Consider the following 72,089-nt stretch of genomic DNA (forward strand, 5'->3'; position numbering starts at 1 on the left):
AAAAACAGGGCAGTGCCTGGGAGTGTAAGAAGATCCAACTGGTCCATCCTCCATGTTATAATGCCCGGCCGCTTCAAGGAGGTAGTAATATTTCAGGCAAAGCATCAGGATGGCATGGACTTGAAGGATATGTTGCCGTTGATGTCCGACAGGGAAGTCTTTTGTGAATCCGTCCGAGAGTTCTCCATAGCTCGGAGAAGACTACAAGTCTGAGCTCAATGTGGAAGACTTACTGCGGTGTGATTCCACCCTCTTCTATCGTCCCACCAACAAACCAGCAAAAAGCACTTCCGAAGCCAGAGAACCAGCGCCCACAGGTCACTAGCAGCCTCAAAGGCACACTCCCTGACGGCCAAACGGCACCGTCCGCGTGCTCGGCCAGAGGGCGCGGGGACCATCAGGCGGCCGTCCCGCGGCCACAGCGTCGACCACACCCGCTCAAGGTGATGGGACACTAGACAACAATTTTGAGAAATGGTGACCAAGGCCGAGGTGTCCCGCTTACTGCGGTGTGATTCCACCCTCTTCTATCGTCCCACCAACAAACCAGCAAAAAGCACTTCCGAAGCCAGAGAACCAGCGCCCACAGATCACTAGCAGCCTCAAAGGCACACTCCCTGACGGCCAAACGGCACCGTCCGCGAGCGCGGCCAGAGTGGAAGACAATTTAGAGAAGTGGTGACCAAGGCCGAGGTCTACTACTTTCTGCGGCAAGACACATCTGTGTCTAGCAGCCACAAAGATTCTGATGGACCGTTATCTCTGTAAAGTGAGACTCTGCTGTATTCCTTCACCAAATATGTCTTACCGAAGGATCCACATCGATTATAACAATGTTCTTTCTGTACAGTAACTGCGAGGATCTGGAGAAGACCTTACAGTCATGGCTCATTCCCGAAATATTTTTTGCCCAAAAAAGGGTAGAGATTTGAATGTAATCCGTTCTGAACCCAAAGTGGATGCATTTCCTACCTTGGCTTTTATGGACTAAGTTCCCCCAGAATATCCTTCTTCCCATCCAGAATCATTATTACAGGAGACAAAACCTATAGGAACCTCAGGGAACGGCCCCTAGAGATTGATTTACCCAAAAATGAAAGTGGGCAACGGTGTGTGATGATAAAGACGAGAACGGAAGGGATGAGAGGAAGGAAAGCATGGTAGGATAGAGGAGAGAGTTGTTGGACATAGGCCAAAGGGGCAACCCCCCCCAACAGAAATAGCCAAAGTTAATCAGAAGCAGAGCAGCTTAAAGGAGGAGAACTGTTGTTCTAGGAGGCGTCGGTGTCAAAATCCAAATCGGGGAAATTCAACACGGGAAGGTTGGCCTTCAGGAAGACCAGTTTCTCAACTGTTTGAGGGTCCAGCAAGCTGCGGTGGGGCATGACTACATCTCCCGCTAGGCTGAAGACCCTTTCGCTCTGCACGCTGGTGGGCGGACAGCTGAGGAACTGGCGGGCTACGTGCGACAGATCCGGCCACATGTGATCACGTGAAGCCCAATAGGCCAATGGATCACAAGAAATTATCTCAGGAGGCTCCTCAAAGTACCTGTTGACCGAGCATTCGGCCGAGTCTACCTTTTGCGCAGAAGCCAGCAAAGAGGAATCTTCCGAGCTGGCTAGTATGGCCACCGTCTCTGCAAAGAAAGCGTTTCCTGGTCGCGGCTGGAGATCCGTAACCCTACGGCAACCCCCTGCCGGCTCCCCGGGACTTTCAGTCTCGCCACTAGCGCTAGTGCTGGGGGTGGCAGGCATTTCCGGTAGAGGGGCCACTGTGCCCTTTTCCCCCACCCTGGCAGCAAAGACCTCCCTCACAAGGTTAACTAGTTGGGCCTTCCATACGGTAAAGTCTTTTGGGCAGACGTTGTACTTTAGCCGTGGATCAAACAAGGCCGCCAGCATATGGACCTTGCTGGAAAGAAGTGGCTCTAGGCGTTTCCGTACAGCAAAGGACAACCTCCTCACCACCTCCTGGACCAGCGGTGTCAGCGGTCCAGCCAGGGAGTCCAGTGTTCGACCGGCCCCAAGCATTTCTAGGTGCCTCCTGTCAAGACCCAGGCTGCAGAGCACCAATAACCATGCGCAGAGACCAGAATCTATCTAATAACTTTATTAAAGGAATATATAAAGTCAATAAAAACAAGTGAAGAATAAAGTTCAGAAGTAGACCTTTCAGGAAAGGTCAAATATAGTCCAGGAAATCAATGTCCAATAGTACTAGGAACGGGACTACATGGCCCATGAGACATCACACCTCCTTAGCCCCAAGACCATGGGCACTGCCTGGCTAAGATGGGCTTTGGATTCCGAAAGGGTCTCTGTGGCATGTTTGAATGGCTTTAGGACGTCTACCAGCTGGGAGATGGTGTCCCACTCTTGCTTAGTTGGAACAAGCTTGCTAACAGGCGCAACCAACGCCGTGTACCGCCTTCTGCTGCTCGACCATGCGTTCCAGCATCTTATAGGTTGAATTCCACCGGGTAGAGACGTCCTGGAGCAGCTTGTGCTGCGGGAGGCCTTCAAGGCTCTGCCTGTCTCTCAGCTGCCAGGCTGCCTTGATGCTCCTGTGGAAGTAGCCCGCGATCTTTCTACAGCGCTCGATCAGCAGGGCGATGTTTGCGGTGCTGGCCGGCTGCTCTTCCGGGCTCTTTAAACCTTCCTTGACGGTATTGTGAAGCAAGTGGGCCATGCAGGTGACATTCAAAAACCCTGCACTTTCAACCGCTTTGATCATATTTTTCCCTGCGTCCGTCACCATAAAGCCCCTCCTCATTTCTTCCGGCCTACACCGCATCCACTCCCCCATCATGTTTCCCAGATAGCTGCAGATGGTCTCTGCCTTGTGATCACGATCAACTACCTCCAAAGCGAGGAGTGCCCAACGATGGGATGTATCCATACTGCCTTCCTTCTCCCACCAATGTGCCGTGAGAGAGAGGTAGGAATGGCCTCCTCCCAAGCTTGACCAAATATCAGAGGTAAAATGGATGTGTCCTCCCATGGCGCTCCGCAACATCTGGATAATGCGTTCCTTACAGCCCTCGTACAATCCGGGAATAACTTTTCTGGAAAAGGTGTGACGGGAGGGGATTTTGTAGTGGGGGCACAGGCGTTTCATAAGGCGGACGAAGCCTTCTTGTTCAACCAGGCGGAAGGGATGGTGATCAAGGGCCATCATCTCTCCCACACTTTGGGTTATCTGCTGGGGTGTGGGTAATGTTTCCCCTGTTCTCTTCCTGGCTAAAGGCATGCCCCAATCCTCCAAGGTGGACTGTGTCTGCCTTCCACCATCTTCACCAGGAGAACTTTGTGTGCTAATGCTGCCACTGCAAGGGCTTGCAGCTCCCCCTCCTACCGATATGGAGGGATGGTGCCGCTTCATGTGAGAGCTCAACCCCGAGGTCGCAAGATGTCTCAGGTCTCTGCCTCTGCTGATATTTGCCCCACAGTGTCTACAAACTGCCAAAGTGGCACGCTGAGTGTGGACATTGAAATGGTCCCAAATATATGACCTTGGCCTCCCCACAGCCACTGTGCTGACGCCCCAGGGAGATAGGAGTCGTGGGCACCCTTTCAGCAGCATGAGAAAGTCTATGATTTGATGGTACTACCTCCTCTACCTCCTCCTCACTGTCAGTAGCGGGTGGAGGGGTGGGGTTATCAAGATCCTCACTATCCACCACCTGTAGTTCCAGGACAGCAACACCTGCATGTTCCATTGATCGTCCACTTGTCTCAGCTCCAACCGACAACTGGCTCCGGGTGGAGGGCTGTGAACTTTCAGCAGTCGAACAGCCAGCTTCTTCATCAAGTCCACCCACTCCCATCGTTGCGCGTATGGGACCCACCCTAACTTTTTTGGCCCCCCACAGTGTCCGGGGTGTTGCTTGACCACTAGCAGGACTTGCTCCACCAGACCCGCGTTCAGCTGAACGCTTCATGATAACGGGAGTGTTTTCAGGTTACAGAAGGGAGGAAGGTATTGTGTTACTGGGGGGAAAGATGTGTTGTTTCTTGATTGGCAATGTGTTCTGGGTCGAACTGCCGCAAACCCTTCTATTACTGTTGTTCTTATTGTTATCCGTAAAAAAGGGGAAACCTGTATTTTCCAGACCTTGCTAGGGTTAATAGGAGAAAGATATTTGCAGCAAGCCCAACTTGAGCAGCTGAGAAGAAAGGAAAGAGGGGGAACCAAAAACAGGCTCCCTTTTTCCCAAAGCAGGTGGTATTATAGGGAGGATAATGGGAAGCGCAATCCTTTTGCCAGACTTTGTTAGCGTGGGGAAGGAGATTCACAGCTGCCCTGCCTGCCACCGACTGCAATCCCTATTGAACAGCAGCAGGAACCAAAAACAGGCTCCCTTTTTCCCAAAGCAGGTGGTATTATAGGGAGGATAATGGGAAGCGTAATCCTTTTGCCAGACTTTGCTACTAGCGTTGAAAAAAAGAAAAGTTTCCTAATCAAAACGAAAGCCCACCCCGCCCGCACCAGCAGGCAATATGGCGCAGCAGAAAAATTGCAGGGCTGGTGGGCAAATGGCAAACGCCAAGCTTGTGGGGAAAAAAGGCCACAGGCCCTTTGGAAAAACACCCTGCAGAAACACCCAACAGTTTCCCACCCCACCTCACCCACCCACCCTTTTCTCCTGGTCTTCTAATCTGTAGCTCAGCCAAGGAAGCTGTGACGCAGCAATCTTGCCTGCCTGCCTGGAATCTCACTCCCAACCACCACCCTCTCTCTGCAGATCCCGAGCCGAAATGAGCCACGAGGCTCCCGTGCACGCTCTTTTCATTCAGGTCGTACCAGCCCCTCCCCTGGGTTAAACGTGCTCTCTGATTGGCCACAAGGTGGAAACAACACGCTAGGTTGCCCCAGTGCACTTAAACAAGTTTGGGTGATTTGCAAAACCTTGTTTTCCCAACGAAAAAAACCGACGACATAAGAAAAAGGGCCTGTCGCGGTTCAAAACCGCGATATCTACACGAGTGGACAATCTAGGTCGAATATTGCTTCACAAGTTACAAAAGTAACGAATTAGTAACGACTAACGGGGAAATCGAATTATTTGAGCAAGCCTACAAGATATCCATCTTAAACCAGGACATCTTATTCACATACCTTACAACAGCGGCTAGAATGGTTTATGCCAAAATATGGAGACAAAAAGAAACCCCATCAAAGGAAGAATGGCTGGAAAAAGTTTCAGAAATAAAAGATATGGATAAATTAACTTTCTTATTAAAGAAAGTCCCAGGTAAACAAATAAGACTAATGGATTGGAAATACTATGAAGACTATATGCAAGGTATTAGTAGTATAGGCATAGTATTAAAAGAGAACAAATGAAGAGCAGAAGGAGATCAATCAAAAGAATTACATTTGGTATATAGAAGAAATAGATTTAAAGAAGAGAAAATATTTGCAAAGAAGATGAATGGAAGTTAAACATTACCCTCTCTCTCTTTTTTTTTCTTTTTCTTCAATTTTTATTTTAATTTCCCCCCCTCTGTCTCCCCCTCTTTTTCCTTCTTTTCCTACTTTACTATACAAAGTATTGTTCCCCCACTTTTACTGTATTGTTTTTTGAAAATTGTAAATAAATTTTATTTTTTTAAAAAAAAACAAGATATCCATCTTGCCCTGGACCATTTCTTGCCTTGACCGGATTTCCAAAGCCACAAAGGCAGCCTGTTCTTCCTGCAATTATGGCACTTAGCGTGAAAAAGGAGTGGATATATCCTCTTTCATTTTCCCTTCCTGGAATTCGTTCTGAATGAAATGCCTGAGGCTAAGCTCTGGCCCACCCTCCATTCTTTTGCACTGTTTGCAGACTCTAGAACAGGCCTGGGCAAACTTGGGCCCTCCCTCCCTCCAGGTGTTTTGGACTCCAACTCCCACCATTCCCCACAGCCTCAGGCCCCTTCCTTTCCCCCCTCAGCAGCTTAAGTGTTGTTGTGTCATTATGGGCTATTATATGGCCATGTTCTAGCAGCATTTTCTCCTAACGTTTCATCTGTATCTGTGGCTGGCATCTTTAGAAGATCCTCCAATAGAGCCCGGAAACCACACAATACTCCAGTGATTTCGGCTGTGAAAGCCTCCGACAGTACAATGCACATTCTCCCTAGCCAATAGTGGGGGGCGTTGTTAAAGATTTCTATCTTAAATTCCAAACATGGAAATGAATTGTTCCTATGTCTCAGGTTTTGACTGGAAACCTCCAGTCCTGAGATGAGACCGAAATAGTCGCCCTATTGCTTACATAAGGAGTCCCTTGAACAAGAGCCAACCAAGTCCAGCTGAACACAGAAAGGAAACGTATGCGCATGGATGGATCCGACCAATTCTGTCCAAAAAAAAAAACACACCGAGCTCCTGAGAATCATAGTGTTTATTATTATTTCTCCCAAGTGAAAAAACTTGGTCCTTCCATCGTAAAGCAGAAGAAACATTTCGTTTGAAAAACAAATAGAAAAGGGTCTCAATGGCATTGCTCCAGGTTGAGCATCGCTTATCTAGAAATATGAAATGCTCCTAATCCAAAACTGTCCATTTGGATATCTGAGAGAGTGACACTTTTGCTCTTTGATGATATGATATCTATCAGGCATGGGCAAACTTCAGCCCTCCAGGTGTTTTGGACTTCAACTCCCACAATTCCTAACAGCCACTTGCACAGAGTGCTGAAGGCTGGACTGCAGCAGTGTCTAAGCTAGCCCTGGGAGACTGCTGGGCCTCCATCTCTTCTGTTGACCCTCCCAGATACTCGTCCTCACCATTGGAGCTAACCATGATACTGGCTCAAAACTGGGAAGGAGTCCTCCTGAAACTCTGGAGAGCAGAACTTCCATTTTGGGTCAACAGTCCGAGGTGTGATGGGCCAGGTGTCAAGGGGAATCCTACCTTCGTCCATCTCTGGCATTCTCCGAAATTCACTCGGCCACTTCTGGGAGGTTCCTCCATGTCCTGCCCATTTCCCCTCAAAATATTGCATGTTCAATGGCTCTTTTTGGCACACCAACCACCACCATCACCCTAGGTTCTCCGGTCCTGCCTTTGGACTGTTGCCACAAACCACTGCATGGCAGCTCAACAGGCGGCCTTTCCAAGACGGGCTCTACTTCACAAAATAGAAGCTATCCCACCACCTCAAAATGGCCTCATAGTGATCGTCCAACAATCAGGTCTGTCCAGGCCTGGTGACCAAGCCAAGGCCACCATGTGTCATAGATGTAGGCTACAGGCCGGCTCCCCATGGCTCTCAAAGCCTGGGTTGATATAGGTGGCACCCGGCATGTCCATGTGGATTGCTGTAGCTCCAGAGAAGTCCGTTTTGTTCAGGGGAGGCCATGACGGGTCGCTGTTCAGGCTCCTCTGCAGCTTCTTATACTGGCTGGAGGACTGGTAGCCAAAGGCCCTCTTCAGCAGCCTCCATAGAGCTCTGTTCTCGATTATGACTTCCTGCAAAGAGGAAAGGGTATGGATAAAAGCCAGAGAAAAGGCAGCACCGAAGCACAGTACCCTCTGAAAAAGGGGCGAACACACAAAGCCCAGTGAACTACAAATCCCAGCATAGGCAGTGGCAAGGGGTGCTGGGGGCTTCAGTCCAAGGGTTTGGCTCCTTGCTCAATGCTATATGTGTTGGAAAAATGTCGTCCTGCACTACCTAAGTCTCTATGGTTAGATAGGAAGCCTAGAAAAGAGTTAGGGACACCTTCCCACTGTCCTATGCATGCTTTGATTGGGCTAACTATTGTTTCCTCCTTCCTGTCCTGTTTAGGCCATCCTTTGATGCTTTAGAAATGTGATCTCTCCTAGGGTTGACGTAACTTCCCCAATTTGGCCTTTGGAATGTTTATGGCCCTAGAGAAGAAGAGACCCACGAGGTTGGTAGCCATTAGTTCTTCCTGCTTTGTTCCAGAGAGAAGACACACTTTGTCCCTCTACTAGCTAAGATGTAGCTATCTGCATCTTTGTTATTTTGATCCGTCTATATGTATTAGATCAGATTAGATAAGCTAGTTAGCTCCAAACCTTTTCTATCTATCAATGGATTTCTTTTTACCTCAATAAATGCTTTTAAACTTTAAAGCTGGCTTACGGTCCTTTGCCATCCTGAAGACACATAGGCTTTCCTAAACTCGCACCGCGTAAGTCTCACTGCTGCATTGGAAGAAATGCTTCCATTCACTCTGCTATTTTAATGGGAATTTACCTCATAAAGAGGGTTATTTGAGTTTAACGGCTCATCAACTCCCAACAATATGGACCTAGCAATGACCTGGCAGTAATGCAAAGCACCAAGGCTCAAGGACTGAACTTGGCCCTTAGGGATTTATAGTCCAAAGTCCAATTGAGGGTTGGGCAAGGTCTGGCCCCTTGACCACTCCAGACCATGCCAAAAGCTATATGTTGGACTTATTAAGAAGGTTTAGGGGAAAAAGTCCCATGCCTTCTTTTAGTTCTCCTTTGAAAAGGATAAAGAAGAGCCGCTGTTCTGATGTCAATAGAGTTCAGAGCCGTGTTTTGTGTCCATTTAGGTTTTTTCTCCCAGTTCAAAGCAGAATGGTTTCTTTAAAGAACACCTTTTCCATTCAGTGATGGTAACAATTGTAGGGGAACAAGGAACGGGGCCTCAAAGGGATGCACGCAATGCTCCCAGGCACCATTGTTGGCCCACGCAATGCTCCTCAATGGGCTGCATGTAAGAAAGTGGCATTGGGAGGGTCTGCTTTATTCCTGTCCTATGGATGCTTGTCTGAGCCAAGGGGCAGGCGGTCAAAGCAGAGGCATGAAGAATCCCACTCACCTCGACCACAAAGGAGACGCCAAAGTTGACCAAGAGCATGATGAGCAGGGAGACCCTCCAGAGCATCGGGGTGCAAACGAGCTGCAAAGAAAAGAGGAGAGTTCTGTTGTAACGCAAATTGTTTGATTTATTGAACTTTTGAATCATTTCTAGGTATGGCCAAGTTGTGACAATATTCTGTGTATTGGTGGTAGTTGAGAACAAATTGAGATATTATGGTAAATTTCAAAGTTTTTAAAATACATTTTCACTGCGTGAACATTGCGCAGTTGTTGAGATGTCTCTTAACTTAACATTCCCTTGCTATCTATCCCCTCTTTCTCTCCTCTTAACACTACTCCAAAACATTATCAATTTATAAGACAAGGGGAGACCTATGGGGCTCCGCCATAGAAACGTGCATCAAAAAGGTTGGGAATGACTGATGTAGAGGAACTTATGCATGCCTAAGACTCCAAGAGGACTCATTCCAACCAAAAGCCTTTTAATAGAGTTTCAATGTCCACTTGTCAGGGGTGTTTTTCAAGTGGGTGTCCTGCACTGTCATCCTGGGGGTTGGACTAGATGGCCTTTGGAGTCCTTTCCAATAGTGTGGCTCCAAGGAAAGAGGAGGCCTCCACCTGCAAACCGACAGTCATCAAACTCCCAAGAGTGAGCAGGGTCTCCTCTGTTCTTGGCTTAAAGCTCCAAAGGTCTACCACAGGCATGAGCCAACTTCAGCCCTCCAGGTGTTTTGGACTTCAGCTCCTTCCAGCTGTTAGGAATTTTGGGAGTTGAAGTCCAAAACACCTTCAGAGAAGACCAAAGTTTACCCATACCTGGTCTACAAGAAGTACCCAAGGAGAGATGACATGACATCCCACCATGTTGAACCTACCCATCACCACGAGCCCCAACCACAACAACCAACAGAGCTGGCAAGACTGAGCCCATGGAGTCTCCTCCCCTTTGGACCCATGAAGAACAAACTTACTTCCATTCGGATGTAGAGACCCTCAATGTTGGCAAAGAGGAGGAAGAGGCAGACGACCAGCTGGACCACCAGCACCAGGACAAAGAGATCTGGAAGGATGACAACCAAAGGCAAGTGGAGGAGGGCAAAGACTAAGTGTGGCACTTTTGAAAAGCCAATGTGATCTAAACTACATCAACGGGAGTCTAGTGTCGAGATCAAGGAAAGTCAAAGTTCCAGACCTCTTTACTTGGAATAACCCTGTGTCCAGTTCTCAAAAAAGGCAACCAAAATGGCCCAAAGTATCAAAACTATGAGGAACACCTAAGAGAACTGGGGATGTTAGTGTTAGGGCTCAGCAAGATGAATTGCGTTCCTTAGCAACACCGGTGAAAACGGGAACCAGTGAAAGCTTCGTTTCTCTTGAGAATCGGCCTTCAACTGATGGGGAGTTTTCCTGCGATATCAGATTAGGTCTCCACACAAAGGGAGAGAAAGACTCAGTGGGAAGTCCTTGAAACTCAGATGTGTGAGACATGCTCTCATGGCTTCTTGTTCCGGCTCAGGCTTAAATTAAGTGATGTTTACTGGTGTCTCTCAGAGCAGACAATGTTCCCAAAAGATCCAGATTCTTATCTTTGCTCTCAAGTCCATGTTTCAAGTTTCTTGTATTTGCCTATGTTCCTGGAAGAGTTAGGCCTTGGGAAAAGTTCTGTTTTCGTGCTTATGGATTTTGATTTCATGTAACTTGCCATTTTGGGCTATTGTTCTTTTGTATTTGGACTGCTGCTATTTTATAGCTCATTTTCTACTGTTCTTTTGGGAAATGCCCTTTTTTCCTCTTGATACACGTTTTCCTAATCAACTGCTGTAGTTAGTACTACTGGACTCTGGTGTGGTCCTGGGTGAAAAGGTATCTCAAGGCCTTGTCCTTTTTCGCTGTTGCATCACACTCTCGGCTCATGTTCAGCTTATGGTCTACAAATGATGAAGGTATATTGGGAAAATATAATACTTGTATTGGAAACTATATATTGAATGTAATCATATTAAAAATAGGAATAAGAAAATATATAATCACAGGCAGAATATGTGCATATAGCTCCAAAATACACTCTGCCTAGCAAATAACCGTCTCCCCATAAGCATTAGTTCACCCTAAGTGTCAGAGACATATGTCAAGTGTCAACAAGAATAGATAAAGCTCCATGCTAATGGACAAAAGACAAATTCAGGCTTTTGGCATGTCAAGATAAGATCTGACGCCATATAGGAGTGCTAATTACTCCCTAAAAAGCTAACATGGGGGTAAATTCCTCAATTAATGGAACCCTGAAAGCCTAGATAGGAATTCCTTAGATAAGGCCTAATGGAGGGTCAGAGGTCTTGAAAGTAGCCTATATTTTAGGAAAATGCAAAAGTAGCTTTTAGTAAAGTGCAAAGTAAGACTTTTTTGACACTAATTGGTGATGGATAATGCCTATATGACGTAGGTAGATGGAGGCAAAAGGGGTATATAAGGACCTGTGTTTCTTTGTTCTGCACCTTTGCTTTCCTGATTACAGGAGAAGGTCCTTCATATTGCTTATTCTCTTTGGCCACTGAGAATAAACGTCTTTTTCTACAGCAACCGGAACTCTCTTTGTCTCATTACCTCAAACCTTTGTCTGCCATTTCACTAAGACCCCTAGATCCCCTTCCTATTTTCAAGCCATGTGTCACCCATCCTTATCTGTGCCTCACAACAAGAAGAACAAGAAGAGCAACAACAACAATGACACAGGCAGCCACCCCTTGCCATTCCCGCTGCCCTCCAGTGAGCCACTTACAGTTCTGGTAGATGGGCTTCCGGAAGGGATTCCCCTTGGAGAAGACCACAGCCACCATGAGGCAGCTGATGGTGCTGAGCAGCCAGACCGAGGTGTTTTCGTAACTCCGGTAGTCCTCCTCCTGCACCATCGCTGGGGGGGCCTCCGTTGTGGGGGGCAGGCTGCTGACCCCCAAAGTGAGGCTGGCCACAGAGGGGGGCTCCAGGGAGCTGCTGTTGCTTGGAGCACAAGCCCTGGAAAAGGAATCCGTGTGGAGCTGAGTCTGAGAGAAGCACAAGGCCATCCGAGACAATGCAGAAATCACACTGGTCTTGTGGCCGGCTTTTGGGGGGGGGGGGAACGGACAGAGGGGCCAAACGGCAACTGCCCCCCAGGAAGGGGCTCAAGGACAGGGAGAGACTGGAAGGAAAGCCCTTCAATCCATATTCCCCTTCCTAGCAAGTAGAAGTATGTCTACACCAGGCACGAACAAACTTCAGCCCTCCCTCCAGAAAGTTGTAAAGAATTGTGGGAGTTGAAATCCAAAACACTTGGAGGGGGAGGCAAAGTTTGCCCACGCCTGTTCTATACTGTGGAATGGATGCAGTTTGGCATCACTTGAACTGCTCTGGTTCAATGCTATGGACTCCTGGGAGTTGTAGTTTTGCCAAGTCTTTCACCTTCTCTGCTATAGAGTGCTGGTGCCTCATCGAACTAGACATCCCAGGATTGCATAGCATTGAGCCAGGGCAGTGAAAGCAGGGTCAAACTGAATTTCTCTGCAGTGTAGAAATGCTACAACACTGTGATGCTTTTGCCTTGGATTAGTACAATGCTATGACTCTTTTGTCCTGGCCTGTTGTAATGTCTTTGCCCTTAAATTCTATAATGCTTTTGCTGTGAAATACTTTTTTTTTTTTTCATGGCAGGAGCAACTTGAATCGCTTCTGGAGTGAGAGAATTGGCCATTTGCAAGGACCTTGTCCAGGGGACATTGCCCAGATGTTTTGATGTTTTTTTATCATCCTTGTGGGAGGCTTCTCTCATGTCCCCGCATGGAGCTGGAGCTGATAGAGGGAGCTCATCCACGCTCTCCCCGGGTTGGATTCGAACCTGGCAGCCTTCAGGTCAGCCACCCAACCTTCAAGTCACAAGGCTTTAATCCACTACGCTATCAGGGGCTCCCCCTTGAAATGCTATAATACTGCGATGCTTTTGCTCTGAAGTGTTACAGCACAATGACACTTGTGCCATGTAACGCTATAATGTTTTTGCCTTGAAGTCCTCTCTTCTTATAACACTTGCCCTGAAATGCTATGACGCTTTTGCCATGTATTGCTGTACTAAAGCTCTCTAAACCTAACTGGAGACGGCTATAGGGAGCACACAATGCCCCTATTAAAGCAGCTCCACTGGCTGCCGATAAACTGCCGGGCCCAATTCAAGGTGCAGGTTTTGACCTATAAAGCCCTATACGGCTCGGGCCCTACCTATCTCCATGATCGCATCTCCTCCTATGAGCCAGTGCGGACCTTGAGATCTTCCGGGGAGGCTCTTCTCGTGCTCCCACCACCGTCTCAAGTGCGGCTGGTGGGGACGAGGGAATAATTGAAATAAATTGAAATAAAACGAGCCTTCTCGGCAGTGGCCCCCCGGCTCTGGAATGCACTCCCAAAAGAGATCAGGCCATCCCCTACATTATCCAGTTTCCATAAGGAAGTGAAGACCTGGTGGTGTCGGCAGGTTTTTGAGTAATTACATTGGACTACCGCCGATTTCTGGGCCTGATTATATTGCACAGGATTTCTCTAGCCTAAAATGATACGTTTTAATATATTGGGTTTATGGTTCCCATCCCCTTGATCTGGTCATGTAAGTGTGATTTATTGTTATAATTGTATTATTTTACTTTGTTTAATAATGTGTTATTACGTTGTTATGTAATGTTTGTGTTGCTTTTATGACTGTAAACCGCCCTGAGTATATAAATAAAGTTTTATTATTTTTATTATTTATTATTATAAACCTCACCAGAGCATCCTCCTGTGCACTTCCTTTCCTGGCTCCTACCATAGGCTGCTCCATTGCCTGGCTCTGCTCCTGCTCTAAGGGAGAGGCCACATATTCCTCCTCAGCCAAGGTGCCACCTTTACCGCCCTTTTTCTTTGTACCTGAGGAAGTCTTCCTTGTGGTACCAGGGCTGCCGCTGGACCAGGACGAAGCCACAGACCTGGGTGGCCAGGCTGAAGAGCAGGTTCAGCACCACGGAGAGCAGCAGCGGAGGGGAGGTCAGCCGGGCAGGGGGCCGGAAGGGGACCAGTTTCGGGTGCGCTCCGTTCAGGCTCACTGCAAAGGGAAATACCATGCACTTTTTTCGGGTGGCATCCCTCGAACACAAGACGACCCCAAAGCATCCAGGGGTGTTCATAGAATCATTGGGTTGGAAGAGACCCCCAAAGGCCACCCAGTCCAGCTTCATTTATTTATTTATTTATTTATTTATTTATTTACAACATTTATATTCCGCCCTTCTCACCCCGAAGGGGACTCAGGGTAGATCACATTACACATATAGGCAAACATTCAATGCCTTTTAACATAGAACAAAGACAGACAGACATAGCCTCCGAGCGGGCCTCGAACTCATGACCTCCTGGTCAGAGTGATTCATTGCAGTGATTCATTGCAGCTGCTCTCCAGCCTGCGCCACAGCCCGAGCCCCATTCTGCCATGCAGGAACAGCACAATCCCAGCACCCCTGACAGATGGCATTTGTTGCACCTCAAGTTAGTTTCACCTTTCTGAACACACCAGGCTGTACACAGGTTGAAGTATTTTGTAGTTTATTAGGAAATAGGAAATAAATAGTTCTTAAAAAGCAAAAGTAAAGATCCAAAAGACTGTTGCAAAACCAAGGCTATAAAGAATAATCCAATAAAACATTAGGCATAAAACAAGGTTCTATTAATACATGACATAATCCCATGAACTTGAATACACAAAGCTGCAGATAATCCGAGAAAGCAAGAGCTGCTTCTAGATCCATACGAGACGTTGCTTTTGACAAAGATTTCTCTCTCAGCACACCCTTTAATATTCCCTGCATAGCATGAACGCATTCCTTTGGCCTCTGACCTCTTTCTTGTTTGCTATTCTGACACTCCTGCGAACCCGAAATTCCAAACGGCCAGCTCGATCCAGAGATTCCGTTTCGTCAAGGCCAGACAGCTCATTAGCAGCAGCCTCTGTCTGCATGCTATCTAACTGAGAGCTATCCTCCCTTTGCACCTGGCTAGCTTCGGTATCATCTCCAGTATCATCAACACCATTCCCTGCCGTGGGAATGCCTCCCTGCTCCTCATCTCTCACAGCAGGGACACTCTGAACCTGAATCCCATAATACCCATCAGAGTCATCTTAAACCTGAATCCCATCATCTTGAACATCTGGAACCTGAATCCCACAATCCCCATCAGAGTCACTCTGAGACTCCAGCTGAGTCACAACAGCATTAGAGGTTCATGGAGAAACATGGCGATAGAATCAAAGGCTCCTAGAGTTGGAAGGTGCCCATCCAGTTCAACCAACCTTCTTCCATCCAGAAAGAGATCACCAGCCTCTTTCTGAGAAGCAGACTCTGCTACCTCTCTGGGAAATGGCTTCCTTTGCTTTCACTGAAAGCCTCAGTTCCATCTGAGGCTGGATCTACACTGTCCTATATCCCAGAATCTGATCCCAAATTATCTTCTTTGTGGCACCAAAGCCCTGGTGTCAAAGACAGAACGCCACAAGATAAAAGATAACAAAGTTTATTGGAGTTACAGAACCAAAAATGCCCGTAAAAGAGAAGGGCTAGGCAAACACTGGCCTTAAAAGTAAAAAGAGACAAGAAAAACGTTCAAAAGATAAACCGGATTAAACCGGAGTTTAATCCGGGTTAAATCAAAACAGCTTGCTTCAGCCTGGGAATAAACAAACAGAAGCTGGTGAACAAAAAGTTCAAAGGAATGCAACTAATTGGCAGCAGATGCTTCTCTGCTGCCAAGAGCTATGTTTGAGTAACTTAGAGGTTACTCCTCCACACAGCAGGCAATTTCCCAATACAAACACAGCAGACGAGGGCAGAAGCAGTCAGCGAAGTCCCAATCCGTTCCGAAGGTCGTAAGGCAGATGCAGACGTTTGTAGTTCACCAGTTCCAACGATAGACACAGGTAGGAGAATCCGAGACCGTAGTCAGTCAGTCCGTAAGTCCAGAGCAAGCAGATGGCGTCCGTCATGAAGACGACGGAAGGTCAAAGCTATTAAGATTAAGCAGAGGTTGCACAACAAAACCCCACACAATTCCTCCTGCCGTCTGAGCCCAATGTCCAGGATAACTTACGTAGTCAGCAAACGAATCACACCCGTCTTCAGGAAAACTTCCCACACAGATCCCAAGCGTTCGTCCAGATTACCTTGCCCAACGCAATTTGCTATTGCTCCCAAACCCCATTTTATGCCAGTTACAAGTCCTCATCGCTATCAGCTGTTCTCCTTAGCCCAGGCGTTTCCTCATCACTTTCCTCATCAGAACTGAAACACCTTTGACTACGCCCCGCAGCATCCCCAGCTGTGGATCCCGTCCCATCCCTCCAGCTTGTCCACGGGTCTAATCCTGAAGGTCCCCAATCGCCTTCCATACTATCATTGCCAGTGGCACCCAAATCCTCCCTTACACGAGTCCATTCCATGTCATCCTCTTCCGAGCTAACCATCTCTTCCTCCATTCTCTCAGTAAACCCCTCAAAAGAATCCTCGTCAGATGGTTCTGCAAAGATATCTCGCAGCCGCTTCCTTTCTCGCTCCTCGAGAGTATCTGACTCTCGAGGAGTCTTACGCCCACGTCTCCCAGTAGTAGAGCCATGAGGCTCAACCATAACACCTGGAGCCTCTTTTCACCACAAGCCACACACTGTCCAGTTGATACAATGTAAGAGTTTATTGAAAAAAGAGCATAATGAATTCTGAATGTATGAAAAGCAAGCAAATATAAAAAAGGGATTCAAAGTTCAAAAGGTTATTTCCATAAAAGCCAAAGGTCAAAATTCCATTCAACAAAAATCTCTAAAACAATTCCACTGAGGGCCTTCTCCGTGGTGGCCCCCATCCCGGCTCTGGAACTCACTCCCCAGGGAAATCAGGCAAGCCCCCACCCTGGTAGCATTCAGAAAGAGCTTGAAAACCTGGCTCTTTACTCAGGCCTTTAGTTAAAGATTGCTCATCCCCATAACAATCCTATATCTGTAACCATTCTCGTACCGGTTTGCACTTTTTACCTTTGTCAACTTGATATAGACACAGGGTCTATTCCCATCCCAATTTGCACTTCCAAGAATTTGCAGCACTTTATCAGTCACCTCATGTTTACAATATTTATATGGTGCACCTTACCCAGTCTACTTTTACAACCTCTCCGTTTTAATCCATGTTTTTATTAGTTCTTGTCATTTGTTTTTATTGGCTAATGTTTAAATTTTTCATAATTGTGCATGTTTTTTGTCTATTGTTGTGTTTTATATTGCTATTGTTTTTATTCGGGCTTGGCCCCATGTCAGCCGCCCTGAGTCCCCTTTGGGGAGATAGAGGCGGGGTATAAAAATTAAGTTGTTATTATTATTATTATTATTATTATTATTATTATTATTATTATTATTATTATTATATTCCAAGAAAGGGTACATGAATCCAAGGCAGGCAAAACTACGCCTCACAAGACCAGAACACAGGAAGAGCTTGAATACTTGAATACATGAATTACAAGGCCCATGAAACTGAGATCTCTTCACCTGAATGCAATGTTGCTCTCGCAAAGATTATGCCAGCATGAACTACTTTTAAAAAGCCAGAATCCCTCCCATGAGATCACTTCTCTTGCACCTGCCTTCCTGTTCCTTATCTCTCAGTCGCATAGAGAAGTGAGTCTGTCTTAACTGCAGGCCCTGTTTCCTCAACTCCAATCTCTTTGACCTCGACAAACATTCATCTCCAACATTTCTCACAGTCTGCACTTCTGGCAGGTTCCCATGGGAACCGAGATCGCCTTCTCTTTTCTCTTGGGAACTGCCAGGAGATTCCAAAACATCTCGCTCTGAACCACCTCCAGTCTCCTCTGAGCCCTCTGAATCTCTCCCCGCATCCCCTTTCTCCTCATCTGAGCACTCAGAATCTGACCAGGCCACAACATTCTTATTCCAGATTATTTGGCACTGTAGACTTGTATAATCTAGTTATCAGATCCTGGGATACGGGATAGTGCAGATCCAACCTTAGTTTCAATTGAAATCTACCCTCGCAGAACTTGAAATCACTGTACTTGGTCCTCACCATCACCATCATTATCACCATCACCTTTACTTACAACCTACCTTTCCATGCAAAGAATATGATTAAAACATTATAAATTCAACATTACTATTTACTTGAACTAGTCTCAGTACTGAATCATTAATTGCATAGCATCACAGAACCCTAGAGTAGAAGGGACCCCCAGAGGCCATCCAGTCCAACCATTGAGTTTGAAAGAGATGAAAAATAGCTACAAAGAGTGCGACGGTGGAGAGCTTACTTGTCAATCCGATGAGGGTGTTGATGGCCAGGTCTTGGAACAGAAACTGGTAGTTCCCAAAGGAGTTGGTTTGCTGCAGGAAAGGAAGGCGGGAGCCCTTTTAGGGTCTGGGTGGCCCACTACCCTCCCCATTGCCCCATTGCCCCTTCCCACCCTGTGCCTATGCACAGTTAGAGGAGAAGCCATGGGTCCTGAGTTGGGGCGTTTGCAAAGATTGAGGAGGAAACAGATGTTGCTATCATCCCTCCCGCAGAAACTGCCTGGTACCCATCTGAGTCCAGCTTTCTTTCCTAAATGATATATAATCACACTGGGTTGATTCAGCTCTGCAGACCACAGCCCTACATGGAAAACAGGTTTTTTTTTGGGGGGGGGTGCATTTCCTTACCCAATAGAGCAGGAGGACCCCAATGTACTGGATGATGCTGTAGAGGGCCATGTACTTGAACATGCAGAAGGAGGTAACCAGAGCAGCCCGGCCTTGCCTGCAAAGAGGAGGAGAGAGATCAGTGGCTGGTGGCATTATTATTATTTAGCCATGGCTAGGTCTTCTACTTATTAACCTTTCTTTCAATTTTGTCAAGGAACTGCCCATGCAATGCTTTGTTGTGCCAGCTGTCAGCTCTACTTTGTAGTGCAGTCTTCTTGTACTGATTCTCTGTCTGCTGTGCTTTGACGAGTTTCTGATTTTGACATTATTATTATTGTTGTTGTTGTTGTTGTTGTTGTTGTTATTTTGCACTATGTAACACAATGTTTGTTCCTGGACTGTAAATGTCATTTCCTAATTGGTCCCATCATAAAAACATGGAAAAAGTTTATTAAACTGCAAAAACTTTTACTATCCCGCAGCACATTTTGCTCTAGTTTCCCAGTGAATATCTCATCATTGAATTTCAGCCAATTAGACATAGTTTATGGTAGCCACAAAAACGAAATTTCTGGAGTCAAACAACTACTTTCAAAGTAAGTGCCATACAATTAAATAGGAATAACACTTTCAAATCAGATACAGAAAAAAAATTAAAATTTTATTACATAGTGCTATTATTATTACTGTTAGGTATATGTATATCTCGTTTTCCTCTTTTAAAATAAAATCGGAGGAAGGTAAATATCAGACAGTACAAGCCAAGATCTTATGTGGACATTCTCATGAGAATGACCTCAAACTCATTGTACCCTACTGGAAAAGAAATCCTAGAACACAGAATCCTAAAACCCCAGAGTCGGACGTGACCCCCCCAAGGGTCACTGTAATGAAGTGTGAATTTTTGGTTTAGAGATGTTATGTTTAAATGTGTATTTGTGTTTTAAAAGGGTCAGAGTTTCAGTTATTGCATCTCTGCACTCAGAGGTTGGTTGCCATGGAGAAGTGGGCGGAGCCAACTGCCATTTTGTGGAAGAAGTGCAGAGTTTTTTAAAAAGCGGTTAGTCTGTGCTCTGATGAGGCACAGGGAAGACTGATCCTAGTTTGAAGGGATCAGGGAGGCTCAATTGCTTATTTTGAGTCAGTTTAAAATAAGTTTGGTGACTTATTTAATGCAATCTGTGTCCTGATAAGGAACAAAGAATCTGTGATCGTGTATCACAGGGTGACTGCGGTTTAAAAGCAGTAGAGAAAGAAATGACATTTTAGGAAGTTTGAATCACCTCATTCTAATATTGCGACTGTTAACTAAAGTGCCTCTAAGGAGAAACGTTATTGTAACCACTAAGCTCCGTGCCTGAATAAACTTGTTATTGTTCCTCAAACATCTATGCCTCTGTCACATATATTATGAATTGAGTTGTGTTACCATCTAAGTGAATAAGACGAAGAAAGAAAAACAAAATTAAAAAGGTCTCCTCTCTGAGTCATTTGGTGGCTGCATCTTCCCAAAGTGGTGTCAATCGTTAATAATCCCCTTTACATTGGGTGGCAGCATTATAAACATATTTACTTTGGTGGCAGCAGTTTAATATAACACCTCTACAGTCACCCAGTCCAACCCCATTCTGCCAGGCAAGAAGACACTGTCAAGGATGATCCAAATGTAAAGTGATATCTACTGGGTTTTCATTCCAGGATCCTCCATCTGAAGAGGCTCAAGTCCTATTGAATGAGGATTCGGACCCCAGGTCCTCGTTCAACACCCAACGCACTAATCACACTGGCTCCTAAGAAGGCAGGCTGACGATTGCATTTATCAATTTTTTCTTGATATTTCTCCCAAAAAAGGAAAGTCATTGTGTTCCTTTCCCATGATGTCTCCAAAATTTCCAGACATTTTATCTCTCATAGAGGGCCATCTGCAAGACAGTGAGAAGACCCTCCTGCCTCATCCTTTGGGGTGGCATTGTGTGGGGAGGAGCTCCCTTTATGGGGTTGCCATGACCTCCTGGACACCCTCCCAACACCCCAGCTCTGCTTCTGGTGGGAAAGAGAGGCCCCCAAAAGAGTCCCCCCTCCCCTCCTTTCCCCATCTCACCTGACCAGCTCCGGGACGCACTGGATGTTGGGGATTTGGGAGGTGAAGGGTGAAGCCACGGAGGCCTCCTGCTCCGAGAGAGAGATCCCCGCATGGGCCACCTTCAGCGCCTGTGAAAGCATCAGCCCCGGTTAGAACCACCAAAAAAGGAAAAGGGCACAGCCCCAGACCTCTTCTGGGCTTCAGTCCAGATTTTTCATGAGCCACCCAAGTTTCCGTGAGGAGAATTGTGTTGGGAATCATCCTGGACTACTCAAGCCGAAATGTAGTCAGATAGATGATAGAGTTAGATTGAGGGAATCCTTTCCCCGTTTCCAAAGCATGCCTAGATAGGATTCACCATTGTTTCCTACTTCCGTCCTATTTAGGACAGCCCACCCTCTGATGTTTCTAGAAATGTAATCTCTCCTAGGGCTCTGACATAACTTCCCCAATTTGGCCTTTTGGAATGTTTATGGCCCTACAGAAGAACAGACTCACGAGGCTTGGTCGCCATTCCAGCTTCCTGCTTTGTTCCAGAGAGGACGCACCTCTGTCCTCTAATAGCCAAGATGTAGCTATCTAGAGCTTTGTTATTTTAATCCCTCTATGTGTATTAGAACAGGATAGATTAGATAGTTAGGTCCAAACCTTTTCTATCCATCAATTGATTTCTTTTTACCTCAATAAATGCTTTTAAACTTTAAAACTAACTTTGCATCCCTTTGCCTTCCTGATGACACGGAGGCCTTCCAAAACTCACACCGCGTAATTCTCACCACTGCTGCAATTTTTACATGGGAATTTACCTCATAAAGAGGGTGATTAGAGCTTAACAGCTCGTCCATTCCCAACAAAGAGGAAACCCAACCCCAGCACAATCCTACTCTTCCATGTGTGATGAATGGAAGGAATGAAATTGCATTTTGGGGGTCTGGCTAAGGGCCTATTAAGGCTTGCCAAGGCTGAAGACACCATCTTAAAATTAAAACCTGGGAAAATAACATTATGGAGGAGACTAAAAGTGCTGGTGAAGGAAAACTGCTAAACTGCTGAAGGGACATAACTGACCTGAGAACTTCTGGTGCAAACAGGACATGTTGACATGGTCAGAAACAGCTCTTTAAGTTAAGTAAGTCAAAAATAATGGTGCTTAATGTTAAGAAAGAAAAGCAACATCTGTTCCAGAAGTAATGGAAGTCTTAGCTAAATGACAAGTTGGAAAAACAATCCAGAACAACAATAGCAAAGACTGCTACACAAGAAGACCCTTTTCCTCTTGCAAAAGTGTGGCAAATTTGTGGGGAATGTGAAGAATATGGTTAAATTGAGGAGTAGTAAAAAGTAGCATTCTTATCTTAGCATGCACAGTAGAGAAATCAGTAGTTCGAGGGTTACGATAGTAGAGTGTGAAGAAGGACAGAGTAGGTCCATTTCCGGTCAGAAATTTGATGTAATTTTCCCATGGGTTGTCCTAATTGATAAGCGAAGAGTGAAATAACAAGTTTGACCATCGCCATGTTGAGGGTGCTGTTTGTTAAGACCGCTGTTCATTGGGTAACTGGACTGCTTATGAGTTATTGCACAAAAAGTAAATAAAGGAGGAAAGTCCTTCTTTGTCTGGAACTGATAGAGAGACTGGGTGATTGAGTGCTCTTAAACTGATGTTTACTGAGTCAGCGTGTCAAGGAAGGAACTGGGAGAGAGATTTATGGCTGCCTCTGTTCCTTGTCAAAACATTAACAAGGAATACTGCCTGTACTCCAAGAAAGACTGAATGAAGAAGGATGGTGAGTATGCATGTGATTGAATGTATGCAGAGTGAATGTGGAGTTTATGTTTCCCCTTGTCTGTATATTCAGTATAGCTATTGTAAAACCAGAACTGGAGTCTCTGTGTTGACTTCTTTCTCTGAAAGTCCCTGATGCAATCTGTCCCACTGAAAATGGATTAAAGGACATCTTTAAGGTTCAAGAAGAATTCATGACACATGCAGAAGGGTCTGAGCAAAATATTTAAACTCACTCCGCAGTCATTGGCCCCGTCTCCGCACATCCCCACAAAGTAGCTGGGAAAGAAGAGGAAAGGAAAGGGATATAGGTTAGTCAGAAGTTGCTCTTGGCTATCTATGGTATCTGCAGGCAGCCTTTGGGCACCTACTCTCTGCCTGATTTCCATTAACCTTTCTGGTTCCCCCAGACCCATATAAGGAGCAGCTCCTCTTCCCCTGTGCATTTCTCATTCTCCAATGGATAGAGAATGGCATCTGCTGTGGCAGATAGTCTGACTCCTGGGCAGCCATGAGGGAAGCCTGGGTTTCCATCTCACTCACTCCAGCTTCTGGAAGTCTTGCACCAGCTTTGCTTTCTGGGCAGGAGACATCCGGGCAAAGACCGTTCCATTCAAGAGGATCTGCAGGGAGAGAAAGGAAAGACACCGTCCAGGCGGGGAAATGACTGAATATAGGGAGGCTTTGGAAGAGAAGGTGTAAAGGACTAAGAACGACTAAGATTCTCTCAGGCAGGGGGAATCTTTTTATCCCACCGCTGCCACCAATTTGTAAAGGAGGGTAACCTAGAAGACCCAATTAATAAAGAATAGATGTCCCAAATAATAAAAGATAACTGCCACCGATTAGTCGAAATGCAGCCACCACTGTGTGGAGAGACACCTTTAGATTATAAAAGTGCTCAACCACCCAATAGCTCAGAGGAAGCCTTTTACTTTATTCGGTGTTAAAATGGTAGCGCCATTGTGCTGAGGGAGTCTATAGACGACAGAGGCTTTGATGTAAAAAGAACAATATCAAGTTTATTCAGGCACAAGCTTGGTGGTTACAAAAGATGTTTCACTTAGAGGTATTCTTATTAACAGTTACAATACTAGAATGAGATAAATCAAACTCTCTAAAGTATCACTTCTTTTACTTAAAGTAGTTAAAACTTCTTCCTCTGCTCCTTTCTAAACTGTTACTTCAATGGATCTCTGTGAGTCCAGCTGGGATTGGTTCCCAAAGTCTGAAACTTGGACTATCCAGTGACTTCAAACCACAGTCACCCCTGTGATATACCATCACAGATTCTCTGTGCCTTTCCAGGACACAGACTACATTAAATAAGTCACCAAACTTATTTAAAACTGACTCAAAATGAACAATTGAGTCTCCTTGATCCCATCAACCTGGAATCAATCTTCCCCGTGCCTCATCAGAGCACAGACTGAGGCTTCACTTTTAAAAACCTCTTCACTTCTCCTCCCCTCGGCAGATGGCTCCGCCCACATCTCCATGGCAACTGTCTCAGAGGAGAGCCATTAAATGGCTGCCGCCATCTCACACCTACCCAACCAAACTGCAAGCACATAGTTAAATACAACAAACATGAATACAAAACTCGTACTTCATTACAGAAGGCTTTGGATGCAAAAGGGGAGGATTTGGGGGGGGGGGGGAAAGGACAAGAGAAGCCTGCCCCCCATTGAGCAGGGAGTCGGCTTCCTCTGCTTTTGGATGAAGTATTTTGAGGCAGAGAGAGAAATGCAGGGCAAATACTGACTTGATACTGAGATCCCACTTTCTTCCAAAACTGGGCCCAAGGCAGCTTGCGTTAAATATTAAAAGAAGATGTAATTAGAAGAATTCTCAATTAAATAGGATATTAAAATGACTAAAACACAGCCAGCCCCCTACACTCAGGAGATTTGACTTTTTGCAGATTTGATTAAAATGCTCTCTCTGGGATGCTCTCGTGTGATTTGGCCATCAGCTTTTGTTGAAGGCTGACCAGGGTTGTGCTGAAGAGGCATTTTCTCGGGTGAAAAAAATAGCATGTTTAATTTGTGATTTTTCTCTTTTGCAGGGGAGGCTGACTGTAGTGCAAAGAGTTTATGAAAACATAGGATCACTGTCATTTGCAGGATGAGAGCAGCCACTAAGACAGAGCTTTCCGAACCTTTCATGTTGGTGACATGCTTTTTGGACATGCATCTTTTCGCAACACGGTAGTTCAATTTTGCACATAACCTGGAGGTTAAAAATATCTCTTATAAGAGTTTCATACAATCCATATATTATTTATATATTAAATAATGTATAATACATTAGAATGTTTTGTAGAATATTTAATGTATAAACGAAGTTTGGATTTCCCCCTTTGCACTTCTGATGTCCTACATTTTATTCTTGTGCGGTTTCCTTTAGATGCTCTTACGGCCTATTACAGGGAAGACCAGTTGATTCCTAATCCATCTAAAACACAGACATGTGCTTTTCATCTTCAGAACAGACAAGCATCTCAAGCTCTGAGGATGACCTGGGAAGGAATCCCACTTGAGCATGGCAGCACAACAACATACCTGGGAGTCACCCTGGACTGTGCTCTGACCTACAAGAAGCACTGCTTGAATATCAAGCAAAAAGTGGGTGCTATAAATAACATCGTTCAAAAACTGACTTGGGGATTACAACCAGACACAGTGAAGACATCCGCCCTTGCGCTTTGCTATTCTGCTGCTGAATACACATGCCCAGTGTTGAATACATCTCATGTTAAAATAGTGGATGTGGTCTCCGGCCCATCCCCTGTTTCGATATCAGCCAGCACGCCAATGCCTTAAATCAAGAAACAGCTTCCTAAGATCCACAGAGATACTCGCAGGAACACTTCAAGAGTCCAAAAGTGGCAGGCTAAAACCCAGAACCTCAATCCATGGCTGATACCAGATGAGAAACTGTTAGTGTGTTCTGTTGTTAAAGTGAAATGTTATATCAAGTTATGCTGTTGGGTGTTTGCAGGGCCATAGCCAGAAAAAAATTTCGGGAGGGGTTTTGAAAATTTCGGGGGGGGGGGGGTTTAACCCCTAGCACACACCCCTCCCCGCTACAAACCTGTCAATATCTGCTTGAGATAGTGCCTGGAGGGACTCTTAATGTTTTACGTCTCATAGACTTAGCATGGGGATTTGGTTAACCAGTTAAAATTCATGAGTAAACCAGTTTTTTTTATAACCTGAAAAATTTTGGGGGGTGTTTGAACCCCTAACCCCCCCCCCCTCGCTACAGGCCTGGGTGTTTGCAACTGTGTGTTTCCAGCAGAGCATTCCAGCAGCACATGGGTTAAGCATAAGCCAGCTTGATTGATTGCCCACAGGACCAATAGGTCAGGGCTTCCCTTTGAACTGTCTGGCCAGAACTTTCATCATGAACTGAGGTGCCAGCTTGTACAGATAACAGCCGAGGCGAACGGAGAAGATGCGCCATATGTCCAGTAAGTTATGGCTTTCAGTAATTGTAAATACTTGTAAAATAAAGTAATTAGACCTACTGGGATCAGCAGTTAAACAACGACTGAGCTGTCGTTTTGTTGGTGCCACTTTTGCTGCTGCATCAAGTGGTCCTTCGGATGAGCAGACAGAGAGAACTGACTCATCAAACCAGTCTGGGTGACGGATGATCGATTCAACTCCCTAGCCCAGCATCCACCCTGACAGAAACCCCCCGCCTGGGCACACAGAAGACTGGGCAACTGGGAAGGCACTGAAGAGGCTGCGCTCTGGCACCACCAGATGCAGAGCCAACCTTATGAAATGGGTCCGCAAAGTGGAGTCCATGGCATGCAAGTGTGGAGAAGAGCAAAGCACAGACCACCTATTACAATGCAGTCTGAGCCCTGCCACATGCACCATGGAGGACCTTCTTATAGCAACACCAGAGGCACTCCAAAGGACATTTAGTATAATGCCAAGTTTTTTTAACTTTGTGTTTTTAAATACATTACAACTGTACCTTCGGTTCACTTCTGACATGATAAATAAATACATTATTATTATTTATATCCTGGTATTATTTACCATATATACTCGAGTATAAGCCGACCCGAATATAAGCCGAGGCACCTAATTTTACCACAAAAAAACTGGGAAAACATTGACTCCAGTAAAAGCCGAGGGTGGTAAATTTCAGAAATAAAAATACATACCAATAAAATTACATTAGTTGAGGCATCAGTAGATTAAATGTTTTTGAATATTTACATAAAGCTCAAATTTAAGATAAGACTGTCCAACTCTGATCAAATCATTATTCTCATCTTCTTCATTAAAAATGTGCTTATGTATCCTTTTAATAATAATGGAGTAAAATAATACATGTAATAATAATAAATACAGGAAAATAATAAATGCAATAATAATAATAATAATAATAATAATATCAGAGTGAAATAATAAATGTATTAATAATAATAATAAAATAAAGTAAAATAAATGTAATAGTAGCAACAATAATAGAGAAAAACAATAAATGTAATAATACCAATAAAAATAGAGAAAAATAATAAATGTACCATATATTCTCGAGTATAAGCTGACCCAAATATAAGCCAACTAGGACCCTCACCTGAGTATAAGCCGAGGGGGGCTTTTTCAGTCTTAAAAAAAGGGCTGAAAAACTAGGCTTATACTCGAGTATATACAGTATATCCTGCAGGAGACTCAAAGCAGCTAAGTGTGTCCAACACACAGTTTGGAAAGCCCTGGACTAAGAGGTCCGTGCTGCCTGGCCAAGGCTGTGAAGATGGTGGCCAGGCTGCAAGAAAGCCCACCTAAAGCCTTCAGGCCTGGACAGGTTTGCATTAGGAGATGTAGTCTTCCAGCTGGAAGGATATATCCAGCCCCTTCCTGAGTATCTCCTTTGGAGGCTTCCCCACAAAACTCACCCCCGGAAGCAGGTGGCCGAAGTGCTGACCGATGGCCTCGTAGCTCCTCCCGCTCAGGCAGAAATGGTACTGGCTTCCTCCAACCTTCGCGCAACTCTCCTGCAACAGAGGAAGAGGAAATGGGAGATCATTGCATTTGGGAGCTGCCTCTGGGGGCTGGGGCTGGAGGGGAAGGTGGTCTTCTGCAAAGCGGACCATGCTCCATGGACAAACAGTTCAGGGAGGCAGATTTGGGGTCCAGTAAGGAGAGAATCCTAGCCTTGCAAAGTTGAAAGAGGCCCCCAGAGGCCATCCAGTCCAACATCCAAACTTCCTCCAGCAAAGATGGTGTCTATCTGCTCTGCTGTCCTCACCTCTGCTCCTCCGAAGGCGTCCGCTTTGCTCTCCCCCAAAGGGCTCCAGGTGATGGACGGCTGACCATCCGAAGCATCTGCCTCAACAAGGACAGCCTGGCTCCCCTGTGGGATCATCCCAGCGTCCTTGGCGACCGTGATGGCCGTCTGGATGTTGTCCCCTAGAAAGCCAAGATGGTGGGGTCCCAATGCAGTCTACACAACCACAGAATCCTAGAGCTGGAAGGGAGCCAAGGCCATCCAGACCAACCCCCTTCTGCCAGACACCAACAAAGCACTCCCAAGGTGTCCACTGCAAAACTTCTCAAGAAGAAGGCAGTTCAGTCTGCTCCTGCCTCAGCATCTACAGTGAGGTCTCTGGAGGTTTTTAAGCAGAGGCTGGATGGCCATCTGAGGAAAGGCTTTGATTGGGTGCATTGGGTGGGCCTTGAGGTCTCTCCCAACTCTAGGATTCTATGAGACTCCAAGAAGAAATTCCATGATCAAACAGCTCTGACCATCTGGAAATGCCTCCTAATGCTTAGTGGATCGAGATACCAGACAGGTGTCAAGAATGGTGGGAGCTGAAGTCCAAAACATTTGGAGGGCTGAAATTTGCCCCCTGCCTGTACTAGACCCCTCTTGATGCAGCCTAGCATTGCATCGGCTTCTTCAGCTGTGGCATCAGGTTTAGACTTTGGGAGTAAGCGGACCGTCTTCCTAGACTATTCCCAGACTCTCTCTGGATCAAGGGAGGGGTCCAACTGCAGGGCTTGGGGGTGCCATTGGTTGGAGGCATCTCATCCCCTCTCCTTCCACAATGCTGACGTCATTGGAGCACCACATCTGTCTTCCTGGTGGGGACCTGGGTCAGGGACCTTCCTGCTCAGGGACCTAGAGACACAGGCTCCCTTTGGAGTGACCCCTTTCCCTTTTTTTTCTCCTTTCACCAATCAAGAAAGTGTCACTCCTGAGAAATGGACCTATATTTGTTCATGCATAGTATTTACTGTTGGTGTTATTTTGTTGTAAGTGTGAAATGTTGAATTCAAGTGTTTTGCTGCTGGAGTTTTGCAACTGTGTATTCCAGCATGCTTTCCAGCAGCACATGGGTTAATAGCAAGCCAGCTTGGTTGATAGCCTGCCTAGCCAATAGGTCGAGCCTTCTGGTCTCAGAAGTGCGGACAGGACATTAATCATTCTGCTATGGAATGTGGGAGTTACCGGCAGATGTGCTTTGCAGATGATTGGCAAAGAGAGAGGACATGCTTTGCCTTTGCTTGGGAAACATGGGTCCTATGAGCGATGGACTTTGTAATTGTATATAGTTGTATATAATAAAGCCTTAGAACCACTGGGATCAGCTGAATTACAACTGTGGTGTCATTTGTCAGTGCTGCTTGTAGCCAGTTGCTTAAGCAGTCTGACGGAAGATGAATTGGTGAGAGGCCTGACTCACCAATAAATCAGGGTGGTTCGGAGCTAATTAACCCCCTGACATTTACATTGTTTAAAAGTATATTTACACCTTTGACTATCACAATATGGTGACTGCACGGTGTCAATATACATTCTATTGTCGAAGGCCAGAATCACTGGGGGTGTTGTGTGGTTTCTATTTATTTATTTATTTATTTATTTATTTAAAGTATTTATATTCCACCCTTCTCACCCCGAAGGGGACTCAGGGCGGATCACATCACACATATAAGGCAAACATTCAATGCCTTAACATAGAACAAAGACAGAGACAAACGCAGGCTCCGAGCTGGCCTCGAACTCATGACCTCTTGGTCAGAGTTTCTAGGCTGTATGGCCAATGTGTTCTAGCTCCATCTTCTCCTGAAACTTCACCTGCATCTGTAGCTGGATCCTCTGAAGATGCCAGCCACAGATGCAGGCAAAATGTCAGAAGAAAATGCTGCTAGAACACAACCCTGCAGCATGGAAATTACACAACACCCCATTCTAAATTCATTCATTTATTCCAGTGGTTCCCAACCTTTTTTTTTTTTTTTAACCAGGGACCACTTTGACCAGAGACCACTCTCCAAAATTAGCACTAAAGGGGTTACAACTCAGTTTTTGGTCAATTTTAGATTCGGTTTGGTTATTTGGGGTGCTGATTCAGAAAATTGCATTGGATAGACCACATCAGCTCTAGTTTCTGATACAGAACATATGCCATCCAGTAGTCACCATCTGCTCACTCACAGAAAACCATATGTAATAATCTAGAACTGATGTGGTCTATCCAATGCCATTTTCTGAATCAGCCCCCCAAATAACCCCAGGAAGAGGCCTCAAAACAAAGACACCAAGGCACCCCCACTTCCAGGTGCCACATGGAACGGCTCCGCTCGGGGGGGGGAGGGAGGAGGAGGAGAAGCAGCAGTCAGGAGGCCTGTTGTCATGCCTTCCTTCATGGGGAGTCAGCCTCTCCCCTCCTGACATCCCCGTTGCCTCGGCACCATAAGAGGGTTTCACAAGACTGGTTTCACAAGACCAGTTTCTCTCCGTGCAATGGTGTAGTAACAGTAAGGCCATGACCATATGTTAGTTCTTGGGGACCACTGGTGGTCCACAGACCACAGCTTGGGAACCAGTGGTTTATTCATTTAGTTCTGCATTCCCACCTTCCTCCTTGTACACAATCCAAAGCAGCAAAGAAAACCAGGATGCAAAAAGTACGAAGGGCTTAATTTGCAGTTTACATGTAAACACAGAGGTATAGGGTGAAACATACTTCAAAGCCAATATAAAAGACTGAAGGCACAGTGCCAGGGCCCCACCTGTGACCATGACGGTGCGGAGACGGGCGTCCCTGAGCTCCTCCAGGACAGGCCTGGTCTCGCCCTTCAGCCGGTTCTCCAGGACCAGGAGGCCCAGGAAGGTCAGGTCGGACTCGACCTCTTCCCTGGATGGACAGAAGGAAGAGGAGACATGTCCGCACAGGAGTGGCCCTTGGCTCTCCTCCCAAAAGGGCCTCACTCCCAAGAAGCAGAGCAACAGCCATGGAGTTCTCCACAGCGGCATCCCCAACAACTGCCCTTTCCAGGTTCGGACTAAAACCCAGGCAAGTCCCCTGCCCCACTTGCCAAAACTGCATCCTTGGTCCACATGGAGAAGCAGGGGATGGACAGCGCTCTCTCCAGCCACAAGCCTTTAGCCCACGTGCCCAGCTTGGCCTTCAAAACTATGGCCTCCACGCAGGGTTCTCAGAAGAGATCCATTTTACCTGTTCAGGGAATCTGTTCCCATTCCTTCCGGGAGGCTCTTGTGTGCCAGTCCAATGACCCTGAAGCCCCGAGAGGTGTGGAGCTGGAGTTCACTGGTGAAACTGGGAGGCACTGGAGGGACAGAAGGCAAATTGGGTGCTCTGGCTCAGACATTCAAGCAAATATTGGGTGCATCTTACCAATGTTCGAATATGTTATATCATTATTATTATTATTATTATTATTATTATTATTATTATTATTATTATTATTATTATGACACAGCAAACAAGATAGATATGCTGGATTTCGTATTAAAAAATCCCAAGTCGAACACTTCCCAAGTGTCTAGGACTGTGTGATGTATTTTCGGATGATGTGTGCAGATCCCAGCAGGGTGGCCTTTTGCAGCTGGCAGATCGTAATTTTGTCAATGTCTATTGTTTCCAAATGCCGGCTGAGATCTTTTGGCACGGCACCCAGTGTGCCCATCACCACCGGGACCACCTGCACTGGTTTCTGCCAGAGTCTCTGAAGTTCAATCTTGAGTTCCTGATAGTGGCTGAGTTTTTCTTGTTGTTTTTCGTCAATGCAACTGTCACCTGGGATGGCGACATCAATGATCCAAACATCACAACTGTGATGTCTGGTGTGTTGTGTTCCAGAACTTTGTCAGTCTGGATTTGGAAGTCCCACAGTATCTTTGCGTGCTGATTTTCCAATATTTTTGCAGGTTTGTGATCCCACCAGTTCTTTACAGCAGGGAGGTGGTACTTGAGGCAGAAGTTCCAATGAATCATTTGGGCCACATGGTTGTGCCTCTGTTTATTATTATTATTATTATTATTATTATTATTATTATTATTATGTTTATTTAAAAAGGAGCCCCCAGTGGCACGTGTGTTAAAGCACTGAGCTGCTGAACTTGCAGACCGAAAGGTCACAGATTCGAATCTCAGGAGCGGAATGAGCGCCCGCTGTTAGCTTCAGCTTCTGCCAACCTAGCAGTTTAAAAACATGCAAGTGTGAGTAGATCAATAGGTACCGCTCCGGCAGGAAGGTAACAGCGCTCTATCCAGTCATGCCGGCCACATGATCTTAGAGGTGTCTACAGACAATGCTGGCTCTTTGGCTTAGAAAAGGAGATGAGCACCAACCTCCAGAGTCGGACACAACTGGACTTAATGTCAGGGGAAACCTTTACCTTTTCCTTTACCTTGTGTTTATTTATACCGCGCTTTTTCTCTCCACAAGAAGACTCAGAGCAGCTTCCTCTAAAAGCATTTCCATACAATTTAAAATAAAAGACGTGAGAGGAATGCAGCATTCTGCCCACCTGCCTCTCTTCTCCAGGGAAAGGGCTGGTTGTGCCACAAAAATGTAATGTGCAGATTTGATAAATATGGATTGAATATGTGTGGGTATGAATGGAAGATGAATGAGTGAGAGCTAATAATATTGGAGACACCATTCTAATATTAAGGCCTGCAATGACTAACTATCTGCTTGCTGAACTGCAATTAAAACCTGCTAATGAGACCTAAAATAGTTGACCTGCCTGGTAAACTGTGATAAGAACTGTGACAGTGATAAGAGAAATGTTTACATCAAGTTAAGGAAATGTTTACAACTGTTAAGAAGGAAGTCGACACAAGGCCAACACCAATCAAGAAGAGTCAACATCTGGTCCAGGAAACTGAGATGGAGCCAAGATGGAAGACGTCTATCATTCATTTACAACTTTGGGACAACATCAGCAAAATATTGCTATATAAGTGATCTTGGGTACCTCACAACCTCTGAGGATGTCTGCCATAGATGTGGGCGAAACGTCAGGAGAGAATACTTCTGGAACATGGCCATACAGCCCGGAAAACATACAACAACCCTGTGATCCCAGCCATGAAAGCCTTCGACAACACATAAGTGATCTTGTGACAGTCCAGAAAGTGTGATAGACAGAGACGCTGTTCACCCACCATGCTCAGTGAAGACGGTTAATGGGAAAGTGGCAGATTTGCAGGGAAGCAGTCTGGTCACTGGCTTTCTTTCTCAAGGGAAGAGGAAGGAGTGCATTTTGGAGTCATGATACTTGTTGCAAGGAGTCAGTTCTGCTTTATGGAAACAGGGGTCTGATCCTTGTTCTTAGGAAAAATGGATGCATTTTGGAGTCTAAGTTTTGGCATTTTGGAACCATGTGTTGGCAGACTGCAGGGTAAGCGGGGTCTGGCTAAGCAAGTGCTTCTCCAAGAGGGAGAAAAGGATATGGTAATATTTGGTATGCATGAAGATGAATGTGTGTGAATGCTGAGTGAAAATGTAACCCCCAATTTGTCTGTTTCTTAGCCAATGTAACTGCAGGTTGTTTGTGAATCCAATGTAGTTGCATAGAATCTGTATGTCTGTATGTCTAATGTCAATCTTTGTTGTTCTGTAAAAGTTCTGCTATACCTCTCAGACTGGATTTGCAATAAAAAGAACCTATGCTTTAAAGTTATTGAAAAGTTATTCATAACATTTTTGGTGTCAGAAGTGGGATATTCTGTTCAGTCTGAGCAGGATGTTTTAACCTTTGTCTTAAAAGTATTCATGACATGGTGAGCATGAATAAGTGAATGAATGGATTATGAATGAATTTAGGAGTTCAGTAGAGCCTCACTTATCCAAGACTCGCTTATCCAAGGTTCTGGATTATGCAATGCATTTTTGTAGTCAATGTTTTCAATATATTGTGATATTTTGATGCTAAATTCGTAAATACAGTAATTACAACATAACATTACTGTGTATTAATCTACTTTTTATGTCAAATTTGTTGTATAATATAATGTTTTGGTACTTAATTTGTAAAATCATAACCTAATTTGATGTTTAATAGGCTTTTCCTTAATCCCTCCTTATTATCCAAGATATTCACTTATCCAAGGTTCTGCCGGCCCGTTTAGCTTGGATAAGTGAGACTCTACTGTATATGTGATATTTCCCCTTTGTCTTTGTAACCAATATAGCTGTTATAAAACCAGTACTGGGTCTGTGTGTCTGTTTCTTTCTCGGAAACTGTTTGATATACTCTGTCCCACTGAAAACAGATTAAAGAGCATTGCAAGGTTCAAAAGAGCCCCCCACAAGCCCTGGCCCGTTACCTGTCTCCGGCCGGCAGAAGAGGGCCACCTTCTCGGGTGCCCCCTTCATGAAGACGTGGCTCCGGCCGCCGGGCTCCCGCACCACGACCGACATCCGCTGCAGGGCTGAAGAGAAGGGGAATTGGCGTAAGACGGCCAGGCCTCCCCCGCCGGGAACAACCTGGGGGCAGAGAGGCGGAGGAGCTGGGCACCGGCCGGAGGTCCAGCGGGTCAGTGCAGACAGAGAGGGGGGCGGCATTGGTGCAGGAGAAGGGGTGGACTCCAATGCGTCAAGGCCACCCCCAAATCCTTAAGACAGAGATCAACATTGAGCCAGGACTTGCATCTCCAGGACTGTTGGACAGTCAAATAGAGAAGGAAAAGGAAACAATACTACAGTCCATGTATATGCTTAAAAATGGGAGACAACAAAGAGACCGACTGTAGAAGACTGGACAGCAGGTTAATCACTCTTGTTAAAACCATCCCAGGTGTTGCACCTCAGCGCTGGTTCACCTTGCTCTTAACACGCACTCCACCACAGCAGACTCGGTTTAAACAGTTTATTGATAAAAGATAGCAAAGTCTGAATAAAAAGCAGTAATCCAAATGCAAAGGCAGTCAGTAGAATATAGTTCAAAGTCTCCAATATAGCAAATCAATCCTGAAAACAAGGCAGCATGAACTTCAAAACACAATCCAAAATCCAAGCATAAACAAAGGCAAGAATACTTTTCCATGAGCATAGACAAGACAGGAGCTCTGCTTCCAAAACCAAGGTTGCTTCGTCTGAAATCTTTCCCTGTTTCTCCCTTATTTAACCATGCTTACAGGCCAAGAAAGCATTCCTTTGTCCTTGGGTTCCCACACGTTTACCAGCTATCCTAAGAGAACGTCTGGGACGATGAACTTTTAACCTTAACCTTGTATCCCTATCTAAGGAAGACTCCTCTGACTCGCTGCCAGAGACACCTGGGACTTGTTGATGTTCTGAACTCTGTTGATGTTCTCAATCCTGTGAAAGGTTACCCTTATCACAGGCTTCTGCTTCAGTGCTAGTCTGTGGCCTCTTTAACAATGCAGAGACTTCAACATTTCTCTCATCAACATTTCCATGGGCAGCCTGCATAAACCCAAATCCCCCTTCATCATCAGACTGAACCACAACACTGAGTTTGAGACAGATGCCTGAGCTTACCTGTTCAGCCTTGGCTCTGGGTCTGACCACCAACACCTGTGCAAATTCGCCATCATCCCCATCATTGCTGCTGGAATCTTCTATTTCCTGTGGGTTTGAATGAGGAGGCAGGATTTGTGTCACCTGCATTCATTTAGAAGGCATGCTGGCCTGCAGGTGGCTGGCAATAAAATGGCGGACACCACCTGGGTGCCAAAGGACAGGTGATGACAAACACCTGATGGTTTACATTATGTGAGTTTAGTCCACTGGCATAACTATGCTGGATTGTGAAGGAAATGAGGCTGCTAGGCAGAAATATGGTGGTTAGAGCTGGAAAACCATGACTGCCTCTCATCACTGCTGCATTTTGCCTTCCGCTGCTCTACAAGGAAGACCCTCCCTCAAATGTCTATCTATTATTGTCCTGTCCTATTTAATAAGATCCCCACAACTAGAGAACCCATTCCTGCAGTTTCACTTATCTATGGCCAGGAAAAACATGTATTCTCTAGAAATCTGCTGGTCTTCCAGGTGATTCTATTGTATGCTTCCCCTTGAGGTTACCACAAAGTGGCCTTGAAGGACCTAGCAAATCCCTAGAGAAGACAGCGCCGTAGGAAATTGCTAGGTCTTCAAATTTGGTCGAACTGCATTATATAGTCAATGTAGATGGGCCTAGGTCTGGAAGTTGGGTGACTTCATAGTGTTTGGTTGTATCTGCAGTTTCAGGTTGTCAGGGTGCCTTCCCCAGTTAGAACACACCTGGAGGGAGGGGTGATGTTTGCCCATGCCTGTGCCATAGCAATTCATTTCTGCAACTACAAACCAGGCAAAGGGTGTAGGCAAAAGATGGAGCCTTACCCATTGAGTGGCCTGGAACATCTTGAGGTCCAAGGGGTCCCCTTGGATCTTCCCGTCCAGGACCACCAAGGAATGGCAGGTGGCCATGGTGGCAAAGGCCGGGCCCCACGGCAGCGGAGAGGCGGAGGAGGAGAAGCGGTGGGCGCTCCGGAAGCTGGCGGAGGAGAAAATGCGTGAGACAACGGCTGCGGTGGACGCACACAAAGGGGCAGCTGGACAGGGACGTACCTCTTCCCTTCGGCCAGGACAGCCCCCCAGAGGTCCAGCCCATCCTCGGTCAGCGTGCCGGTCTGTTTGCGCCATGCGCAGGAGCATCAGAGGGAGCCACAGGAGAAGAAGGCGAAGGAAAAACAGGATGGTCATGAAACAAATTACATTTTTCCTTTATGCAATACTAATTTACTAAGAGGTTAAATCAGATTTTTAGATTTCCCTTGTCACAATTAAAACTAGGTGAGAGGTTTAAAACAAATAAATTGATATTATAATAAAGATGAAGGTGTTATCAAAGGAGTTCATGGTCGGAAACACTGGGTTACTGTGAATTTTTCGGGCTATATGGCCATGTTCCAGAAGCATTCTCTTCTAACATTTCGCCTGCATCTGTGGCAAGCATTCTTGGAAGTTTGTTCAGGGGTCTGTCGGAAATGAGGCAAGTGGAGTGCATATACCTGTGAAATGATGTCCAGGGTGAGGGAAACCCTGGACATCATTCCACAAGTTTATGTACCAGGCATTGGCAGACTTTGGCCCTCCAGGTGTTTTGGACTTCAACTCCCACAATTCCTAACAGCCTACCGGCTGTTAGGAATTGTGGGAGTTGGAGTCCAAAACACCTGGAGGGAGGGCCCAAATTTGCCCATACCTTCTCTAGAACTTCAAGCATGACTCTGTGGTTAATTCTGATGGAGGTTGTCCATATAGCAGAACCCTAGAGATACCTGGAGGGAACATTTTCATCAAATCTGTAAAAGCCAAAGCCACAAATGGAGAAGAATGGCTGCATTTCATTCCCGTGGCAGCCTTTCCCTGGTTCAAGACTCAAGGTGACACAATCTGGATGAGATGTTGCTTCAGAGAGCCAATGTCTGGCCAACTTGGCCAATGTCTGGGAGGCCTCTGAAGACCACTCGATGACCCAGATGAAGCCAGATCTTCCCTGCTTTGTCCCATGAAGCCATCAAAGCAACAACTGACTGTTAGTGTGTTTTGCTGTTATAGAGTGTGAAATGTTAAATCAAATTGTATGCTGTTGGATTGTGCATCTGTGTTCCGGCAAGCTTTCCAGCAGCACAGGAGTTACATTACATGCCAGCCCTGATTGATAGCTTGCAGGGCCAATGGGTCAAGACTTCCGTTTCAACTGCACGGATGGAACATTCATCATGAACTGTGGAATGTGGGATGTGCCTGCAAGCACTGATTAGAGGCTCGGCTTGGTGAACGGACGTGCCATGCTTTTCCCTTGCTGGGGAGCATGTGCCCGGAGAGTGATGGTGTTTGGAGTTGTATATAGTCTTGTAAATAAAGCCTAGTACCGCTGGGATCAGCAGTAAATCTGTGACTGAGGTGTCATTTGTCAGTGCTATTTGTACTGGCTGCATAAGTGGTCTGACTGATGAGAAGTTCATCAACAGGTCAGGGCGACGGTCATTTCTCATCCCTGCATCCTGCCTCCTGACCTCCCCGCCCTGACACTGACCACATAGAAGGTGTGGGCACCTACTTTGTCAAAGCAGAAGAGGTTGATCTGCCCGCAGACGTTGATCCTCTGGGGGCTGATGCAGAAGATGCCTCTCTTCTTGAGACGCCGCTGGGCGTAAATGATGCCGGTGGTCAAGGCGGCCGGGAGGGCAGGGGGCACCGCGATGGTGATGACATCCAGGGCCTTCTTGACCACCTCGCCAGCCTCCTCCTGAAGGGTCACACAGGGAGGGAGAGGTCAGGAGGAAGGGATGGAAGGGAGGGGAGGAAAAAGAGGGGAGAGGAAAGGAAGAGGAGAAAGAGAGAGAGAGAAAGGTGAGAAAGTGGAGGGTGGGAGTAGGTGAGAGGAGGATAGGGAGAAGAAGGGGAGGAAAGAGAGGAGAAAGAGACAGAAAGTGATGAGGAGGAAAATGAATGGAGAGGAGGAGGAAGAAAGGAGAAGGCGAGTGGAGGAGGAGAGGAGGAAAAGAGGAAAGAGAAGAAAGATGAGAAATGGAAACAGAAGAGAGGAGAGTGCAAGGAGACGAAGAGAAGAAGGAAGGAGAAGAGGAGAGGTGGAACAAGAAGAGATGAAGAAGGAGAAGAGAGAAGTGGAGGAAGAAGAGGAAGGGTGTGAGAGGTGGAGTGGCCCTCCCCTGGCCTCCTTCCGGCCACTCACCCCGCTGAGGACGAAGACGCAGACGGCATAGACCATGCCAATGGCCGCCACCCCGATGAGGCACATGAGGAAGCGGAGGGCGTCTCTGTAGAGGCGGAAGTTGAGGGGCTTCGGGTAGAGGATGGACCGCACCAGGTCTCCCTTGGCTGTGTTGAAACCTGAGGAGACACAACAACACAACAACACAACATGGTGACAACCCATGACAAAGGCAGGCAAGAAACATCTGGGGCCGACAGCTGAGCCCAAGGCCAAAGAGATGAGAGGGCAGAGGGGACGATGGAAGAGAGAAGGTGCCTGTAACTACCTGGGCTGAAGCTTTGATGTATCAGCAGCACCATAAGGATGGGACCTTTGGGTTGGGAGGAACTCCAAAGGGACATCTAGTCGACCCCCTTCAGCCAGACAGGAAGACTCGCCTCCAGCCACCCCCCTCCAAAGGCTTCTAGAGAAGGGGACCCCAACACCCCCCAAGGAGTCCCTATTCCAACACTGAAGAGCTCTGACAGTAAAGAAGGTTCTTCCTAACATTTAGGTGGGATCCCTCTTCTTGAAAGTGGAATCCATTGCCTTGTATTCTAGTGGAGGAGGAGGAGGATAAAAAGAAAGAATAGAAAGAAGTAGAAGGCAAGATGAAGAAAGAGAGAAGCAAGGAAGAAGATTAAGGTGACGAAAGGTGCCGGAAGGACAGCGGGGGAAGCGAAAGAGAAAAACGAGGAAGAGATGGAAGATAGGATGAAGGAAGGGAAGAGGAAAGAGGAGGGAAGAGGGGAGACAAGAACTGAGGAAGAGGAGGAGAAAGAATCGTGGAATCCTAGAGTTGGAAGAGACCTCATGGGCCATCCAGTCCAACCCTAGTCTGCCAAGAAGCAGGAAAATCGCATTCAAAGCACCCCAACAGATGGCCATCCAGCCTCTGCTTCAAAGCCTCCAAAGAAGGAGCCTCCACCGGACGTCAGAGGCAGAGAGTTCCACTGCTGAACAACTCTCTCACAGTGAGGAAGTTCTTCCTCATGTTCAAGTGGAATCTCCTTTTCTGTAGTTTGATGCCGTTAGGGACACCTTCCCATAGTCCCATGCACACTTGATAGGCTTTACTGTTATTTCCTTCTTCCTGTCCTGTTTAGATCCACCCCATCCTTTTGTTGATTTAGAAATGTGATCTTTCCTAGGGCTTGATGTAACTTCCTCAATTTAGTTTGGCATTTTAATGGCCCTAGAGAAGAAAGGGACTGTCCATGCGGTGGTGGCCATACTTTTCCTGCTTTTGTTTCACCGAGAGAACGCATTTTGTCTCCTCTCACAGCCAAAATGTAGCTATCTAGTTTTCTTTATTATTTTCATCCGCCTGCCTGTCTTAGACCAGCTTAGAGAAGCTAGTTTAGCTCCAAACCTTTTCTATCCATCAATGGATTTCTTTTACCTCAATAAATGCTTTTTAAACTTTTAAGCTGACTTTGCGATCCTTTGCCATCCAGAAAACAAAGGCTTTCCTAAACTCGCTCTGCATAAGTTTCCTGCTGTTTTGGAAGGGTGTCGGGCTGTGGTGCAGGCTGGTAAACAGCTGCTGCAATAAATCACTCTGACCATAAGATCATGAGTTCGAGGCCAGCCCGTGGCGGGGTGAGCACCCGTCAATTAAAAATAAAATATATCCCCTGCTCGTTGCTGACCTAGCAACCCGAAAGATAGTTGCATCTATCAAGTAGGAAATAAGGTCCCACTGATAAAAGTGGGGAGGCAAGTTTAACTAATTTACAACGTTGGAATGAGGAAGTGAGGAAGTGCCATCAGAGTGGATGATGAAGCAGCTGCTCCCCCTTGTGGCCAGAATTGAGCATACCCTCAGGAGAAGGTTAAATGGCCTCTGTGTCTGTCTCTGTCTTGGTTCGATGTGTTTATGGGCATTGAATGTTTGCCCTGTATGTGTATAATGTGATCGGGGTGAGAAAGAAGGGCGGAATATAAATACTGTAAATAAATAAATAAATAAAATACTTCCACACACTCTGCTGTTTTTCTGGGAATTTACCTCACAAAGAGGGTCATTTGAGCTTAACCGCTCCTAGATTCCCAACAGTTCATCTGCCAGTGCCCCCAAATGCCCCCCCCTCCTCGGCCCCAGGAGCCGGCCCACCCACCCTCCTACCGGTCCTCAGGACGACGGCCCTGGCGGGGCCCTTCCCGACCCCCTTGGCCTGGATGAGCTCCGTCCCACAGAAGAGCAGGTGCCGCCTCTGGTCCTCCGCGCAGCTCTCTGGCCACGGCCGGGGGTCCTTGGGGTCAAGGGGCAAGGCCGTCTTGGTCACCGGGATGCTTTCGCCTGGAAGGGATAAGGAGGGGGTCAGGCAGCCAAAGCCATCTTGAGCCAAAACAATCCAGAAACCTGAGGACCAGCAACTTGAGAAGAATCCTCAATGGCGGAGCCCTATGGCCGGGACTCCCCACCAGATCCTGGGGAAATTGTAGAAAAACCTCTGCAATTTATGTTTCTGTGGAATTAATGTGGCCCTTCAGATGTGGTCAGACTATAGTGCCCAGATTTGTTTTTCTTTTTTTTACAAATTTTTATTTTTTGAAACACAAAAAATACATACCGTAGACATACAAAACATTTACAATTCCCACCACCAACACGAGGATTGTTTTCTTTTTACATATTCATTTCTTTGTGAGACAATCTTTATATCTTTATCTTTATCCATTTTCATCCTATCTATATATATAAAAGGGTAATGAAATTTTGACCTAGGACAAAACAACAAAACTACACATCCCAGAAACACTAAACTTGGCAGCACATCCATGCCTCTACGTTCATACAACAAAAAGCTCCAACTACTCCAGAAAACAGCCAGGCTTTGAGACTGCAAGGCTATTCACTGCTATTCCACCTGGCCAACAAAGGATTCCCATAAGCCACAGCACCGCGTGGCCGGGCAAAGCTAGTATACTATATAACATTTGTATCTTATTTCTTATGGCTTGATCTCCAGATTGATTCATGATATAGTTCTTTACCCTTGTCCATCTTCCTTCCATTTCTCTTGTTCTATTTTCATTAGTTTTTACAACATTTAGTTTCACATTCATAATTTCAAAATCCATTTGCTCCACCATATATTGGTACCATTTACTTACTGACCATTTGGATTTATCTTTCCACCCTAATACTACTAGTGCTTGTGCACATTCAATTATTGCTTCTTTTATTTTCCTTTTATTCCCTGTTTCCTCTCTTTTCCCTAATACCGCTATTTCCTTTGTTATGATCCACTCATTTCCTAGTATTTGATTTGACTAATTTATATAGTCTGCCAAAAATACTGTACATATTCACATTCCCACATCATGTGCATAATTTAGTGCCCAGATTTCTGCACCACGTGCTATGCTGGTCGCAGGCTGATGGGAATGCACTCCAGCAATATTGCAAAACATGGGAGCCCCCCATGCCCTTCTCACCGGTCAGCATGCCTTCGTTGACGGTGCACTGACCGCTGGTGAGGATGGCGTCGCAGGGCAAGAGGCTCCGGCCACCTCCCAACACCAGCAGGTCCCCGGGCACCAAGCACCGCGACTCCAGCTCCTGGACGCCTGACCGGAAGGAAGCAGAGGTGGGCATCAGGACAGACAAGATTCCCTTGGGATGGAATCATAGAGATGGAAGAGAATACATGGCCATCCATCCCAACCAAAGCACAATCCAAGCACCCCTGACAGATGGCCATCCAGCCTCCAAGGAAGGAGCTTCCACCCGACTCCGAGGCAGAGAGTTCCACTGCTGAACAGCTTTTCTTACGGCCAGGAAGCTCTTCCTGGGATTTCTGGTAATAGGAAACCTCTATTTGGGAGCTCTAGACCTTTCTGCAGGTGTGTCTGGCACATTTCTCCTCACTTGCAAAAATACATCAACATAAATGCTAAAGCTATACTGTAACAGGAGCACATTAAAAGGTAAAAGGTAAAGGTTTCCCCTGACGTTAAGTCCAGTCATGACCGACTCTGGGAGATGGTTCTCATCTCCATTTCCAAGCCAAAGAGCTGGTGTTGTCCATAGACATCTCTAGATCATGTGGCCAGCATGACTGCAGAGAGCGCCGTTACCTTCCTGCCGGAGTGGTACCTATTGATCTACTCACATTGACATGTCTTCAAACTGCTAGGTTGGCAGGAGCTGGGGCTAACAGAGGGCGCTCATTCTGCTCCCGGGATTTGAACCTGGGACCTTTTGGTCTGCAAGTTCAGCAGCTCAGTGCTTTAACACACCGAGCCACCAGGGGCCCCTGGAGCACAATAAAATACAAAATTAAATGCATTAAGCATTTAAAATATATCACAGGTTAATGCAGAAATGGATGGGAACAGGGAACGGATACAATCTGACACCACTTTAACTCCTATGGCCCCATCCTATGAATGTTGGGGTTTCTCATTTGTCCTGGCATCACTGCTCTCTGGCTGAGAAGGGCACATCGTTCAGAAAACTATACATCCCAGGATTCCACAGCATTGAGTCAAAGTGCAATAATTCAGCAATGTGGATGCAGCTTTTGCACGCTGAGAATTCTCCACCACAGGTCTCTATATTTCAAGGGATGTACCTCACCTCCAGACTAAAACTCCCAGGAGCCCACAGGATGGAACCCTATTGCACTGCTATAACTGTGCCATAAATTGCGCCCCTGCTTAGGTACCATGGTATTGCATTCTGCATTGTGGATACAACCCTAAATGTGCTCCCCATCTTCAGAAAACAAAGCCTCGAATAGCAATGCTGATGATAATGCCTCCCGCACCTGAGAGTCCTTGTTCTCACCTGTCTCTTTGCCGCAAACTCTGACTCGGACGCTGTTATGGGATTCCACCAGACGATGCAGCTTCACCGATTGCTGGGAGAAGAGAAAGAAAAGCCTGAGCAAACTGGGCAAATGGGGCCCATCAAATGCTAGGGCGTCAAGAAGGCCGCCCGTATTCATAAAAGCATGCTTCAACTGTGCAGTTATAACCATTTCATACCATTTTAGTGGCCACTGTGGCTACAGCCTAAGAAAGCTTGGGATTTGCAGGTTGATCCAAGCTCTGTTGGAATTATGTCCCACCTTTTTCTGATACGAACCCAAGGCCGTTGCACATTTGCTGTGGGGAACACTCAGCCCCGCTCCCCAAACTACAAATCCCTGACTGCAATAAGGGTGAGGGCTCAGGGCTGAGCTCCATGCTTGGTTGGATATAAACTGATTTCAAGATAGTTAGATTGGCCAAGAGCAGGTGACAGTCCAACTGTGCTGGAGAAGAAAAGGCCACCCCACTAACTGGGATGGAATTTCAGTTATAGCATTTTACAAGCATGCGCAGAAGGCTAATTAACAATGGAATGCTACTAACAACAGTTGCCGGCAACTTATATTAATCATTACTTATTACATCAGGTAAACAGTCCACATCATGTAAGTACTAGCCAAAAATCATGGCTGTTTGCATAAGCTGTCCCAATGGGTTCACCGTTATTTGCACAACCTAGCCTTGCAAGTTTGTCCTAGTCGGTTATTAAGCCACCTGTCAAATAGTTTGTTCTGTCAGCAATGTCAGGGGGGAAACAATTTGAGGATAATAATTCTGATGAATAATTCTGAGTAAGCGGATCAAAAAAAATTTCCTACAAAACACAGACCTCACAATTGCAATATTGTCTCCTTTTCTTTGGCATCCTGAAGCCAAAACAGGGCCCACAAGTGCACCATGGCTGAGGATGCACAAGTAAAGACCAGAACAGAATCAAAGATTGTAGGAAAATTTGACTTAGGGCCAAGAAATGACACATGATTCTGGAGACTGAATTTTTGTGACGCCATCAGTTTGCTTATGTATATACATCAAGCTACTCAAGAAGCCACTCTATACATGAACATTACTCGGTGACCAAAATAGAAACAGCATAGGGTGCATCTACACTTAAAATGATTGCCTTGTGACCCCACTTGAACTGCCATGGGTCAATGCTGTGGAGTCCTGGGATGTGTAGTCTGTCAAGGTCTTTAGACTTCTCTGCCTCTCCAAACTACAAGGATTCCATTGCATTGAGCCAATGCCCTTAAAGGTCCCTGTTGCATTGAGACATACTCCATTTCTGAGACCTTTTGAACACGATTCCAAATGGGTCCTATTTATTTATTTACATCATTTTTACCCCGCCTTTCTCCCTGGGGGGACTCAAGGCAGCTTACAATAAATAGGCAAAAATTCAATGCCTAAAAACAGTGTACAAAACAACAATTCATATAAATGCAGATACCATTACAAAATAAAATCACATTATATAAAATTTTAAACATATCCAAGATTAAAATCCATTCATCCAGAATCCTCAACATAGGCCTTGGTACAGACTCAACATAAGTCTTGGTACACATGATGTTTGCCCCATTCCATCAGTAATCCATCAGTGGGGCCGGGCTGTGGCGCAGGCTGGTAAGTAGCTGCTGCAATAAATCACTCTGACCATGAGGTCATGAGTTCGAGGCCAGCCCATGGCGGGGTGAGCACCCGTCAATTAAAAATAAAATATAGCCCCTGCTCGCTGCTGACCTAGCAACCCGAAAGATTGTATCTATCAAGTAGGAAATAAGGTACCACTTATAAAAGTGGGGAGGCAAGTTTAACTAATTTACAATGTTGGAATGAGGAAGTGCAGTCACAGTGGATGATGAAGCAGCTGCTCCCCCCTGTGGCCAGAATCGAACATCCCCTCAGAAGAAGGTTAAATTGCCTCTACGTCTGTCTGTCTGTCTCTGTTTGATGTGTTTATGGGCATTGAATGTTTGCCTTATATGTACATAATGTGATCCACCCTGAGTCCCCTTTGGGGTGAGAAGAGTGGAATATAAATACTGTAAATAAATAAATAAATAAATAATCTGTTGGAATCTGTTGAGGTTGAAATCCAAAACACCTGGAGGGCCAACGTTTGCCCATGCCTGGTGTAGGTTCCTCCTTGGAGGAACTGGTTCCAAACCAGCTCTGGGACACTTTGCATGCTTCCATGTGCCTGGAGCAGAGGTTGAGAAAGTAACCTTTCTGGACTATAACACACAGAATCCCTGTCCAGGCAGCACAGCCAGAGCCAGGGAGTCCTAAACCTTTTCCACCCGCTCTGTCCTGGAGCTCTGAGGTCCAGAAGGAATCCTAAGAGGGAGGACAGTCCGTCCTGAGGCCACACCGGAGGGGACTGGACCAAAGGAGAATGACCACTTGACCAGGACCGGGGCTCCTCACCTTCCGAAGGTCATAGACAGTGAGGGAAATGGAGAGGAGGGACATGAGGATGATGGCCACCGAGTACTCAATGTAGTCCTCCGAGAGCCAAAGGCAGACGCTGAAGAGCTGGAAGACGTAGAAGGGGTTCAGGACCTGGAGAGAGAAAGGAGGAGAGAAAGAAAGGCCCACTGGGGTTGGAGACCCATCACTCTTCCTTTGGCCCATTAACACCCCCATCTTCCCTCCAAAAGGCAAATGTCCAGCCACTGAGGTTCCTCCAGAAGGGGCCAGAGGTCACTGGACATTGAGGTATCCATTGTTAAAGCTCCTGGGTTTTTCAAAATGCATCCACACAACGCTGAGTTGTGCCAGACTATGACTGCCTGGTGCCTACCCAGTCCAAAAGGACAAAGATTTTCGGATGAAGTTCTATCTTAGGTAAGTCAAATTGTGACGGAAACAATCTACTTTAGAGAGGGACTACTAATGATTCCTTTATTTGGTAACAAAAATATGGATTTGCCTAATAAGGTCCTCATAGCACTTATGTTATGTGCAGCAAGGCTACAAATTGTCAAAACGTGGGTAAAAATGGAGAATTTATCAATAAAAAATTAATTAAGCAAGGTACGGGCTATAGCGCTATCAGAGAAGTTAGCTTATAAACTAGTGGTTCCCAAGCTGTGGTCCGCAAGCACTAAAATATGGCCTGTGGCTTCACTATTACTACTATGGATAGTAACACAGTCCAACCAAAAAAAATCTTAGTGACTTTTTTTTGGCCTCTTCCTGGAGTTTTTTTGGGGTGCCGATTCGGAAAATTGCATTGGATAAACCACATCAGCTCTAGATGATTAAATATGGGGTGAGCAGATAGCAACTATTCCTGGATGGCATATGTTCTGTATCAGAAACTAGAGCTGATGGGGTCCATCCAACGCAATTTTCTGAATCAACACCCCAAATAACCAAACTGAATCGAAAGTTGACCAAAAAGATTCATAACCCTTTTGGTACTAATGTTGGAGAGTGGTCCCTAGTCAAGTGGGCCCTGGCCAAAAAAAGGTTGGGAACCACTGCCATAAATGAAGAGTCGCAAAATGAGAACTAAAAGAAGACTTCGAGTGCATCTATGAAGGAAAATAATTCAACTTGACACCACTTCATCAGCCATGGCTCAGTGCTATGGGAGTTGTGGTTTTGCAACGGCTTTAGCCTTCTCTGCCAAATAGAGAGGGTTTTCAGTCAAACTAAAACTCTTACAATTCCACGGCATTGAGTCATGGCAGTTTAAATGGTGTCAAACTGCATTACTTCTGCAGTACAGATGCACCCCCTGAGAGAAGAAGAGTTGCCTTTCTTAGCCTTCAGGAAGAGCTCTGTGGCCGGAGATGTCCAGCAAGACCTGCAGGCCAAGAGAAAGGCTACTTGTGATGAATGAATGAATTCATGAAATTGTATGATTGGATCTGGCTGGGGCCTAAAGATCTAGCAAGACTGAAGACACCATCCAAAAAGGAGAAAACGGAACCTGAAAATAGCATTATGGAAAACAAAGGAGGTGAAGAATTCATTAACTGTGACATGAAAAGTGCTAATGAGAAATTGGGAGAACTGACCTGAGAACTTTTGGAGTAATCAACACCAAAAGTTGTAAAAGACAATGTTACCTTAAGAAAAAAGTTAAACAAAGTATCTGTTCATGGGATTCAGCAAGTCTGAGCTGAATGACAGGTTATCTAAACAACCAAGTAAATGAAAAACAAAAACAACCATAACAACAACAACAACAAGTTCTACAAAAAGGAGACCATTTCCAAAGTGTGTCAGATCTGCAAGGAATGCAGCATTTGAACATCCGCCTCCGTCCTCCTAAGAAGCCTAATCAACTGAATGAAGAAGGATGGTGAGCATAAATGAGCGAATGTCTGGATTATGAGTGAATGTTAGAGTACATGTGATGTTTCCCCTTTTGTTTGTGTAACCGATATATAACTATTATTACAACCCCAGTACTGGAGTCTGTGTGTCTGCTTCTTCCTCTGAAAGTACCTGAGATACTCTGTCCCACTGAAAACAGATTAAATAACATTTTAAGGTTCTAAAAGTATTTGTGCTATACTCAAGAGGCTGCCAGCCCAGCAAAGCCCTTGGCAAGCTGAACTTTAATTAAGAGATCAACTGAGAAAGATCCCATTAAGAAACATTCTGTCGCAACGGAGGGCAGGCTGGCCCAGGACTGGATGTTCCGTCTGGATGCTAAGGAGCTGATCGAGAACACAGCGCATAAGGCTTTGCATTACACATGCACCAAAAACACACTGGTACTGAATGTGCACTCGATACTAAGCTTCATGCTTGCAGGATGCAGGAGACAAAGGTTTGGGTTTCTGACCCCAGGTAGGCAACGATACCTCTTTGAAGAGCAGCTTCCAAATAGGAGTGATCTCCACGTCGATGGTGTTGGGTCCACAGATGGTCCTCCTGCAGAAGAGCAAAGGAGGTGAGACCCAGGCACTTAGAATCATATAATCGTAAGAGTTGGAAGGGACTCCCAGAGGCTATCCAGTCCAACCCCCTTTGGCCAGGCAGGAGGACACCATCAAAGCCTTTCTGAGAGATGGCCATCTAGACCAGGGATCCCCAAACTAAGGCCCAGGGGCCACATGCGGCCCTCCAAGGTCATTTACCTGGCCCCTGCCCTCAGTTTTATAATAAACTATATTGTATAATAATATTATAATGTAATACAATATAACACTAATAATAATACCATATAATAGTATTAATTATATATTATATATTACTAATAATATTACTAATAATATTACAGTATAGTGGTATAGTTCAATATAGTAATATATAATGCTAATAGTGTGCTATGCTAATAATATAATATATTGTACTAGCTTTGCCCGGCCACGCGTTGCTGTGGCTTATGGGAATCCTTTGTTGGCCAGGTGGAATAGCAGTGAATAGCCTTGTAGTCTCAAAGCCTGGCCATTTTCTGGAGTAGCTGGAGCTTTTTGTTGTATGAACATAGAGGCATGGATGAGGGGTTGTGCTGCCAAGTTTAGTGTTTCTGGGATGTGTAGTTTTGTTGTTTTGTCCTAGGCCGAAATTTCATTACCCTTTTATATATATAGATGTATAATTTGTAAGCCACACTGAGTCCCCTTTGGGGTGGGAAGGGTGTGATACAAATGTAATAAATAAATATAGTAAATAAATAAATAATAAATGAATAAATTTTAGACTTAGGTTCACCCAAAGTCTGAAATGACTTGAAGGCACACAACAACAACAACAACAACAACAACAACAACAACAATCCTAATTAACTTGACTATCTCATTGGCCAGAAGCAGGCCCACACTTCCCATTGAAATCCTGATAAATGTATATTGGTTAAAATTGTTTTTATTTTTAAATATTGTATTACTCTTTCATTGTTCTTTCATTGTTCTTGTTGTCGTTGTTTTTACACTACAAATAAGACATGTTCAGTGTGCATCGGAATTTGTTTGTATTTTTTTTCCAAATGATAATTTGGCCCGTCAACAGTCTGAAGGATTGTGGACTGGCCCTCTGCTTAAAAAGTTTGGGGACCCCTGATCTAGACTCTGGTTATTCCATGTGACATTGACCAACACAGACAATTCTTTCCCTCACTCTAGGCACTGTACTCATCTTGATGCAGCCTACAATCCCATTGGCTTCTCCTGCTGCTGCATCACACTGTTGGCTCATCTTCAGCTTGTGGTCTCCTCAGACCCCTAGATCTCTTTCTCATTCGTTGCCCTGCAAGACCTCCTTCGGGGAAACTATTATGGGTAGCAATGCAGAACTAAGATCCTCAGGACCCCAAGGGCCATCTAGTCCAATCCACTGCCAAGTATGAAAACACAGCAAGACACTTCTAAAAGACAAGAATCTTTAATAATAATTGTTACCCTCTGGTCCAATCTAAGTGTTTTAGTGCAGAAAAGGTGATTTGTGCAGAAAAATATAATTTCCATGCAGAATGCATGCTTTCTCTGCAGAAACATCCATAATATAGCTGCATATAATCCGTCTAAACTGATTGATCAAAGCTTTTCCCAGGCCACATCTATGCTGTAGAAATAATGTGGTCTGATACCACTTTAACTGGCATGGATGCATCTATGGAATTGTGGGAATTGGAGTTTGAGGAGAAATATTTAGCAGAGAATACTAGAATACTTGCAAAACTACTACTCCCAGGATTCCATAATATGGAGCCATGGCCATTCAAGTAGTGTCTGTGTCCTGTTTTGTCTTTCAAAAACAACCTTAAAACAATGTGGTAAGTAAATGAAAACTGCTTTAATTCAGCAAAACATAAAATACAGAACACTCAGTGGAATAATGCAAAATGGAGCAAGGAAGTCTTAGGGCAAATACAGTTCTTAGTCTGTGATAAATTCCCAAATCAAATAGCAGTCTTACTTCAGACAAAGAAATAGCAATAAATCCTTAGGAGCAGTTTCCCAGATGCAGACTTGAAGCAGGCACAGGGGGAGTGAAGAGTCAGTTTGTTACCAGCAAGAGCTGGCTGCACCTGCTTCTGCTTTATAGCCCTGAGTCCCCTCACAGCTGCCAGGGCAGTTCCCAATAGATGCGGCCTGGGAAAAGCTTTGATCAATTGGTTTAGACGGATTATATGCAGCTATATTGTGGATGTTTCTGCAGAGAAAGCTGCATTTCTGGCAGATATTCTAGCTGAACGACATCTCTGCTCTGTTTCCTTTCGCCTCTCCTGAAATGTGGGTACTTGCAAAGTCTCCTCCTCCGATTCCAACTCCCCCTCAGATTCATGAACACTTTCCTGCTCCCCTTCCTCTTCTGAAGGAGAGGAAACCCCAACAAACTACGTAGACGCATCCTGTGGCATCAATGGTACTCAGGGCTTCCATACCTTAGGTCTTGCTCCTCCCTGTTCAGCCCGGCTCCAAACTTGGCATGGACCTCTGTGCAGGTGAGGCCTTCCTCGAGGGCCCTGAAACACAAAGAGTGATGATGGCGCGGGGCCCTGGTGATTCCGTCCCTGAGACAAAACCGTGTTTCTCTCAGGAGGCATCTGGAGGTAGGAGACTCACCCGACCTTCAGGAACCGCTTTGCAGACGTGTCCCAAGCGTGGCAAACCTTCTGGACGCGGAGGCAGCGCACCTGCAAAGCCAAGCATAGGAGGATAGCAAGCCATTCACAGCCAGGCAGGAAATAACACTTTCAAAGCAGGAACAGAACATTTTTCAGATTTTGTTACATAGTGTCATCCCTTGCTGGACCTCCAGATGTTTTGCATTCTTCACCCTGGGTTGAACTCATGGCCTGGAGGCGACCTGGTGCTGCACAGACACCAGATCACAATCCTTGTCAAGAAGGGACCAAGGCTGAGGGGCGATTCCATGGCTTCCTGAAGAGGTGTTGAGGTTTGTAAAGACCCCATTATGGATGGGTTAACTGCGAAAGTATGTGTAAGAAGCTGATTGGCTGAGCCTGAAAACAGCTAGTAATCTGATTGGTCAATTTCTCTGCCATGCTACTGGGGAACCGGTTTGAGCACGTTTTACCTCATAGAGAGAGACTGAGTGTATGTGTATGCTGACTGGAAACAGCCAGGAGAGATGATGGCTGCCGGCTTTCAGAGGCCCTGTTATTTCTAAGGCATTGAGGCAATTTTATGAACTTTGAAATGACTATTTATTCCTACTGTTCTCTGTAAGCAATCAGAGAGACTATTGTAAATATTATTGCTCTGTTTGATCATTCCGAAGTCAGTAAAGTTCCTGTTAATTGTTCTACAAAGCTGAGTAGCACATCATTACCCTGCAGGGTGATTTTGGTTCACAGGTGGATGTAAGAGCTTCTGTTTAATATCATCGACAATCTTTAACTAGAGGGGCTTGGGCTGGGGGTCTTTGGGTGAGAACACACCTGTCCTCGGTCAGCCTTCTTCCTTCTCACGCATAAACCCCATGAGACTTGCTTGTCTTCTAAGGACGGCCGGTGGCTTTCTGGCCGCCTTCCATCCCCTGCTGACCGTTCCCTTGGTGGTTATGCCCTTTGTCCGGCTGCTTCCAGGCATCCCTTTTCTCCTCTTTCGCTGCCAGGAAGCCAGGAGTGCTATGTAAGGCCTGATGAAAGGAGCCATTCTTCGGAGGCTCGTGGAACATTTTTCCCTTGAAAATGATCCCCCGAGGAATGCCATCCGTCACTTTCTCCCTCTGAGTCAAGTCAATCCATTGAATGGACTGAAGGGCCTGGCTTGGCGCCTGTTAACACCTGTTACGTAAGAGCAGCAGCGCCTTTCTTTGCAAAGCAAAGGGTCAAAAGCCAAAGCTTTGCTTGCAAAGAGAGGGCCTGGAGGAAATGCACCTGCCCTTAAGTGTAAAACTAGGTGAAATAATATATATACATAAGTAGATAAAGATTTTCCCCTGATGTTAAGTCTAGTTGTGTCCGACTCTGGGAGAGTTGGTGCTCATCTCCATTTCTAAGCCAAAGAGCCGGCGTTGTCCATAGACACCTCCAAGGTCATGTGGCCACGGGCATGACTGCATGGAGCGCCGTTACCTTCCCGCCGGAGCGGTACCTATTGATCTACTCACATTGGCATGTTTTCGAACTGCTAGGTTGGCAGAAGCTGGAGCTAACAGTGGGCACTCATTCTGCTCCCGGGATTTGAACCTGCGACCTTTCGGTCTGCAAGTTCAGCAGCTCAGTGCTTTAACACACTGCGCCACCACCAGGGTCCCCTATTACTAGAAATTACTACAGTAGAGTCTCACTTATCCAAGCTAAATGGGCCGGCAGAAGCTTGGATAAGTGAATATCTTGGATAATAAGGAGGGATTAAGGAAAAGCCTATTAAACAACAATGATTTGTTGGGTATTTCCTTCCTCCAAATGTGTATCTGTTTAAAATGTGATACTTCACCCAGGGAAATTAAGAAACTGAGAATCCCGGGCTGGGCTGTGGCACAGGCTGGTGAGCAGCCTGCTGCAATAAATCACTCTGATCATGAGAAGGTTAAATTGCCTCTTCGTCTGTCTGTCTCTGTCTCGGTTCTATGTGTATATGGGCATTGAATGTTTGCCCTTTATGTGTATAATGTAATCCACCCTGAGTCCCCTTCGGGGTGAGAAAGAAGGGCAGAATATAAATACTGTAAATAAATAAATAAATAAATCCCAAGTCCCATTCCCCGCCCTTGCAAGCAAGCTACAAATCCCAGGACTCTGGAGAAAGGAATTGGAGAAGCAGAAATGGTACATACAAGAGTACAGTAATGTGGCTTAGGACCCTTTCGGTTCCATTTTAACCGCCCTGTGCAATCCTGGGATACGTAGTATGGTGAGACATGGGATGGTCTGGGTTAGAATCCTAAGTATTGCTTCCCAAAGGGCAAATCCCAGGGTCTCCCCAAGATTGGCCCAGCACCCAATCCCCGTTTCTCAGTCCCCACTCACTTTTAGCTCTGGCTTCATGATGACTTTGCTCAGGAGGGAGCCGTCTTCGGCAAAGGCAGGATGGTCCGGGGTGAAGTGGCCGAGGGCAGAGAGGGAGACCCAGGAGACCTTCTTCCGCGTGTAGACGTGGAATTCATCCTGGAGGAGAACATCAGGGTCAGGAGCAACTAAAGCAGGCATGGGCTAACTTGGGCCCTCGCTCCAGGTGTTTTGGAGTCCAACTCCCGCCATTCCTCACAGCCTCAGGCCCCTTCCTTTCCCCCTCAGCCGCTTAAGCATCTCCTTCGCCTTCTCCTCCTCGCTTAAGCGGCTGAGGGGGGAAAGGAAGGGGCCTGAGGCTGTGAGGAATGGTGGGAGTTGGACTCCAAAACACCTGGATGGAGGTGCAGGGCAATACCTGCACCAGGCATCACCCCGGCCTTCCCAGGCTTGCAGAGGATGCATTTGCAACGCTTCCCAGTTCTGGGAAATAGCCAGAGGTGTCTCTGCTGAGTCCGCCTCCATTTTGAGCCAGTTGCATGGATTTAAAGGGGAGGTATGCTGCAGGCTCAGCTGGTCAACTGCATGGTCAGTGGAGAACCCCAGCCTCCACTCGGCCAAAACAGTGGGTCATGACGGTGTATATGTTCTACTTGAACTAAACTGGACTTACACTAAGTTCAGCTTACATGAGGTTGGACTCTTGTGAACTCTAAGATGGACTAGGGACTACTGGTCTTGAACTAAATTGGACTGAATAAGTTGTACTTGCACTCCATTGGGCTTGCTCTTTATTGGGCTTGCACTAAATTGGATTAACATTAAGTTGGATCTGCACTAAACTGGACTAGCAATAAACTGGACTAGCAGCAGACAGCACTTGATTGGACAAACACTACTGGTGTTGATCTTTGTTTATTTATTTATTTATTTATTTACCTACCTACTTTCTTACTTATTTATTTACAGTATTTATATTCCGCCCTTCTTTCTCCCAAAGGGGATTCAGGGCAAATCACAATGCACATATACATGACAAATATTCAATGCCATTTTTAAACATACAACACATACAGACAGATAGAGGTAAGCCGATTTAAATCCCCTTCAGAATAGAGAAAGGCATATTTAAAAATGAAGTAAATAAATAAATCAACATTTTCCAACTTTGGCTTCAGGAGGTTATGCTCAATTCTGGCCACAAAGGGAGCTGTCGCTTCATCCACTATGACTTCAAGTCATTTTTAATCATAGTATTTCCTCCTTGCTCTTTGATTGCTGACAGTTTTATGGTCTAGTAAATTAAATTAACCTCCTACTTAAGCGGTTCCTAATTTATCTGCTCACAAACTGCTTAGGTGGACAATAAGCTAGGCTATTAAATGATTGGGTGCTCAATCTGACTCAGACTTCGAACTCACCACTTTCCAGTCAGCACTAATCTATTGCTACTGGCGATTAACCAGCTGTCCTACAGCCCGGTTATTTTGATATATGGATTTTTGTTATATGGATTTTAACGGTGTTGTATTTGTCTGTCTGCTTTAACTATGTTGTGCCTAGCCTTGGGCCAAGTTAGAGGCTTCTTGGAGAAGACATTTGTTCTCTGACAGGAAGAAGGGCAGTCCATATGCCTTGGGGCCACTTTGCCCACACCAGGACCATGTCCACATCACACAGCTCTAACACATCATAGCTGAAGTGGACTCAAAAGTGACGCAACAGGGCATTAGAGAAAGAATTCTAATTAATGCAGGAGGTGCAACATCGGGAGTGCACCTGATACATTGAGACTGCAATGATATTGTAATGGAAAGAATAAGGTCCCTGGCTCTTTGGGAGCACCAGACAGCCATGGGCACCCCCTTCTCTCCACTAAATGCCAAAAAAGGAGCAGATGCGCCCTCACTGTGGTTCTGAGCAGGACCACGTCTGCCTCCTCCAGACTGCATGGCGCACAGTTGGCCCAGACGTCCCACTCCGGCTTCCAGTAGAAGAGGAGCAGAAGGCCTCCGCAGGAGAAGAGGTATCCAGCAATGCAAAGGGCCCTCCGGACACCTTGGGTCTTGTAGCCAAACATCTCCTGGGGAGACAAGGAAAGAAGAGCATTTGCCAATGTGCATGTGCTTTTGGGACAGAACATCTCCTTCCAGCCCACAAGTCCAAGCTGAGCAAGGAAGCCTCTGTCCACACCAGACTCCCCTGAAAGGTTGATCTCGTGCCAACTGTGCTCACCATACCTGGGAAAATACACCTTCCAACAGGTGTTGGAAACTGTGGCAGCTCCATGGCATTATGTTGGGGCCCAGAGCCTTCACAGTTTGCCCAAAATGCAAACAAGTCCTACTGGCTGTTAGGAATTGTGGAAGTCCAAAACATTTAGAGGGAAGGCCGAAGTGTGCCCATGCCTGCTCTAAGGGCATCAATACCAGGGGAGACTGTAGTCAGATCATGAAACATACAGTCTGTCAGCACTCAGAAAGGAATGCTGAGATCTCTAAAAGTCAATATGGGTTTCTCAAAAACAAGTCACACCAGTCTAAGGATGTCTCTTTATTTGACAGAGGTACAAGCCTGGCAGACGGAAGGAATGCTGTGAGCGAGACATATTTTGATTCAAACACAGAGCAGTTCCCCTCCGCTCTGAGTATCCAGGCCTCACCTGGGATAACCCTGGGATACCTGTTCAGGTAGTTAACTATGGCTCCCTCTCCTGCTCCCTTCTCTCAGCCTTCTCTTCTCCAAGGCAAACATCCACAGTGTCTCACCTCAGAATAGTTCACCTTGCTATAGACACTCAGTCAAACACAGAAGACAGTCTCTTGAAGTTTTATTGAGCAAAAGCAAATATATAAATCAAAGCAGGCAGTTGAAAGGTTTTTCAAAGTTGCAGTAAAAGAGTCAATAGAAATCCAAATAGTTTATAAGTCAGGAAAATCCATTAGTCCATAAACCATAGCAGTATAAGAATCCATAAGGCAAAGGCAGTAGTCAGTAGATCCCAAAAACAAGGCCCAAAAGTACAAAGATCCAGGAACAGTTTTCCTAAGCATGAAACAAGAACATCCACACAGATGAAGCGAGGATTTGCTTTGACAACGAGCTAAACACACACTTTTAAAAGCACCCAAGAAAGGCATTTCTTTTCCCAGAACTGGCCTCTTTCTTTCCCGCTAGCCGCTCACTCCTACGGACCTGAGAACCTCTCCATAACAGACGGTCTGCCCTAGATGAATCAAGGTCTTCGTTATCTTGCACCTGAACCAGGCCTTGAGAGCTCTCTTGCTCATTAATTCCCATGGGAATGTCATCCTGGCTGTTATCTATAGCTTCTGGGGTCAACAGTTTATTCTGCTTAAACTGCAATTCTCCAGCCTCTGATTCAGCCTGCATTCCCATGCCATCATCTTCTGGCTCTTGTATCTGAAACCCAGAATCCCCTTCTTCATCCTGACTCTGGCTATACTGTGGCTGAGTCACAACACACAGCTCCCCAAGTCTCTCCCCAGAGGGATTCATAGTTTCCTCTGACCATTTGGTGGCCCTTCTCTGAACACTTTCCCATTTTGTCCATCGCCTTCACGAATTGTTTTGCCCAGAACTGGACTCGGGGTTATTATTAGGGATGTGCGATTGATGAAAAAATTGTTCAAAAGTCATTACAAAACTGGGGACACTGTGCTGGTGCTTCATTTCTTACGTGTGTCTAAAGTATACTCAGTGAAAATGTTGTTACTATAACGAGAGTAACAAAATTGTATTACTATTTCATTACCATAATTGCGCATGCGTATAAGTGCTATAATTGGGAAACTTCAGGGGCTCCTTTCTCCCTCGTTTTAAAAGCTATTGGGGTGAAACTTGCTACAATGGTAGAACACGTTTAACACTCATCACCCACCAAATTTCAAAACGTTTCACTTATCCACGGATTTTTGACAAATTTTCAAACTTTTTACAAGCGACATTTTAAAATAATAAAGAAAAACTGTTTGTAGTTTCAAAGTGTTATTTCCTGTCTAATTGTGCAGTCCTGGCTTTCAAAGTAATTGTTCTACTCCAAAAACTTTGCTTTTGTGGCAGAAATGTTGCTAAATTATAGAATATTAATATTGGAACTCTGGCTGGCAGTGGCTACAGAACAATCTCCTCTCCTGATTTAAAATATCATTCCACAATATAAAACATTCAACATAAAAACATTCAACAGTGACTATTTGGCAAATTAGATCTGATTACTTAAATGCACAACTAAACAGCCAAGTCTTGAGCGCTTTGACAAAAGATTGCAACTCCGACATTGCTCTAACCCAGGGGTCCTCAAACTTTTGAAGCAGAGGGCCAGTCCACAATCCTCCAGACGGTTGAGGGGCCAAATTATCATTTGAAAAAAATACACGAACAAATACCTATGCACACTGTACATGTCTTATTTGTAGTGCAAAATAGCAACAACAACAATGAAAGAACAATACAATATTTTAAAATGAAAACAATTTTAACCTACATAATCCTATCAGGATTTCAATGGAAAGTGTCCGAAGTCTAAAATTAATTATATATTTCCTGCATTTATTTACTACATTTATATCCCACCCTTCTCACCCCGAAGGGGACTCAGAGCAGCTGTATGTACATACAATATATTATATTATTAGCATAACACAATATTAGCATTATATATTACTATATTGAACTATACCACTATACTGTAATATTATATGTAATATATAACATATAATTAATATTATTATATGGTATTACTATTAGTATTATATTGTATAACATAATATTACTATCAATATTATATGTATATACAATATATTATATTATTAAAACTGATATAAGAATATTATATTATAAAACTGCGGGCGGGGGCCAGGTAAATGACCTTGGAGGGCCGCACCCGGCCCTCGGACCTTAGTTTGGGGACCCCTGCTCTAACCTATGGAGGCAATGAGTTCCACAGAATTGGAATCTGATGTGGGCCATGCAAACACTTCGGATATGGCTTCCGACTTACAAAACTTCCAATTTTCTTACAATTTCCGACTCTTCCGATTTTTTTGCACATGCCTAGTTATAATTCCAGGTGACGTTTGCTCAAAGCAGGAGAAGAGAGCGAGACCAGGACGTCGCCTCGGTCTGGACACTGGACTCTGGTTGGTTAAGCCTAGGATTGCAGTGGGATGAGGACAAGGAGGACACGGGTGGAAAACTCAGAGCGAATGTGTCCACGGAGCCTCTTTGGAGGCCTGTCCTGTTTCTGTTTGAAAGTTGTTTCCTGTTTAATTGTGCAGTCCTAACTTTGAAAGGAGTTGTTCTACTCCAGAAACTTTGTTTTTATGGGGTTGTTGTATGTTTTCCGGGCTGTATGGCCATGTTCCAGAAGTATTCTCTCCTGACGATTTGCCCACATTTATGGCAGGCATCCTCAGAGGTTGTGAGGACCTCTGAGGATGCCTGCCATAGATGTGGGTGAAACGTCAGGAGAGAATACTTCTGGAACATGGCCATACAGCCCGGAAAACATACAACAACCCTGTGATCCATCCCGGCCATGAAAGCCTTCGAAAGGACTTTGTTTTTATGGCTGCCACAAACTAGGCTAAATCGGTTGAAACTCAATCAGATATTTCTGGAAAACCTAGAGCAGAATGTGCTGAAGGATGTTCTGCAAACACAACACTTTTGCAGTTTAAAAAACTTTTTCCATGATTTTATGATAGAATAAATTAGGAAATGAGGTTTTTACCGCAGGAACAAATACCACATTTCATGGTACTATTTAATGCGCATGATTCATGGTTCCAAGTTTCTATCTCTAGTGACGGTCATCTTTGCCCAAATTTGTCTGGTCGTTTTGGGAAAGGGGGGTGCACGCCATCCTAGAGCTTTTGGTGCCAGTGAGGTCAGCCCCCAGGCTCATTCCAATTGCACAGAACATCTTGACTTGTATCTAACAGCCTTGCTTTGAAGTTTTTATTTTTGACCCTTCAATGGACGACATCTTCCTCTTGCAACCAGGGCTGAAGAGGTCTCCTGACTCCTCTGCCACAGCCCTCCGTCTATCACCAGGATCGCCAAGCCTGGGAGATCAAAGGGATCCTCTGGGCCATGTAAAAGGAGACGGCAAGGAGAGGTGCGCTTTGCCCTGGGTACCTGCGGCGCACCTTTCATGCTCCCACGGCCCGCCCTCCCTCCCACGCCGACAGGGATCCTGATCTCCAAAGGGCAGGTGAGGGAGCGTGATCTGGTGTCGATCAAGCACAACAACAACCCTTCATTAAGGCTCTCTGTCCCAACCTTGTGCTTGAGGGCCAGGCCAAGGGAACATTGACAGTCCCAGTCATAGAATCATAGAATCCTAGAGTTGGAAGAGACCTCATGGGCCATCCAGTCCAACCCCATTCTGCCAAGAAGCAGGAAATCGCATTCAAAGCACCCAAGTGTTTTGTCCCAAGTGCCACAAGCTCCCTCCCAGTCATGAAAAGAAATCCTCTACGGTGCATATGTTTTAACTATAGTTTAAACCAGTGATGGCCAACCTATGACACGCGTGTCAGCACTGACACGCCTAGCCATTTTTGCTGACACACTGCTGCATGCAGATTGATTGGATAACTATGTCTTTTGTGGCCAAATTTGGTGTGATTTGGTCCAGTGGTTTTGTTGTTTACTCCATGGGAATTATGCACATTGCATTTATATATATATATATATATATATATATATATATATATATATATATATAAATATACACAGTAGAGTCTCACTAATCCAAGCTAAACAGGCCAGCAGAAGCTTGGATAAGCGAATATCTTGGATTATAAGGACTGATCAAGGAAAAGCCTATTAAACATCAAATTAGGTTATGATTTTACAAATTAAGCACCAAAACTTCATGTTATACAACAAATTTGACAGAAAAAGTAGTTCAATACGCAGTAATGTTATGTTGTAATTACTGTATTTATGAATTTAGCACCAAAATATCACGATATATTGGAAACATTGACTACAAAAATGGCTTGGATTATCCAGAGGCTTGGATAAGCGAGGCTTGGATTAGTGAGACTCTACTGTATACTAGCTGTGCCCGGCCATGTGTTGCTGTGGCGAAGTCTGGTGATATGGGAAATAAAGTATTGAGGAATTGGTGGTAGTTACGGTAAAGGGTCAAGGTTTTCTCCTGACATTAAGTCCAGTTGTGTCCGACTGCACACTGAAGTGGATTATATGGCAGTGTGGAGTCAAGATAATCCAGTTCAAAGCAGATAATATAAGATTATAAATGGGTTATATAGCTGTGTGGAAGGGCCTTGAATCTACACTGCCATATAATCCAGTTCAAATCTGATAATCTGTATTTTATAGGCAGTGGGGAAGTGGCCTAAGTGAGGCCTAACTCTGCCTGTCCCATGGGCTGAGTGGGTTGCTAGGAGACCAAGTGGGTGGAGCTTAGCCTTCTAACTGGCAGCAATTGGATAAAAACAATTATTCCTCTCCCTCTAATTAGGACTTTATTCTTCTTTTCTTTTTGTTGTATGAACGTAGAGGCATGGATGAGGGGTTGTGCTGCCAAGTTTAGTGTTTCTGGGATGTGTAGTTTTGTTGTTTTTGTCCTAGGCCGAAATTTCATTACCCTTTTATATATATAGATACATTCTATTATTATTGTAGTATATTATCATATTATTACTATTATATTATTTTTATATTATTCATTATTCATGACTACATTGAAACTAGAATAGAGAGAAATCAGCGTGGAAACTGCAAGAGTTACCATAGATTGTTGTACATGGAAATAATGGTAGTAAATAGTTTTTGATTTATTGAATACAGTTATATATTGCAATTATATATTTTTGTTATTTAAACTATACATATTGTGAAATTATGGTCTTTTTCTTGAAGTGACACACCACCCAAGTCATGCTAGGTTTTTTGGTGAATTTCGACACACCAAGTGCAAAAGGTTGCCCATCATTGGTTTAAACTATAATCTATTCATTTTACTTTAGATGTTGCCTTGGGTCCCAAGTGTAAGATATAAGGAAGAATAGACATTATTATTGTTGTTATTATCCTCATCATCCCATGTCATCTGAAAGTGCAGGTCTGTAAACAAAGCATAGCACGACCACCATCACCCCCAATGATAAAGGCAATATGTCCCACATCAATCCGATTTCAAGCCTTGTCATAGGATGCTATTCGGGCCACAGAATCCTAGAGTGGGAAGAAACCCCAAAGGTCATCCAGTCTAGCCCCCTTCTCTCTGCCAGGCAGGAAGACACCATTCAATCCCTCCCGACAGATGGCCATCCAGCCTCTGCTTAAAATCCTCCAGAGACGGCTCAAATGTCCCCTTCTCTCAGCCTTCTCTCCTAAAGTTTAAACCAACCCAGCTCCCCCAGCTGTTCTTCAGAGAGTTTAGTTTCCAAATCTTTGGTCATTCCAGCCTCCCATCTCTGGAGGCTCTCTGGCTTTGTCCATCTCCTTCTTGAATTTTGCTTCTCTGAACTGGACACAGGGTTATTATTCCAGGTAAGGAAGTCTGACCAAAGCAGAAGAGATTGGGGCTAGTGTCGCACCTCCAGTTAGCTTCACCTTGCTAAATACACCAGGCTGCACATAGGTTAAAGTCTTTTGTAGTTTGTTAAGAAATAGGAAATAAATAGTTCTTAAAAAGCAAAAGTCAAGTTCCAAAAGATTGTTGCAAAACAAGGCTATAAAGAATAATCCAAGAAAACATTAGGCATAAACAAGGTTCCATTAATGCATGACAAAGTCCCGTGAACATGAACACACCAAGGCTGCAAGATAATCCGGGGAAGCAAGAGATTGCTTCTTGACTCAAACAAGAAGTTGCTTTGACAAAGGTTTCTCTCTCAGCACACTCTTTTAATACCCTTTGCATGAAAGCATTTCTTTGCCCTCTGACCTCCCTCTGGTTTGCTATTCTAACACTTCTGCGAACCCGGAATTCCAAACGCCCAGCTCGATCCAAAGATTCCGTATCATCAAGGCCAGACAGCTCGTTAGCATTAGCGTCTGTCTGTATGCTATCAGACTGGGAGCTGTCCTCCCTTCCTGAGTCAATTTGCACCTGGCTAGCTTCAGTATCATCTTCAGAATCATCAACACCATTCCCTGCCGTGGGAAAGCCTCCCTGTTCCTCATCCTCCACAGCAGGAACACTCTGAACTTGAATCCCATAATTCCCATCAGAGTCATCTTGAACCTGAATCCCATCATCTTGAACCTGAATCCCATAATTCCCATCAGAGTCATCTTGAACCTGAATCCCATCATCTTGAACCTGAATCCCATAATTCCCATCAGAGTCATCTTCAACCTGAATCCCATCATCTTGAACCTGAATCCCATAATCCCCATCAGAGTAATTCTGAGGCTCCAGCTGAGTCACAACAGCTAGGACTTCCCTCGGTCCAGACACTCTCCTCCAATAGATGCAGCCTAGAATCACATTGGCCTTTTTACCTACAGCATCACACTATGGACTCAAGCTCAGCTTGTGATCCACGAAGACTCCTTTAGATCCCTTTCACGCTGACTGTTTTCAAACCATGTGTCTCTCATTTCATTTTTACTGCCAAAGTAGAGTAAAGTGCCATTGAAATGGATCTCCTTGATCTAACAAGCTTGTAACTCTATCCAATGAAAGGAGATAAGGTCCATCCTTCTCTGGACTCTGGCCTCTCCCTTTGTTGGAGCTGCTGCTGCTGCCTTGAGCCAAACAGAGTCCCGTCTCCCAGGAGCCCAGAGGCATTGCGCAAGGCCTGAGCTGATCGTCAGCCTGAGGGCATGGGTGGGTCTGGATGTCCTCAAGCACCTGACACCCAGGAGCCCTGTTGCATAATTGCACAGCTTTAGCAACAACACCCTTGGCTCAGACATAAGTCACATGAAGTTCTTCAGGCACTCGGGCACTTTGGTTCAGAGGGTCAGACTCAACATTAAACTGACTCTGGTGTTCGAGGACAAAAAGCAAAGAGGAAACACTGTTTCTTTGACATAGAAACCTTACACAATATTCATTCCAAGATATCATTTCAATAGGTTGGTTCTAGACATGCTTGGAGAGGCCCTCGAAAACCAATGGGACAAGTTGTCATTTACAGTCCAGATGCAGGCGAAATGTCAGGAGAAAATGCTGCTAGAACACAGCCATAAAACCACACAACATCCCAGTGATTCTGGCCATGAAGCCTTCAACAATAAAATGATTAAATTGCACCCAACTCAAGAAGGAGTGACCACTGAGCATGGCACCATAATGGGCCATAAGGGAGCCACTTCCCTGTCTGTCCATCTTTGGAGGCCCTGACCACTCACCGGCCAGAGGTTGGCTTGCAAGAGGCCCAGGTGAGGCTCGGTCCTGGGAAACACCTCCTGTGCGCTTGTTGGAAAGAACCTTTGGATCCTCAGCTGCCAGTGAGTCCTGAAGGAGAGTGGGCCAAGGTCCCATAATATAAGCCAGAGGCCCAAGGCCAGGAGCCTCCTAAGGGCACATCATGCGCTCCTGTCACTTCAGGCTCAGAGGAGGAGCCCCCACCACCCGGAAATGCACAGCTGCCTATGAAACAGGTTCCTGTTCATGCGGCAGAGAAATGGACAGTGACATTATTGTGCAACGGCCAGAAGAAGGCCACCCCAGGCAAGAACCTTTGCGAGTACATACACAAAACATGAAGCGTTGAGGCTGAACCCAAGTGGCGGTTGGGTTCCAACAGAAGTGAGGAAGCAAGAAGTCAGCTTTGCTCCTTTGCTTTAGGTAAGCCCTGTTTTAGATTGCATTAAAAATCTGTGTGCTTGACTCTTCTGTTAGATTGCATTAGGAAGCTAAGTGTGTGCTTGACTCTTGTGTTAGAAACAGCAACAGTGTGCCACTCAGAGACTCACTCCCAGGAGCATGTGCGCAAAAGGCCTGGTAAGGGCGACTGTCTCTTCTGCACCCAAATGCCCTTGGGGTGCAGAGAATGGATGCCAATGGACAACACTTTAACTGGCACGATGCAATGAAATCCTAGGAGTTGTAGTTTTGCAAGGCCCTAAGGCTAAGTGTTCTTTGCATTAACAAACTACAGCTCTCAGAATCCCACTGACAGGGCAAGGCAGTTAAGGTGGGCAAGTCACGCTCTCTCAGCCTCAGAGGAAGGCCATAGCAAACCGCTCTGAGCGTATCCTGCCAAGGGAACCCCGTAACAAGGCTGCCCTGGGCCCACCATAACCCGGAAACGGCCCAAAGGCTCGAAACAACAATAAAGACGGTAGAGAAGAAAAGGAGGAGGAAGCAGCAGCCTTATCGAAACCTGTTTGATCTCTTCGTAATCCCTCTCAATTCTTTGAGTCTTTTGCTGCAAAGCCGAATAAGAAGAACCAGGAATGTGGGATTAGCCAAAACAGCAATAATATCGTCATTCAGTTCCTGCTAGAAGAAGTTCGCATTAACTCTTACCGCAGCTATGATAGCAAAGATATATTGCCAATGGGATTTTGGCATGCATAGTAAGTAAGTACCCCGTATATACTCGAGTATAAGCCCACCCAAATATAAGCCGAGGCACCTAATTTTACCGCAAAAAAACTGGGAAAACATCGACTCCAGTATAAGCCGAGGGTGGTCAATATCAGAACTAAAAATAGATACCAATAAAATTACATTAATTGAGGCATCAGTAGGTTAAATGTTTTTGAATACAGTGGAGTCTCACTTATCCAACACTCACTTATCCAACGTTCTGGATTATCCAACACATTTTTGTAGTCAATGTTTTCAATGCATTGTGATATTTTGATGCTAAATTCATAAATACAGTAATTACTACATAGCATTACTGCATATTGAACTACTTTTTCTGTAAAATTTGTTGTATAACATGATGTTTTGGTGCTTAATTTGAAAATCATAACCTATTTTGATGTTTAATAGGCTTTTTCTTAATCTCTCCTTATTATCCAACATATTCGCTTATCCAACGTTCTGTCGGCCCGTTTATGTTGGATAAGTGAGACTCTACTGTATTTACACAAAACTCAAATTTAAGATAAGACTGTCCAACTCTGATCAAATCGTTAGTCTCATCTTCGTCAATGTAAATGTGCTTTTGTATCCTTTTAATAATAATAATAGAGTAAAATAATACATGTAATAATAATAATAATAATAATAATAATAATAATAATAATAAATACAGGGAAATAATACAAGTAATAATAAATAGAGTAAAATAATAAATGCAACAATAATAATAATAAGATCGGAGTGAAATAATAAATGTAATATTAATAATAATAATAATAATAATAATAATAATAATAATAATAGAGTAAAATAAATGTAATAGTAGCAACAATAGAGAAAAATAATAAATGTAAAAATACCAATAATAATAGAGAAAAATAATAAAGGTACCATATATTCTTGAGTATAGGCTGACCCAAATATAAGCCAACCGGGACCCTCACCCGGGTATAAGCCGAGGGGGGTGTTTTCAGTCTTAAAAAAAGGGCTGAAAAACTAGGCTTATACTCGAGTATATACAGTAAGTAAGTACAACTTTATTTATATACCACCCTCTCTCCCCGAAGGGACTCGGGGTGGTTTACAAGCATAAAAACAGCAACATACCGCCGATTTCTGAGCCTGAATATATTGCACAAGATTTCCCTAGCCTAAAATGATACATTTTAATATATTGGGTTTATGGTTCCCGTCCCCTTGATCTGGTCATGTAAGTATGATTTATTGTTATAATTGTATTATTTTACTTTGTTTAATAATGTGTATTATGTTGTTATGTAATGTTTGTGTTGCTTTTATGACTGTAAACCGCCCTGAGTCCCATCCGGGAGATAGGGCGGTATATAAATAAAGTTTTATTATTATTAACATACGTTACATAAGTAGCACAATACACACATTATTAAAACAAAATTAAAAACCTATACAACTAGAAAAACAGTGAAGACCATAAGACCATAAAGGGGAGCCTGGTGCCTAGATCCAGGGGTGGAAGTCCTGCTCGCCCTCTCTTCTCTTCTGCCCTGAATCCCACTGTGTCCCATTCTGGGCACAGCAATTGAAGGGTGATGTTGACTCTAAGCTGGAATGAGTCCAGAGGAGGGCGACTAAAATGATCAAGGGTCTGGAGAACAAGCATCCCTAGGAGGAGCGGCTTAAAGAACTTGACATGTTTAGCCTGCAGAAGAGAAGGCTGAGAGAGAGGAGACATGAGGAGAGCCAGGGATCAAGATGGGAGGGGATGGAAGTCATAGGGAGGAGGGAGCAAGTTTGTTTTCTTCTCCCTGGAGACTAGGACGCAATGGAAAAACGGCTTCAAACTACAGGAAAGGAAGGAGATTCCACCTGAACACCAGGAAGAACTTTCTCACTGTGTGAGAGAAAGAGCTGTTCAGCAGTGGAACTCTCTGTCCCAGAGTGTGGTGGGGGCTCTTCTTTGAAGGCTTTTAAGCAGAGGCTGGATGGCCGTCTGTCGGGGGAGCTTTGAATGTCATCTTCCTGCTTATTGGCAGGATGGGATTGGACTGGATGGTCCACCAGGTCTCTTCCAACTCTAAGATTCTAGGATTTTACTCCATATTCTCATACAATATGGAGGGGCCAGGCTGTGGCGCAGCTGGCTAGTAACCAGCTGCTATGAATCACTACTGACCGAGAGGTCATGGTTCGAAGCCCGGGTCGGGTTAAGCCTCCAACCATTAAAAAAAAATAGCCCCAGCTTGCTGTTGACCTAGCAGCCCCGAAAGACAGTTGCATCTGTCAAGTAGGGAAAATTTAGGTACGCTTTATGCGGGAGGCTAATTTAACTAATTTACAACACCATAAAACTGCTCACGAGGAAAAGAATGAGGAAGAACAGCCACCAATGGAGGGTGAAGCAACAGCTCCCCCTGTGGCCGGAATCATGAAGCTGGAAAGATGTTAAGATGCCTCTGTGTCTGTCCAAAACTGAATGTTGTTTGTCTGTTGGCATTGAATGTTTGCCATATATGTGTTCATTGTAATCCGCCCTGAGTCCCCTTCGGGGTGAGAAAGAAGGGCGGAATATAAATACTGTAAATAAATAAATAAATAAATACAACACTAAAACCAAGACACACTCTAATAATAATAATAATAATAATAATAATAATAATAATAATAATAATAATAACAACAACAACAACTACTACTACTACTACTACTACTACTTTATTCTTATATCCCGCCCCATCTCCCCAAAGGGACTTGGGGCGGCTTACATGGGGCCATGCCCAAACACAACAGTATAATAACAACAGCAAGACAATAAAACAAATTACTCAACAATAACACATCAGCATCAATAAAACAGTCATAAAAGGTCTGTGTCTCCTTAAGACATGATTTAAGAGATTACACCTGAACATTAAGAACTTCTTATGAATTCTTCGACAGTAGAATAGACTCTTTCCGCTTAAAAGCCATCTTTGGAAGACTTTAACCAATGGAAGGAAAGGCATCTGTCTAGAGTGTTTTAGCTCCATTTATTCCTCCATGTTTTGGGTCAGACTGGATGACCTTTGGGTCCCCTCCCGGCCCCATGAGTGTATGAAACTATGACTCAGACCGGAGGCTCCCTTCTTCCTCTGTGTTGGCTTTTCCTTATCTGCGCCCATTCTCCCCATGGGCTAACGAATGAATAACGTCCTAATGGGCACGGCTGCGCCTAGAAATTAAAACTAATTGACGTGACATCCTGATGTCTATCGCGAGTTGCTTGGCCTGCTCGGGGGGGGGAAACCCTGGCGTTTTCCTTCCGCTGCTTTCTTGGGACACGGAATTATTTTTGTGTATATTTGCATCATTTCTTTGCTGCCCTCTCTCTTTGCTGCCAAAGCATACAATGTCAGAACAAAAAGCAAACCTGGGAAACAAACAAAAAGGAAAATCTGGATATACAAAGCCAAGGAACAGGAGGAGGAAAGGCCGAAGAGCTCTCCGTGGTGCTGAAGCATCTCCCCAAATGGGCTGTGCTTCTTGGGGAACATCTGCACCAGGCGTGGGCAAACTTTGGCCCTCCCACCATTACTTTTTTTCCCTTTTTTATTATTATTTGCGAAAACGTTACAGTTATGTAAACATATTCTATACATTTTCCCCTCTTTTATTTACATTCACCCCCGTGCTCCCCTTGTGCAGAGCCATCTCTTCTTCTGAAGTCCCACCAAAAGTTCAATTCTTCCTTTAGAGGTAAATTCCCATCTTCTTTTTCCCAATGTTTTTCTAAAAATTTTCTCCAAATAAAGTAGAGTCTCACTTATCCAACACTCACTTATCCAATGTTCTGGATTATCCAATGCCTTTTTGTAGTCAGTGTTTTTAATGCATTGTGAAATTTTGGTGTTAAATTCGTAAATACAGTAATTACTACATAGCATTAATGTGTAATGAATTACTTTTTCTGTCAGATTTGTTGTCTAACATGATGTTTTGGTGCTTAATTTGTAAAATCATAACCTATTTTGATGTTTAATAGGCTTTTTCTTAATCTCTCCTTATTATCCAACATATTCGCTTATCCAACGTTATGCTGGCCCTTTTATGTTGGATAAGTGAGACTCTACTGTACTTTCAAAGTCATTTTTTTCCACAATCCCTTCTTTACTTTTAAATTAGGAACCTCCAGTGGCCTAGGGGATAAAAGCCTCGTGGCTTGAAGGTTGGGCTGCTGACCTGAAGGCTGCCAGGTTCGAATCCCACCCGGGGAGAGCGCGGATGAGCTCCCTCTATCAGCTCCAGCTCCATGCGGTGACATGAGAGAAGCCTCCCACAAGGATGGTAAAACATCAAAACATCCCCTGGGCAACGTCCTTGCAGATGGCCAATTCTCTGACTCCAGAAGCAACTCCGGTTGCTCCTGACACGAAAAAAAAACTTTTAAATTTGATATTAGCTTGTCATTCAGTGCCATTTTCCAAATTTCTTTATACCATTCGTTAATTTGTGTTTTCATTTCTTCTTTCCGATATTTTGCAATTAGTAATCTAGCTGCTGTTAATAGCATATATATTAATTTTTTCCCCTCTTATCTTTATTATCCTCTTTTTTAAAATTAAAAGTAGGGTTTGGTGGGCATTGACCTCGAGTTTGGGAGTTGTAGTTCACCTACATCCAGAGAGCACTGTGGACTCAAACAATGATGGATCTGGACCAAACTTGGCATGAAGACTCAATATGCCCAAGTCTGAACACTGGTAGAGTCTGGGGAAAATGGACCTTGACATTTGGGAGTTGCAGTTACTGGGATTTATAGTTCACCTACAATCAAAGAGCCCCTTGGACCCCACAAATGATAGAATTGGGCCAAACTTCCCACACAGAACCTCCAGACAAACAGAAAATACTGGAAGGATTTGGGTTCCTAAGACCATCAGAAGACCCAGGTTTGCCAATGCCCAGTCTACACTGTAAAATGAATGTATCCTGACATCATTTTATGGGAGTTGTAGTTCTATAAGGTATTGTCACTCTTTGGCAAAGAGGGCCCAAGACCTTGCAAAGCGATAATTTCTATGTTTCCGTAACATTGAGCCAAGGCAGTTAAAGTGGTGTCAAGCTGCGTTAATTCTACAGAGTAGAAATTCTACCACAGGAAGGAACGTGGCGGAGTCTCCTTCCGTCTCTGGAGGCTCTGGGCCAGTGGCTGCGTGGCCCTCTGCCAAGACAGCTTAGGTGGTGTCCTCCTTCCTACCTGGAAGAATTGGGAATTGGACTAGATGCTCTTTGAGGGTCCCTTCCCGCTCTAGGATTCTGCCAGTAGCTGTGAGGAATGGTGAGAGTTGAAGTCCAAAACACCTGGAGGGAGGGCTGAAGTTTGATCAGGCCCATGCCCGCTCTAAGGTCTCTCGAGGCCTCTCCCGGCAAAAGTCTGGCTGCCAAAGTTTGCCCCTGTTTTCATTCAAGGGGAGCCCCTCACAGTGTACAGGGGCCGGGCTGTGGCGCAGGCTGGTGAGCAGCCTGCTGCAATAAATCACTCTGACCATGAGGTCATGAGTTCGAGGCCAGCCCGTGGCGGGGTGAACACCCGTCAATTAAAAATAAAAAAAAATAGCCCCTGCTTGTTGCTGACCTAGCAACCCGAAAGATAGTTGCATCTATCAAGTAGGAAATAAGGTACCACTTATAAAGTGGGGAGGCAAATTTAACTAATTTATGACGTTGGAATGAGGAAGTGCCGTCACAGTGGATGATGAAGCAGCTGCTCCCCCCTGTGGCCAGAATCCAACATCCCCTCAGGAGAAGGTTAAATTGCCTCTGTGTCTGTCTCTGTCTCAGTTCTATGTGTATATGGGCATTGAATGTTTGCCCTATATGTATATAATGTGATCCGCCCTGAGTCCCCTTCGGGGTGAGAAAGAAGGGCGGAATATAAATACTGTAAATAAATAAATAAATAAATAAATAAAGCGCTGAGCTGCTGAACTTGCGGACCAAAAGGTCCCAGGTTCAAATCCCGATAACGGAATGAGCACCCGCTGTTAGCTCCAGCTTCTGCCAACCTAGCAGTTCGAAAACATGCAAATGTGAGTAGATCAATAGGTACCGCTCTGGTGGGAAGGTAACGACACTCCATGCAGTCATGCCTATGGCCACATGTCCTTGGAGGTGTCTACGGACAACGCCGGCTCTTAGGCTTAGAAATGGAGATGAGCACCAACCCCCAGAGTCGGACACGACTGGACTTAACGTCAGGGAAAACCTTTACCTTTAAGTCTAGTCATTTAAAGCATGGGAACCCTGGGATCCAAAAAGTGGTGCAAAGCAAAAACCCTGTATTATTATAACACAGCTGTTGTACAATATCACTCAAAACGTACATGTATGCGAGGGCAAAAATGAAGCCAAACAGGTAATGCACACCCCAGAAGGACACCCTGTCCCATGAGCCAGCTGTGATTTCATCTGCACAGCCAAAGGACCGAAACCAGAAGCAGTTTAAGAATAAAATGCAACATTGCATGTGAGGACCATTAATCATCATTAACGAGGATCAGTTTGAACCGCTCGTCTCCCTTTGGGACCACAAAAGATGCCACAACAGTTTCAGTGGCCACCAAACTCATCATCTCTCTCCATGGAAGGAAATATATTAGCTGGGTGTCCATCAAAGACCCTCCCCACCCCCAAGTAAATTTATTGCACACCACAAATGATTATAATTACAATGGTATGGTTATAATTATAATTTTATGATTATAATTATAATTTTATTATTTATAATTATAGTATTATAATTAATTATTATTTTAGTTAATTATAATTACACTAATTGCACTGGCCAACGCACTTTTGGTGCTGCAAATGTTAGCTCTGTTTCTGGTTCTATTGACTTGCTGGTGCCAAAAATGGCACTCGTTTCCCATAGAAAACCATGATAATGCTATTTAGGAAGCTAGAGCTGTCTATCCAATGCCATTTTTCTGAATCAGCACAAGATAAGCCCTAGAACAGTTCTAAACCCACCAGGAATTTTTTTTGGGTTAGATAGTGTTATGTACATCTTGTTCGCCTCTTGATTCGGGAACAAAGTTGCCCATAACATTAAAAAGACCATGCAATATAAAACCCACAGCATCTATTGACCTTGCTTATCCACTATTGCAACCTCATTGTTTTGAATTTGATGTTTTAATTCTGTGTTGTGTTTTTTCACCTATTGTGTATATTTTATTATTGGTTTTTGTTGTTGTCCTTTGATGTTTCATATTTTATCATTGCTTGTATTTTGATTTTGCTGTAAGCCGCCCCGAGTCCCCTTCGGGGGAGATGGAGGTGGGATATAAATAAACTTATTATTATTATTATTATTATTATTATTATTATTATTATTATTATTATTATTATTATTATTAGCTCAGGGCTCCTCTC

The 72,089-nt window shown here is 44.9% G+C and overlaps 1 protein-coding gene across 1 annotated transcript; it reads right to left on the reverse strand.

Annotated features, from left to right (window-relative positions):
* Positions 1-6,376: 6,376 nt before the first annotated feature.
* On the reverse strand, positions 6,377-55,262 carry LOC100554913 (probable cation-transporting ATPase 13A4). The gene is made up of 29 exons (XM_062976997.1): positions 55,056-55,262; positions 53,168-53,305; positions 50,793-50,863; positions 50,612-50,692; positions 48,087-48,156; positions 45,691-45,825; positions 43,235-43,307; positions 41,881-42,012; positions 40,565-40,738; positions 38,416-38,573; positions 37,780-37,968; positions 36,282-36,343; positions 36,054-36,207; positions 35,042-35,297; positions 34,034-34,321; positions 30,911-31,022; positions 30,465-30,589; positions 27,694-27,854; positions 27,341-27,439; positions 22,960-23,039; positions 22,653-22,695; positions 20,649-20,758; positions 18,566-18,662; positions 18,178-18,250; positions 13,744-13,918; positions 11,594-11,826; positions 9,786-9,874; positions 8,813-8,893; positions 6,377-7,464 (listed from the first exon to the last, which is right to left on the reverse strand). The coding sequence occupies exons 1-29, from the start codon at positions 55,224-55,226 to the stop codon at positions 7,228-7,230; spliced, it is 3,867 nt and encodes a 1,288-aa protein (XP_062833067.1). The 5' UTR covers positions 55,227-55,262; the 3' UTR covers positions 6,377-7,227.
* Positions 55,263-72,089: the final 16,827 nt, after the last annotated feature.

This window comes from Anolis carolinensis, chromosome 3 (assembly GCF_035594765.1).
Source record: "Anolis carolinensis isolate JA03-04 chromosome 3, rAnoCar3.1.pri, whole genome shotgun sequence".
NCBI classification, from domain to species: Eukaryota; Metazoa; Chordata; class Lepidosauria; order Squamata; family Dactyloidae; genus Anolis; species Anolis carolinensis.

Coding starts and splice junctions, on each gene's coding strand:
- LOC100554913 (XM_062976997.1), bottom strand. CDS start 55,226: ATGTTTGGCTACAAGACCCAAGGTGTCCGGAGGGCCCTTTGCATTGCT. Junction 30,590..30,910: donor GGAACAGATTCCCTGAACAG/GTAAAATGGATC, acceptor CTGTCCATCCAG/GGAAGAGGTCGAGTCCGACC. Junction 9,875..11,593: donor GAAGCCCATCTACCAGAACT/GTAAGTGGCTCA, acceptor TCATCCTTCCAG/ATCTCTTTGTCCTGGTGCTG.